Source organism: Amyelois transitella, chromosome 14, assembly GCF_032362555.1.
Source record: "Amyelois transitella isolate CPQ chromosome 14, ilAmyTran1.1, whole genome shotgun sequence".
In the NCBI taxonomy this organism is placed as follows: Eukaryota; Metazoa; Arthropoda; class Insecta; order Lepidoptera; family Pyralidae; genus Amyelois; species Amyelois transitella.
Window position 1 is genome coordinate 3,687,264 of NC_083517.1, and position 72,089 is coordinate 3,759,352.

At 33.4% G+C, this 72,089-nt stretch overlaps 2 protein-coding genes and 2 long non-coding RNA genes across 4 annotated transcripts; 2 read left to right on the forward strand and 2 right to left on the reverse strand.

Moving 5' to 3' along the window:
• Positions 1-16,684: 16,684 nt before the first annotated feature.
• Positions 16,685-19,942, reverse strand: LOC106130869 (very-long-chain (3R)-3-hydroxyacyl-CoA dehydratase). The gene is made up of 3 exons (XM_060947901.1): positions 19,717-19,942; positions 17,668-17,804; positions 16,685-17,159 (listed from the first exon to the last, which is right to left on the reverse strand). The coding sequence occupies exons 1-3, from the start codon at positions 19,846-19,848 to the stop codon at positions 16,820-16,822; spliced, it is 609 nt and encodes a 202-aa protein (XP_060803884.1). The 5' UTR covers positions 19,849-19,942; the 3' UTR covers positions 16,685-16,819.
• A 628-nt stretch (positions 19,943-20,570) lies between these two features.
• LOC132902516 (uncharacterized) lies at positions 20,571-22,230 on the reverse strand. Its single transcript, XR_009657152.1, has 3 exons — positions 22,089-22,230; positions 21,277-21,400; positions 20,571-20,710 (listed from the first exon to the last, which is right to left on the reverse strand). It is a non-coding gene; the product is annotated as an uncharacterized LOC132902516 (long non-coding RNA).
• A 14,722-nt stretch (positions 22,231-36,952) lies between these two features.
• LOC132902476 (uncharacterized) lies at positions 36,953-50,073 on the forward strand. Its single transcript, XR_009657132.1, has 3 exons — positions 36,953-37,068; positions 48,742-49,118; positions 49,926-50,073. It is a non-coding gene; the product is annotated as an uncharacterized LOC132902476 (long non-coding RNA).
• Positions 50,074-61,864: 11,791 nt separating this feature from the next.
• LOC106130840 (odorant receptor Or2-like) lies at positions 61,865-65,911 on the forward strand. The gene is made up of 5 exons (XM_013329770.2): positions 61,865-62,655; positions 63,042-63,138; positions 63,981-64,085; positions 64,760-64,915; positions 65,867-65,911. Exons 1-5 carry the CDS (start codon positions 61,865-61,867, stop codon positions 65,909-65,911), a joined length of 1,194 nt encoding a protein of 397 aa, XP_013185224.2.
• Positions 65,912-72,089: the final 6,178 nt, after the last annotated feature.

A 72,089-nucleotide genomic window follows, 5' to 3' on the forward strand; every position in this document is an offset into this window, starting at 1 on the left:
ATTATGTATGTGCAACTTTATGTGATAATAACACATTGCCTTTAAAAATCAAACAACATATCAGCAAAAGATAGTCTGCTATTAAAAATTTCATAAATCAATTCAAGTTTGAAGTAAACTTTGAATGTTATGCTCAAGGATAAGTGAGTGCGAGACACTCAGTACTTGTTTGAGCTATCTCAAGAAAGGTTTAACAAATGTGCTGAGTCACGCGAACTCAGAGAGCCAGATATCTTCTGAATTTTTTTAAATTGTAGTAATTTTCGTGCAATTGATCGATATAAATTTCAATTTGACAAATCAGGATTTTAGAAAAATTATACACATTTATTTTCGATTCTTTTTATTTTGTTTTTTTTTTACACTTGCGCTTTGAAGTCTCTGCCTACCATTTTGGGAAGGAGGCATGATTTTTAGTATGTATGAATATATGCGCTTTGGAAGCGGTAGTAGATTTAATTACAAGTTGTGTATATATCATTATATGATACCTTATATCCTATTTTTAAATAAATCTGTTTCTATTTCTGTATGTCTATAAAACAATCAATAATATATATTCATTATAGGAATAAGCCATTTTCTACGATAATGGAAAAGGTAATATTTTGAAGTAGGTAACCAATACTTCCTACTGTGCGCATGCATCTCAAATGCATGGAAATGTATTGTTAGAATATAAACAATATTGCAGACCAGAGTACTAATAAAGTAAATTTATATTCATCGCGCAGTATCTAAATATCCATATAGGTATATTCTTCATACCAACATAGTTATATTATAAAAGTGAAACTATGTTTCTGTTTATTTTCGAAATGAATGATTTTATTTTCTCGCGGCAAGTATCAGCATTTTTCACTTCTGAAGAACGATTTTTTTAGGTTTTCTATTATTTGATAATTCTTGTTTCAGGCGATGACCTAACAACTATGTTGTGACCTTTTCTGAATCCCTACTCCATCATTAAGTAATTGATAAACATAGCCATTGGTCTTGAAATGTGATTGTTTAAATTGTCTGTGTCAAACTTTTCACTATTATTGTGTGTGTATGTCTTGAAAGCGATGAAGCGAAAGAAATATGCAAAGATTGTGGCAAGTGAAAAGATTAAGTCACTGTCTACCCCTCTAGGAAAGAGATCTTTATTGAACCAATTGGAAAACTCTTTATTGCACCATAAAAGAAAAACATACAAAACAGCACAAAACAGATAGAGATGGTAAGGTAAAGGCAGACTTATCGCTAATGCAATCTCTTCCAGTCAACCTTTGGGTAGGCCTGATTTTATGTATATAGTTTTTCGTAAGGGTTTAGTTTTAACACACCATTTATGTAACTACTTCTTACGTATTTCACAATACGAACTAGAGAACTTTAATCTCGCCAAGTCACTGGTAACTCTAGTTACCTATGACGCGGCCAGTTTCGAATACAATTCGAACAGTAAACAATATACAAGGTGAGGACACAGAATAGATAAAGTAAAGAAGTGATTTTATTTTTGCTGACCAACTTCTGTTACCCTTATGTTGAAGCATTTAGGTGATATCAGTATATTGAATAACAAGTTTTTCACACAAGAGTAATCATTTCGAAGAATCTTAATGTTTTTATTTAGACTTACAAAAGAAATGGGTTATACATTTATTATACATGTTGTACATATAAGTTACTTGTCATACAAATATAGTCAAATGTTACTAAAACATATAATACTTAGGCATAAGAAAATTACATAAATAAAAAGCACTAAAAGTATCAAAAACACGTAATCGTATAGACGTCACAAAGTTAAGTACCATGCAATAATTAGATAAACCTCTATACTTTCGTTGTTTTAGGATGAAGCAGTACATATCAGCCCTTCTAATGGCCGACCCGAGAGTAGGCGCCAGTCAGGCCACTAAAGCCCAGTATACATGTTTACCGTTCATTATCATTAAGTACCTAATTAAAAACAGTGCCGTGTGGTTCCCGGCACCAATAAGAAAAAGAATAGGACCACTCCACCTCTTTCGCATGGATGTTGTTGGCTCGGTCTACCCCGCAAGGGATAAAGACGTGATTATATGTTTGTATGTATTTCATCTCTTTCCCATGGATGTCGTAAACTACGACTAAGGGATATACCAATAAACTTGGGATTCTTTTGATAGGCTAGCAACCTGTCACTATCTTAATTCTATTAGAAACCCAAACAGCTGTAAATGGCCTTTCGGTCTATTCGTGACTGTTGGCTCTTTCTACCCGCAAGGGATATAGATGTGATAGAAGAAAAGGTCAACGAAAATATTACATTAATGGCAAGTTAAAAGATGTAGCTAAAAGATGTACCTACCCCTTCGAGAAATCAAGAAAAGGCATTATTTATGTATGTGTGGTCTCTGTTCCAACAATGCCAGATATTGTCCAATCACACGCGTATAATAATATCTTATAAAAAAAAATATATCTTATACTTATATGCTGGTCTGAAAGAAAAAAAAAAACATAGTGCAAGCTGATTCCCTTCCACGCATATTGTTTTAGTAACTTTACCTCAATTACACCATTAAGTCATTCTTGACTTCGAATGCCTGAATCAGTTGACTCTGCCTACCCCATGAAAAAACGAGATATATGTATTTGTTTATGTACAGGAAAATATTTCATATAACATTTTAAATACAATAACGAGTAGTAGCATTAGTCAAATCTGGTATTTCGACATTAAGATTAATTGCAAAGCGAAATCATAATTGCTTGCCAATTTTACGAATGTTTTACTAGGTACTAGTAGTATTTATGAAAGTGGTTATCGTAAATATACTATCAAGTTTAATTTATTTATCTATAGCAAAATATGTCTTTGTTTAATTAGTAGTTATTTTTAATAATGAAATTGGGATATTCTGGTGTTAGTCCGAAATATCTACCCTTAAACGTCGAGCGAAGGAAATTAGTATGCAGGGATCGTATTAAGTGAAAAAAATGTAGTTTCTTCCTTCTTCCAGCGTGATTTTATCTTCTAGAACCTAAATCGCATTGGATTATGATAAAAGTTGATGAATGTCCTATTACGACTTCCATATGAAAAAAATAAAGCGTTCTTGGCTTTAAAGATGTGTGATTTTGTGTATGGTGTAGGTATAGAAAATTTAAATAAATGTATATCCAATCGTGTGAAACTTGCCTAACATTTAGTATCTCTAGGTAACGCCTCGGGGATGTTCTATTACCAACTAATAGATTATCACTGATCAGTCGATAGACAGTACCTATTTCAGAATTCGAGGCCATTGTTTTATATTGTTCTGTAATATCGTGTTATGCCATAATATTTTAATTTGGATGAATTGAATTTTTACTGCGATCTGCAGCTTAAACGTTATTTGTGATAATATGGTACAAGTTTATTTAAGAATCTACGTAAGTACTAATGTTTATGTCAAATATATAAAAACACTGTCTGATTGTCTGACTCTATATGGTTCTAGTGTGCTTTAAGAAATGATTTCTCAATACAAAATTAAAATGAAAATAGCGGGATTAATAATTTTATGTCTACCGCCATTTACAAAAATATAATCGGAGCGCGACATCTATTGGCAAAAATAAATAAACATAAAATCTACTCAGCGCTTACACGCCAAGTCACGGAGGTCATTTCATTAAAGCGATGCATTTAATTCAATTCCAGGCAGGGCCAGGGGTAAAGATCGTGTAAGTTGGAACCGGCAACAATCCAGCATCGCATTGAACAAATGATGTGCGAGATTCCCATAGGAAATAAATTTTGTGCTAAATTATAACGTGCTGCGGACGATTCCGCTATACATTGGCTATTCTTGTTGTTATTGGGTATAGAACATACATACAGTGTGTTCCTTTTACATTTGACATTTATTTTGATAATGTGTCTTCATTGTAAGTTTAGTGTGTAAGAAATATTTTATTTTTTGATATTTAAATTTTTGTTCTTATTTGTGCCTAAATAAAAACTTTGACAGAAATTTTACCCAAATTATCATGTCTATTTTTTGTTGTGGCATCTTTTTCTTTTAACGTTCATAAAGAAGAATACACTGTCCACGAAAAAGAGAAACGTAAGTGCCTGTAACAATAAAGCACCATTATTATCTAGTAGATGTACCAAATTCAACACAATAAAATCATATAGCTGCGTAAATTCACGACTCTATAAAGATTACATTCTGTATCTCTTTATTTATTCGCGTGCCCTGGGTATAATACATATTACATGTCCAAAGGTACACACCGCCCACGGCGTTTCTCGTAGAAACCAAACACATTATCACCTTAAAAACCATCATAAAACTGAACAAAGCGGCAACCATTTTGAAACTTGTCGTTAGAAAAATAAGAGTGAGATTAGATTGGGATGAGAAGCTACTTAGGTAGTTTCGTATGGATCAAGTTTTAAGACGGGGTACAAAAATATAAAACAATTGCAGAAACATCAACGGACAGACAGACAAACCTCGACTTAGTTGACCTCCGTAGCTTCGCAGACAATGGCGTGTAGTGCTGGGCTAGGATTTACGGAAGCAACTGCCGTTCGTATATTTACAATAACAAGTGATTAAAGTTTATGAAAAAACATGCAGATTTTTTCTATTTGAATCTCAATCAGCTGAAAGAGGTTTTTAAGTTGTTTCGAGAATATTGGCTATGACAATTATGAGGGATAAATTATATTTTTAAAGGTGAATAATCCTTACTTATGTATGTATGTATACAATGTGTGGGTGTTTGTACAACTCCCGTAACATTTATGTGAACTCATGAAATACAGAGTGACTGACTGTTAGAAAAACGTATATACAGGCGAAAACATTGGACTTAAAAATATAAATAAATAGAAAATTAAATAAGCTTTTGGATATCAGTGAAACAAAAATTTTTAAGAAAAAAATATACGAATGTCCATCATCCCCAAAACGGCGTTCCACAAAATTCATGTAGCTAATTGAGTTTACATTTTATTCGCAATTCTTTGATCAAATACTTTTATCTTAAATTTCCAAAGAAAAAGCAACGAACCTTACTTAGCCAATTAACGAGATACTTATTAACTTCTTCAATAAAGCTAAGTAGCTAACTTGACATATTTAGGTAAAAAAGTGAAAAGCCTCAATTTTCGCTGTGAAAGTGGATAAGCTCAATAAATCACAATAAAAACAATAAAGAATCATTTGAATTATTTCTACCGTAAGGAGATTTAGACTGTTAGACAAAATTCTCACACAAAAAGCGATACCGTAATTACTGTGGTTCATATAAGGAATTGAAAACTTAGACACCCGAAAATCTCTTAATCAACCAGCTAGTTTGCTATAAGTTTTGATCAAGTGTTAAGTTTGAATAAACTATGGAGATAATGCCTTAGCAAGAGTTATTAGCGTGAAGAGATTTGCATTGTTCACCTATCAATATCGCATTTGAATTACCTAAAAATATTTCTTCATGCAAAAATGTTATAGCACCTTTTTTTGCTGACTCGACTTGTTTTATATTAAGAAGACGAAGATTTATATCAGTACGCCAAACAGCTGAATGTAGCTTATCAGTCTTTTCAAGACTGGTGGCTCGTTCTACCCAGCAAGGGATATAGACGTGACTATATGTATGTACACAAATTTCTTTTTCCTCTGACTTATACGAATCTAAGTGAACATCAGCTTTAAATTTTATGTATTTTCATCATCAATAAATATTTGTCAAAATTTATTTGAAAATCAAAGCAACCACAAAAACAGGCCCACATTACATAACCTAGAAAAATATTTAGTCTAACGATGCCTGATTTCACCAAACAATATTTACATAACAAATTAATTATACATTGTCTGTCGTACAAAATGAAGTGTAATAACCGAGAAGTCAGTTTTATCTGCAAATTATTGAAAAAGTCATGCCTTAAGGTGCCGAGCGCAAAAAGTCAGCGGCGATAAGTAAATATCAAGATATTGGAGCCCTCGGATGAATGCCCTGGGGTTCCATTTGCTTGGTTGATTCAGAGCTCAGTTTTAGAAGTTTCTACTATGATTTTTTAAAGTATGTATAGTTGGTATTCTCTCGTCCACATTTCTATTCTTAGTTTGAGTAATTGTGAAGTTGACGTTATTGAAGAAAATGCTGCAGTGCAGTATGTTACCGCTTCTACTGCACTGATGACGCTTCTGAAGCCGCAGTGAACTTAGTTTTAAGTAATTTATTTGATGTCAACTAATGTTGTGAAACCATAAGATATGTCAAACAATAAGTGGGGTTAATATGTCCCATAATATACTAATATTATAAAGCTGAAGAGTTTGTTTGTTTGAACGCGCTAATCTCAGGAACTACAAGTTCGAATTGACAAATTCTTTTTGCGTTTAATAGACCGTATATCGAGGAAGGCTTTAGGCTATATAATATCACGCTGCAACTATAAGGAGCGAAGAAATAATGGAATATGTGAAAAAATACAGGGAAAATTATTCATCCTTGAGGGTTTCAATGATGCCCAAAATAACTCTACCACGCGGACGAAGTTGCGGGCACAGCTAGTAATGAATAAAATTTTGAATTTGTATTTGAATATGTGGTCACAAAAACTCAATAATATTTGATGATTAATGATTATGATTATGTGGTCACAAAGGTAATGACTTCGAATAATATCAATTTTTCCCCCTAATTTGTTTAGGCAAAAATAAGTTCAAGAGTACCCGAAACTGATGAGATTGCAGAATATAGTTTTGAATGTGAATGAAGCATGAATGATCGTTGCAAGTGGAAAGATGTAGTCTCTGCCTACCCTTCCGGAAAAGTGGTGGCATTATGTATGTATGTGTTATCTTCTTGGCGTCGATTGTGTCCTGTTTATGAAGGAGTCCGAGGTCCGCTTGTGACCACGATCTTGAAGCGGGTAAGTCACGAGGCGATACCCGTCTGACTTCCGTAAACACTCCCGGGTATCGAACCCAGTTGAATGTGCAGGTTTCTTCACGACGTTTATCTAATGATTCTCCCGTAGGATTAGTAACAAATGGGGAGGGACCCAGGTTTTTTTATGATCATGATCCATATTTAGGAATCTGCCATCTGACCAGATGGGGTCATGTGACCTTTCAGAGTATACGAATATTTCATGATTCCTATTAACTGTTTCAGAGGAGTTGTATAGAAAAATAATAATAAAATGATGTACAAGTATGTTTGATACTCTTCTGCAAAATAAACGTAATCAATAATTTTGAAGACATCTTTAAGTGCAATTAACAACTATTTTATCAGGATAGGTGATTAATAACTTATGAACGTCTGTGGTCGAATCGGTGAAGTGCTCGGTTAAAATGCGTGATGCTCATAAAGACACAGGTTCGAATCCCAGACTGGCCAAATACCAATGATTTTATTTGAAGTTATGTACATTAGTTTGAAAACGAACCGATGCTCTTACACCGAGGGAATATCATCGTGAGGAAACCTGCACATTCAGGCAACTGGATGTGTAACCATGGATCCAATATGGGTTAGGTTTACCTGTGAAGCGCGGAGTTCAGATGGGAATCGCTTCGTGTAAATGCCTGACTCATTGAATCCAAGATCTATTGTCAAAGGCATACCCCGGGCTCCTCTCCAGAGTGATGAGGATGCAACTGGATCTAAAGCCAAAAGGAAGAAAAATAAGGTGATTAATAACTGTGTATCAGGCTGAAGCAAGTAACAAACATTTGAATCTTTAAGACCTGCCACTTAATCTTGAAGCCGTCATGTCTGTCTGTATATGGGCGCAGACTGTCGTTTCAATAGCGTTGGTTTGTTACCGTCAAGTCAGTGGAAACGGTATTGACGAAAGTTACCCACCCATACCATGTAGTTAGTATACATGATCACTCACTTTTTCCCGGAAGGGTAGGAAGAGGCTAGATACTCGTACTGCTAAATTCTAAAACTATCCCCGCTTCTGTGTTTCCCGTTATCTAAAGCTGGGGGATTTTGAAGTCAAGAGTAAAAAGACTTTATTTGAGTTTTCGTACACCAACTTTTACCCCATATTACTTACCATCAGGCAGATCGAGGTCTTTGTTGCTAAGACCCTTGTTTTGATTTATCTTCATTCATCAATATTTTTATGTAAAGTTCAGAATGAACTGTCACGTAAGCAGCAAGTAACTTTATAAAAATTCTATTTATTTATATGTAGTTTTTTGACATCGCCGTCTCTGTCTCTACTTATATAGGATAAAAAAGTGAGAGATAAATGTGTTAATAAATAATTTAGCGTATGGAACACCTTTATTAAGAGCTTTTAATGAAGGTAGCTCCTGATTTATTAAATGAATGTACAATGTAATAATTTTAACAGGCTTCGAAATATCCTCTTGTAAAATCCATTTAAAAATTGGTTCTGAAATTTCGTATTAACATTAAATATATTCAATTTACAACAATTGGGTCACAACCATTTATTGTATAACAAATTCACTCTTTACTTACTTAAATTAAAGTTACGACATTTACGCAAAAAGTAGTATAAACCTGATTCATAAATTACAAAGAACTTAAAAATCAGAGAATAGGTTAGACAGTTGCTTTACTATGTATCCGAAGAACTTGTAACCGTATTCCTCACGAGGTAGGCAGAGATCACAAAAAAACTGGAAGGCTACGTTTGGCCTGATTGCTTATTGATAAAAATGAGAATGAATGAACGAATGAAAATTCAGACAGTGATAGGTCACCAGCCCGTTGCCTATATGAAGAATCCCATTATTACAAGCCTTTTGCTAAATTAATGTAGCGTTCTATTCTAAAGTGGGAAAATACAGGGCAGAATTATAATTAGTACTTACTAAAATAATTATGTTTATCTCAGTATGGGCCTTTTATTAGCACCCCTAAACGCAATTAGTGCTACCATCATACGTGGTAGATCGTGCCCAATCGTTTCCTTATTGCCTCAGGTTGGTTCCCAGCTTGGTTCACGCAATCCTTATTATGTGCAGTTAGACGCACAAACGAGTGTCGGATTTGATATACATCTGTTGTGTCTAATTTTGTTACTTGGTTCCTTCTTACTGCGAAGGCCGATGGCCGAAGTTCAACCTCTAAAGTAGTATTTCAGTGATAGGTACTTAAAATATCGTGGAAACATTTGTCAAATTTCAACGGAAGCGCATATTATAATTGCGAATATGTAGGAATTAAAATTTTAAAAAAATACAGAAAATATTTCACGTGTCATCTAAACGTGACATTGGGCTAAAAACATTTGTTTAGGCGACAAAAAGCCTAATGGTTACCTATAATGAGAAGTATATGGGACTTAACGTAAGCCTGAGTGAATTTGATGTAAACTGACCTTTTCAGACAAAAACTGAATCCATTTGTCGGCTAAAAGATGTGATAAATCTTATAATTGCGGGGTCCAAACTGTCAGGACGTGGCATGACGTTGGACGAAGGAAGCCTGTTTTTTGCCTCCTGGAAGCCAGCTTTTTACCTCCTAATTTACATGGGAGGTTGTTACTGGATTGTCCACACCGATCCCCTCTGACGGCCATGACCGGAATCTATTGTAACACGACGGTAACTCGAATTGAATTCAATCGGGCAATGTTAAAAAACTTGACAAAAACTGTGAGAGTCGTTCAGCCATCACGTTCGGGTGACGAAAGAAACTGAGTTAAATGCGGAATGAAGACTATGAAGTTTTTATAATTAAAGTGTATTTTATTATTGTTGGGTATTAATATTTAATGATTGTCTTTTATTTTATCAACTGTTTCTTGTTAACAGAGTATCTGATCAGCTAGGACAATTATCGACTATTTAGTTGCCTGAACGTATCTGACTATATCTGACTACTAACTATGAATTCCCCGTAAGGGAAAAATACGAAGAAATATGTAACGCATCAAGAATGATGCCTGCGCAAATTAAAATTAACTCTGTCAAATATTGAATTTAAGAGTATTTTTAAACTAATAAACCTAGTATTATTATTTTTTATGATCAAGATTGAACCATCAGTACTATTTTTAAATAATTCCACGTATAAAGTGAATAGCAGACTAGACGTAGATCTATTTAAAAGTCTGATCGTCTAAACAATAAATAGAGCTTTAATCAAATATAAATCAATTATTCTTAACCTCTTTTTCTTTTCTCAAAATTAATATCAAAGAAATTATGTCCTTCATACATATCTGAATCTAACAACGTTTTATCTCTTCCTAATGATTATTCATAATGATTTACAATTTACTCAATAATAATAAAAGTAATTAAAAATAAATGTTTCGCATCCATGTTTTGGGTCAGCTTTTCTTTTTCATCTTATTTTTTAAAGTGACATTGATGTGGTCCGATCAAAATTACCAGTAGGAGATATTGGTAATTTTGATCGTTGTCAACTGAATCATCAATGCTTATGGAGGCAACCTAAAAAGATAAATTATCATTTACTGTGTTTTATAAAATTAAACCTAACTACTTAAATATTTTGCTACATACCAACACCTTAATGTTAGCGCTTCCACTTAACAACTCCATTAGGACAGCAGCTCATTGGCTGCATAAAAATAAGCGCATGCACGTATTTAGAACAAACCGTCGAAGTACATTTATTCAGAGTTTCGCTTTTTATATAATGTAGCTTTTTTTTTTTATTTTTGTGCCAAGGATGTAATATATGGCTGGTAATTTATGAATTTTTATTTTACTTATTTGAATTAATACATCATGCAATATCATCGTCATCCTCAATTTTCTTATAACTTACAATTTACTCAATAAAACAATAAAAATGTAATCGCACTCATGCTGGAGTCAATAAAAACAACAAATATCGATACTTACGATCGAATTACATTGTTTTACGCGTTGATTAGATGCATTCTTTTTCGTGGACGGGTTGAGGTCCAAAAATATACTTCCAAATCAAAACACATACAAATACATAGACCGTGTTATTATAATGTTCTACGGGATAGACAACAAACAGTCTCGAAAAAACTGAAAGGCTACATACGTTCAGCTAAATGGCTAATAATATAAATGTGAAAATGTTCTCTCTTGATTAATATTAATTTCAATTAAAGTTTTTCTTATTTATACCAATTACATTTATTTATATTTAGTCATGTGGTCAAATAGTTGAGGGTTTAAAGGTATCACTCTTATAACGAATTCTAGATATGAAAAAGAAAATAATACATACATACATCTGAACGTGGTGAACGTGGTCAATCGTATCAAGACTGTTGGCTCTGTCTAACCCGTAAGAGATAGGGACGTGAATAAATATTTGTTCATGTGTAAAAGTTCATTATGTTTTAGGTGAAACAAAAGAAGAAAAACCTAAGTGTAAGAAGATAACAATTCAACCTAAATCACAAGCATTAATGATAAGCGAACGAATGTTCCCAATAACACCGGACCTTTAGTATTAACCCAACAATTATATCGGAGGTATATTGGTCGTGATCGCATTACTTTCACTAGTTGTGAACACACATTATCCACGCCACGCCTCCACGCAAATCTAATACCAACCAGCGATTCTCAAACTTTGAAAATCCTACTCCTACTTATATGAAAAATGCGAAAGTTTGTAAGAATACTACTCTGTCAAGAAAGTAGCAGGAAAAGATCAATAATACACAAACTGTTTGTTATTCATCCAAATTTTTTTTATCACCTTCAAAATATGCTCCTTTAGAAACGATACACTTACGCCAACGAATAATCCAATCATCAAAACATTTTTTAAACGCTGTTTCCGGATTTGAGGTCAGTTCTCGCCGGGAATTCTCTTTTATGTCTTCTACCGATTGAAAACGGGTGCCACGAAGTGGTAATTTGAGTTTAGGAAAAAGAAAACAGTCGGCTGGAGCCATATCTGGTGAATATGGTGGTTGCTCGATGGTATTTGTTGAGTGTTTGGTTAAAAATTCGTTCACAATGATGGCCTTGTGCGAAGGTGCATTATCATGGTGCAAAATCCAAGAATTTTCTTTCCACAAATCTGGCCTTTTTCGTCGGATTTGCTCTCTTAAACGCCGCATAACACTCAAATAATATTCCTTATTTACCGTTTGACCTTCCGGCAAGAATTCCGAGTGCACAACACCGCGATAGTCAAAGAAAACAGTCAACATGACTTTGACTTTTGAACGACTTTGGCGTGGTTTTTTCGGTTTCGGTTCAGTTGGAAGGCGCCACTCCGAAGCTTGTTGACTAGTTTGCATGTCAAACTCGTAAACCCACGTCTCGTCACCAGTAACAATGCGTTTCATGAATGTTGGGTCGGAATTGACTCGTTCTAGCATGTCCTCAGCGACTCTCATGCGATTGAGTTTTTGAAAAAAATTCAGGTCTTTTGGGACTAGCCGAGCGGCAACATGTTTCATACCCAAATTATTAGTTAAAATGGTACGGATCGACTCGTGAGATACAGAAAGTTCGGTGGCTATCTCTCTCAAAGTTGAATGAGGATTTTCAGTCACTATTTCCTTCACTTTTGCGATGTTAACTTCAGTTGCAGACGTTGATGGCCTACCAGAGCGAGGCAAATCTTCCATCACATCTCGACCGCTTTTGAGCGCTTTGTACCACTCATAAGCACGAGTTTTTGATAAAGTCGATTCACCGTAAGCCTTCTGTAACATTTTTAGTGACTCCGAACACGATATTCCATTGGCAATGCAAAATTTAAGACAAACTCTTTGTTCGATGTTTTTATCCATTATGAAATTAGCAATACACACTAGATATGATATAACTAAAAATAGCACTGTATTTAATGTAAACAACGGATGCAACTCAAACTCCGTGCCAAAATGGAAAACAGTTGTGCCAATCTAACAACAACAAAAAAAACAAAAATTTGAATTTGGAACCATAAATAAATAATCCATTCCCGATACTTTTCTGACTGAATGTATGTGTGTGTGTTTGTTACTCGTTTACGCAAAAAGCCCTTATTTTAATGAAACTTCGCATTTATACGGCTTAGACATTGGAATAACATATTAAGTTATTTATAGAGATTAAGTCGGACGAAGTTGTCGAACAGGTAGTTTAATTGCTTCAATAACATGGGGTGAGGATACGTTATCCAAAAATTCACAGCATTAAGATGGTGTGTGCTAGTTTATTTATCAAATATATTTTAATTTTGTTTTAAGTAAGTTTAAAAATACAGCATAAAGCATTCCAGTTTCTAAAGTAAGCCAGTAAACTTTTCTAATAGATATAATCACCTTATTTTGAATTTTATTGTTCACCACATTTAGTATAGACCATGGAACCTTAATAACTAAATCTGGAAACCAGATCAAAATAAAATATTTCACTTTAAATTTTCACAAATATAATTACTTACTAGCACAGATTGAGAAGCACTGGCGGATTATACAACATTTTGACATATTGGAGAGCAATCGCGAACTGTTACCGAGTCTGACTGTAGTTAACCCGGTAACGTTTCGTTTTACTTTATCGGCCCGTGCGTCCATAAACATCACGGAAGGCATACAAGGGGTTGAATGAAATGGATAACAGGCAACAGTAAATTATTTGCGTAACGGGGTTTACCGTTTTTTACGAATATTTACAAATTTACATGCACGTTATGAAAATGTAGGCAAAACATGTTTTTTCTTCAAAATCTTCTTAAAAGACAATATATATAAAATACTAGCTTTAAACCGAAGCTTCACCCGCCGCGAATTTTGCGCCACCACAAAAGAATACAGGTTTTAGCAAATCCTACAGGAACTATAAATTTTACACGGATGAAAAGTATCATATGTCCTTCTGCAAACTCTTACTTATTAAAAAACAAATAAACTAAATTTATAATATAATTTGGGATGGTATCTCTTATTGGAATGATATCTCTATACTCTTATATATAAGACAATCGTTAATCAAACAAGTATTCCCAAGTTGGTAAAACTAGTTTGCTGTTATATAACATTGATTGAAATCAAGATTATTGTGGTTTTGTTTAGAGTTATAAGATTTAAAATGTCATAGTATAAGTAAGTTTCTTAAGATTTGAACTGTACAGTCGGCTGTAGAGAATCTTGACCTATGGTTTTAGTTCATATAAAAAGGAGTCTTATGTTCGAAGGCGAAGGTCATATTTTGAACACAGGATCAAAATCAAGGAGACATTTTCCCAAGTGTGAAATAAAACAGGTTTAGAAATTTTGATATAACGATAACAAAGACAATTATGTTTGTACCTACTTGTATTAATTATGAACCCGTAGGATCTGTTTAACTTTTATTTCTTCGCTGATATTATAACGGGTCCTTTAAGCATAATCAGAAATCATGTTCTTGTTAAGATGATTTTTATCATATTTCGTCCAGTTTCATGAAAGCGAATTTATGCCGTCGTATTTTTCTTAAATGTGAATAACAGTTGATTTTAAGAAGTTATAAATATATGTTAGTTTATTTCGAGAGTAAGGTTAAAAATCATGGTATTCTTTCTATTAGGCGAGAAATATAACCTGCCCCTCTCCAAATCTCACTTCTTCATCTTTAAGCTATGTAGTTATGTATAGTTTTTTTGTCTATTTAAACCAGCAAATAGTCCTATGTTTTATTAATTTATGCAAATATTTATTTCAATCAGTAGAGATACCTACTGTATTATCACAAGTAGCTAATAGGTAAGACGTTGGTACCCCACGCCAACTAAGATTCGTTGAAATGATAATTGATTCAAAAGCTATTACAATTTGACCACGTGCTAAGGAATATTGTATCAGAGGTGCTAAATCAATCGTATTTGAAATACGTGCCAAACACAAAGATACTAGGAATGTTATCATTCAGGATCTACAGAAAACAATGCATGAAATTGGTTTCAAATAGGTCATAAATAAGAGACCAGTTTGTACTACTGAATCGATGATATCTACACTTATAATACTGCAATTTCTAAACATTAGATATGAAAAATTAAAAATTCTAAAGTTAGTCTGTTTGTAAGACATCCATGGGAAAGATATGGAGTGGTTGAATTCTAAAGTACAGGAAACCACACGACACAAAGAAACTTTGGTTTGTAAGCATATTTCCTGATTAAATTTTAATAGCTAGCTAAGGAAAGCTTCTGACACATACTTTGTTTTTTCATCGCTTCTAGACCAGCACAGAAGTAAATGGACTTACTCGACCACTGCATAAGACGAGAAATATGATGCAATAGTTGAATATCTCACTCCTGGATTTTGGATCCATCCTGGACAAACGCCAGGAATGCGAGATGTGAGAATTCTGAGAAGAAATACATTACATCTTTCAACTTGACAGAGTCCCTACATACTTACAACTTTCGCTTCGTCCACATTCATATCTCTCTTCATGCAAGCTCGGCAGTTTTGGGACTCTTGACCATTATAACACCTCCTTTTTTCCTTTCCATCAATAAAATCACAATATCTCAATTCTACATATTGCTTACTAATAAAAAGATCAAACACGGTAAATTCATTAATAACCAAGTTTATAGCCGCTGCATACATTATGCGAATACGAGTATCTTGAGTAGGTAATATTAAATGAGAAACTTCACACTTTGAATGAATTTATTCAAAAGTTTAAGCATTCGAACTCATCTTAATGTTTGTTCTTCGCTCTTCGATTGCACTTGGCTGCGTCTGGCGTAAACCTAGTCCTTTTTTTGTCATTTTACCAAGAAATGGTTATTATGTATGCGGCTAAAGTGATAATAAATAAAAAAAAAAGATATATTTATACAAAATAGTCGAAAATAAGTAGGTCTTACAATTGTTTCCTTGTGATTTGGAGATTTTACAAAACCAGTAGGAGTTATAATCTTTAAAAACATTCAATGCACAAGATAAAATATACCTACTACGGATTTTGTGATGTCATCTACATTGCATTGTAACTGTATGTTTTTTGTAAAGATTTGACGTACCGTCTGTACCTACACTATTATTGATAAGATGACAATGATGGCTGTGAATGAAAAATATGTTATTGTATAGTTTTTAACTCTCAGTCGAAATAAAAGTTCATCTGTTTTTATGATTTGAGGGCGAGCAAAGTCAAAATATGGCAATAAACATGTCAGAACATATTTATAAAATCACGAATCCTTCCTGTAGGGTAGGATATTATTCATCTTAAACGTTATTTTAGTCATTGTCGATACATTCCTGAACTATTGGCTTCACTTATCTCGTAAGGAATAAAAGCATGATATTTGTATTTAGGTACCTAATAAGACACCTCACTAACCATGTCGATGTCCAACTCGGTTTTTATCGAAAAAAAAAGCCGGTTTCCATTTCCAAAAGGACACAGTATCTGCAGATGGTATCGTATGCAACATTTGCCAAATATGCAACTGTTTTCTGGGTTACATTATATTCATTCTTCGAACACGTTTGGGTTTATGATGTAACAGCCCCTTGTGAGGAGCTGGTGTCCAAAATATGAACTTGCTTATGTAAAACGTACCTACTCGTTTTTCGGGAATTTTAACGAATTTTTGTATGCGAAAACGTAAAGTAGACACAGTACAGTTTCTTGACTGACTAGGATCTCTGAAGTTTAGTTTCAATAGACCCATAAGTACTATTCTCTAATATGGAACAAAATTATCTCGGTCGGATGTCTCTGATAAAATAAGGTTTCAATATTATGAAAAGCTTTTATTAAAAATAAAATAAAGTTAAAAATGACTGATTTTTAAGGGTTAACATAATCCTGTATTTAATAAATAGGTACAAATTATAATCTAGTTCAGTTAAATTTATATTTTAATTTTTTATTTATGTTGTTAGTGTTTTAGTAAAAATAGGTGTAAATGTAAAATCAGCCATTTTCTTAACTCTCATCCTATACATGTGGCTGGTCAACATATACATTATAGGGCAGACTAATGCAAAAATTTGTAACTTCAATAGAAATATTGTATCAAAAGACATGTTCCAGGTATTAGGCATTATTATGGTGAACCTCATAGTTTCTTGTAAGTAAGGCAAGTTCTTGATCATCACAGTAGCTTCCCCGAAAATTCCCATGGGATATAGTAGCATCCACGCGGAATATCTAAGCCATGTCAAAAGGGATATTTCTTTATTGAGCAGCTGGGATACATAGTATGCGTGTCTAGAAAAAAGAAACAACATTACATATATTTGAAAAAAACTGCATCATAATCCCTTGTGCTTTAAAGATCTAAGGATACATACATACAGACATAGGGACAGACGCGGGAAGTGACTTTGCTTTATAATATTTGATGATTATCATTGGATGACTCCTTTTTTATAAAAGCGTGTTATCTATACTTAAATCTATCAAGCAATATATGTATATAAAACTTTTATGTAACTGAGGGACTGACGGACAACCCACAGCCGAATTTGCTGAGCGTAGGAAGTTTAATTTGGTGTAAACGTGCCTAAAGGAGTGTAGAGAACATTAAAAGAGGATTTTTGTAAATGATCGCGTGAACGGAATGATCAGGGTTTTTCGATTTACGATAGCGGAGCCACGGGACAACGCTAGTTTTGAAATCAAAATATAAAAAATAGTATGATCTACTACTTGACTTATAAAAGCTTTATTCGGGTCGCAACAATTATTTTTTATTATAATTACAAAAAGAACTTACCTAATAACCTCAATGGTCCCCCATACCATAAACAAATAAGGTACGACGGGTTTCGTCTGCATTCTCGGCTCATCCAACATCATAAATAGTATGAACAATCTGCCTAAGAGTTGAAAGAAGGGCACTGTTGGTCCACCCTGTAATAATAAAACAAACTTTAAAATAACAAAAAAATTGAAAAAAATAGAACAAACCCACTTAAAAATAATACTAAAGCGCTTAAAAATAATTTAATTATATATTACACTAACAATACGTCGTAGGCGATTAGTGCGGTACTTTACCTACCTACTGAAATTCTGAAGCTGGTGCCCAACGCGCGCTCCCCGCCAAAAAGTAGGAGATATTGCATGCAATCTATCAGTTATTATCACATAAATTAATTAAGTCTTATATTGTTTTAGTTTCCGATTCCAAATCTTCTATATATATTTTCTTCATAATAAATGTATTAGGTTAAAAAAAAATGTGAACCAAAGTTTGCACAGTTTCGAAGCCTACTGCTATCATGTACCAATATGACTATTGAGCTATAGAGTGAGTACTTTAGTTTGATAGAAAAAAAAGACTTTCAAGACATCAGTACCTAAATAAGCATTAGTTGAGTAGTCGTCAACATCTAAGACTTCATTTTGCTCACCATTAGGCAAATTGAGGTCAAATGCACTCAAATTTTCAATAACACTTAAGCGTTAAGACACATTCGAGTGAGATAGGAGTCGCTTTATGTAAAAACTTTATTCACTCCATTCAGGGTCCATCGTTCAAGGCATACCTGGGCTATTCTCCAAAATGGTGAGGATACAACCGGGACTAAGACCAGGAATAGGAAACATACACGTTTCCTCAATATAACCATAATCAAAAATCTTAGATCAGACGGGAGTCGCTGCGTATAAAGCAAAATGGAGTAGTGCTATTCTGAACCTTAAAAATCACTCCAGGAACCACACGACACAACAACTGAAGTAGGTAATTAATGGATAGGTATTTAGGTTATTTACATCGAGTAAATGAGATGACATATGTCTATACGGCGGCTAGAACACAAATTTTCTAAAAAGCACTTAATTTTATAGCGCACGTTTCAGTCTAGTATCTGAATGACATACGAACAAGTTAGTACAAAGTCCAATGAGTAACAAATTGACTCCGCTTGCATATTCACGTGACAACAGGTATTAGGCATCACGGAAATCTGACAAATTGCCATATTATTCATTCATACTCCTGTGGTAGGTACCTATGTCGTGAGAACAATACAAAATCAAATATTTAGTTGAACATTTTCCTTAAACACTTCCGAAACTCACTCGCAGATTTTCTGACATTCTTGTCTGATCTTTTTAACTGTTTGAATTAAAATAAAATGTATGGAAAGGATTTATACTTACATACCTGCTGCTTAAAGCCTACCTTATGTCATTTAAGCTGAATATCATTTCTGCTAAACTAATTTTAACCTTTTTGAACTATTTATAAAATAATCTATGTGATGAGCAATGAAGATCCGGCAATTACCTACCCATTTTTTTTTTGAAATGGCTGACTTATTTTTTTTTTGTTCTGTCTCTAACGCCTTGTAATGTCCGTGATGCCAAAATAGTCCTGGCTGAAAATCAGTGCTAAACATGTTCAGCGTATTTCTGAGACAGGAACCTGTGATCGCATTCACAAATAAGGCTAAGTACTTTTTGTGTAAGTTTTACTTACTGCATGTAAGTAGTGATTGTTGTAATAATCTTCCTTCTCTCCTTCGAAATGTAATTGCTAAAGCTTTCTTAAAGACCATGGACAAAAAAGGCCAGATGACAAGATTATCTGAACGTGGCCTTTAGTTTTTCGGGACTCTTAGCACCTTAGACGTATAATATTTATGACAAGATGAAGCGAGTAAGGCATTCTTGAAGGAAGTCATTCGTGAAATGTTCCCCAAATCATCTTTGCGGACATAAAAGTAACAGGAATAGGTACATAATGATATTAGAAAAAAGTTTTGAATGTAAGGTAATTAAATAAGTTACTTAAATACAAATAAAATTTACTGACCTTTGTAAAACCAATGATCGGATGAACCACTTCTAGTATTTGCATAACGTGTAATAATTTCACTGCAAGTCCTAACTGGTCATAGATAATGGCAAATGAAGCATATCCTAGTTTTTTGTACAACACTCCCATTATATAAAGAACATATACAAATCCTATAGTTTGGACGATATTAAAAACTATAAGATATAACGCTCTTAATTGACCTGAAACAAGTGAATAACATTTATAAAATAATGGGGCTACTGCGGCCATGAATTAACTCTAATCCGAGTTTAAATTTCCAATTTATACATACAAAATCACGCCTTTTTCCCAAAGGGCTAGGCAGGGTCTACATCTTTACGCTTGCCACATCTCTGCATACTACTTTCGCTTCATCGACATTCATAACATAAAAGCTCGGCGGTTTCGGATAGTCTTGACCTGACCTTTTTTTCAGTATGTCAGCGATGAATATATAATAGTATATACATTAATTTAATTGCTTATCATCTTCCTGACATTATTGGTCCCTTCTGCGTTGTTTCTTATCAAGATCCTGCATTGGTTAAGTTCGGTTTGCTCTGCAACATTTGCAGGGAAACTCTTCCCGTATTGGAACATGGTAACACAATCAGTTTCTTGAATCTACAGGATATTTTCCATCAACTTAAAAGCATCGGTTAACAATCTGTTGTAATTGATTTAGATTACTTATTTACGATTCATTTATACATAGCCGCGGCAGAGTTTGAACTTATATCTTGCATTTTTATTTTGAGTACCTTAACCGCTCGACCATTGGTCAATAATTGCTTACAGGTAATAAAAGTGAGTACCTGCTGCTTTCGAAGTGCAAGCGTAGGAAAGCGGCGAAAGAACCTTACCGTATTAACTTACCTCCTTTAATGTGTAGTTTAGATTTACGAGTGTAAGATTCATCATTATTCAGTTTAGTTTCACCGTTTTGCTGTTGTAAGTTTTGCAGAATATTTGACATTTTCATTTTAAACTGGAACGAACATGTTTGATTTTAATTAATGAGAAATATTAAATCTTTTGTTAATATTAAAGAAAATTATAACGTTAATTCTTTTTGTTTAGCATCCTCATTAGCCGACGTCATCAAAATCTTTTGTATGAAATGTAACCCCTACATTTAATACTGATAGTACAGATACAAATGTGTTCGATACCCTGCCATATCTGGGCAGGACAGGCAAGCCGAAGAAAATTTCTTGACGCCGGTTAAAAAATATAAAAACCAATTGTCTTATAACTGATGGTAAAACCTAGACAAAGTGGAAATAGAAACGTCGGAAAGCGGACCTTGCGTGCATGGAGGATGCAACAGGGAAATGACGATTATGAGAGAGGGAGATTATCTTGCTCTCTTTCTCTCAGTTCGTTACCGAAAATATGAGATTTAAACCATACGGTATCATGTTTACAATGGGTGTGCAGAAAAAAATTGTTATATTTTGTCTCATTCACAAAAACATTCGGTTCTATTTTTAGCCGAAACCTACACGAATAAATGAAATATTCATGATTTGAATTGGATTACAAGAATGTTACCTGGTAAAGTAATGAGGAAATCCATTGATCCACGGTTATATTTACGTAACTTGATGCGATATTTTGTTTACACATATTTTTGTTTAACGTTACGAGTGTTTTATATTAATTTATGCGGCCAGCCCTGAAAATAAAAAGAAACATAGTTTTACTAGGTACTTATCATAAAATGGAATCTGTCTAGAATCTTACCTTAGACATGAAATTGACGATAGTATCTACAACATAAAATATTTATAGCAAACCAAAATTAAGATAAATTAATTTTAAATTTAGATAACATAGACAATGGGTAAACATAAGTATTAAAGTCTAATTTAAATGAAATAGACTTTGAAAAATGCTGTGGGGCTCGGCTCACATTGATAGCTCAAATAAACATGAAGACTGATTATTTAAAACCAAAAACACATGTGTGACCAAAATACATCAAAAATACTAGGAATAATTATTGCTAAAAACATAAAGAGTCTTTTGACTGCCGCATTTTCGACCTTAATAATCTCAGATTTCCAATTTTCTTTATTGGTCCATGCGCCGTTAGTATAGTTGAAGGTTTGGGATTTCCGTATATAATTATTATTCAAATGTCTTTTTAGCCGAATACCTTGTACCTAATTTATTTTATACTTTTTTCTGAAATTGATTGAAATAAAATGATTGAAATTTTAGTTTTATTCGCTCTATTTTATACGAGCAAATGTCACTGTTTTAAGCTCATTACTCCATCTGTTTACCTTATTATCGTTAGTTTACCAAAATACTTATAAAATGTGATACCATAAATAAAACCACTTTTCCACAAAACTTACACTATCACGGTAACACTTCCGGAAACACTATAGACAGTTTTTTTATAAAAATCTTTTATAATTTAATTTGGAAGTAAGTACCCGAAAGTATTAATTTGGAATTTGATTATTTATTAAGTTTAAATACGTTTTTCATTCTTTAAGACATAATTACGAATGACGAGTTGTATTCGTATGTGCGTAAGCGTCGTACGGGGCCAACATAATATATTTGTATAAATATATTTGTGTTTTGTCGTCATAACAAAGCATACTTGCGACTTTTGTTATTTTATTCTAACGATTTTATTGTGGTTAATCCGCCTGTTTACAAGAAAAGTTCATACTTATTATATTTTTCCCGCCTTAATTTATTCTTACATAGGTTTTTTTTTCCCTTTCGGCAAAAACATTGTAAAATTGTATCTTAATACGCCCCCTTAATTTATTCAACTTATTTCTAAAGTAAGAAAACCATTCATATTATGTAAGGTTTATTGTTTACTTTAGGATAAATAGAAGTTCCGCTTGCGCTGTTATGGCGACGTCTTGCGGAAACCTGCAGACTAGAGCCAAGGCGGAAGGCTGAAGAACAGGCTAAAGAAATCCTGTCTAGATGTCGCGAAATATGTGTGCCATAGGTCTTAAAAATTAGACTAAGACAAATTAGAAAGAGAAATGTCGAAAAGCAGACTCCAGGTCCCAAAGCATACCGGAAGGTGCAACTTGTACCAAGCAAAAATGAGAGAGAGAAGATATATTAAATATACATTTTCATTTGTAGATTATTTACAATATAGATTGTTGTGCAATAATTGCTGTCGTGAGTAAACAACCCCTTTTAGACATAACAATCTAAGTGCTTTATCTTGTCATTTCAAATGTAAAATATACAAAAATTCGTCCGTGTATAACGGTTTCTTGCGTAATTTCGTTCATGTTTTCAATGTTTTTGGTTCATGTTCAGAATTTAACATCGTCATTTCTTGTTAAATTTGAATATTTTATATTAAATATCCCGTCTTACAAAGCATTTTTTTTTCCGGTATAGAATTACAGCACCCCAACATAACTTTTCTCAGAATTTTGAAAAAAGGTGTAAGAACTCCGACGGTTAAAATGCGTAAAAGAAGCAAAAGATCTAATTCTAAAAATCCTAGCTGAAAAGACTGAAGCCACGTTCAGCTGTATGGTTTTGTGGTGGAATTAGAATATGCCCGCGGCTCCGCCCCTAGTTAACGAAACCCCGCTTATTTTGCAGAAGGCAAATTTATTTGCAATTTATCGAAAAACACCGCAGATTAAGATTAACTACTTATATTTTTTTTACAATACTTAGAAACCAAAAATAAATAAATATTCCTAAAACATTTCAGGTACTTATATAACTGATAATATTATGACATTGTTTTTATAATACTCAGAAGTTCATTTTAAAGTACAAGGTTTTACCTAACACAGAGTTATTAATAGTATTACCTAGACTGTTAGGTATAAATATCTATGCTGCTAGGCAAATTTGACTTGCAAGAGTAAGACTTTAAAGGTATAATGCTTGCGTAAATAAAAAAAATAATATTGTTCATCATCAATCAATCAATTTTTGACAAGGTTCAGCCGGAACAACTCGGTGTAAGAAATAAAAATTCGGCACGTATATAAATCACTCTATGTCTTCTTTGATCTGTATAATCAACCTGTATACTGCCTCCCCCTGTTTGCCCTTTGATTAAATGTCCATAATAATTACGATCCTAATCAGTCAAAGTATACTCGATTCCCATACTACGAGTACGGAAATTGTTAACCCGCATACAATAGCGTACAAGGGTTTCATCACGCGGACACGATATGCGATAGATCGGCTTCAAACAATTTTGATGAGAGGCCGGCCATGCTCGAGGTTATATGAAATGGAGACGACTTATAACAATAAATCTTATACCTATACGGGATAAATTACACAGATTAACTTAGCATCGAATTAAGTTCGAGACCTATGTTGCGAGTCTAGTATTAAACATCAAGACCCAGATTTATCAGAAAAATTCGATTCTCAATATGCTCTGGCCAGGATCCGAACCTAGGACCTACCTACCAAATTAACACAGGTTTTAATACATATACGTTTTCTTTTTTTGACGCTTTTAATAAAACAGCTTGATAACGAGCGAGAAAATTTAAATTACAAAGGACAATATTTTATAATAATGACCTTATCTTCCTGATATTACATACTTTTGGCGTTAAAAAATACTCGTTTTTTTATTAAAAGCTTTTTATATATTTATATACTTTGAAATCTAACGATCTATTGATAACTTGTGCCGTGTGGTTCCCGGCACTATTACAAAAAAGAATAGGACCACTCCATCTCTTTCCCATGGATGTCGTAAAAGGCGACTAAGGGATAGGCTTATAAACTTAGGATTCCTCTTTTAGGCGATGGGCTAGCAACCTGTCACTATTTGAATCTCGGTTCTATCATTAAGCCAAATAGCTGAACGTGGCCATTCAGTCTTTTCAAGACTGTTGGCTCTGTCTACCCCGCAAGGGATATAGACGTGATCATATGTATGTATGTATGTATGTATTGATAACTTTAATCTATTCAGCTATTTATTTAGTGTATGTTTATGTAGTGAAGCATATAAAAATATTTTGTTATATGGAATAGATGATGTAACAAAGAGTATTTTTAATTAACGCGGAATTCGTGGGAATTTTCAGGCATTAAAGTAATCTATGTTACCCCTGACAGCTTTATCTATTTCTACATTTATTAAAATCATTCCATGGGTATTTAAGATTTGTATGTAAATTTTTGCCACAAACAAAAAAAACAAAGCCTTTTTAATGTCATTTCCTGCTATTTGTATCAATGGCTGCGCCATTATTATTTTCCCGTCAAAGTGATTAAATAAATAGTCCCTGTACCACGGAGTTATTTCGTAATTACGCAGCTTTATTGCTCAGACAGGGCAGTGGAATGTTTTGGTCTAGCGTGCACTGGGCTAACCCTAGGTCACTCTGGAGCTTATGGTTTTATGAAGGCAACGACTTAAATGTACCTGGATGAGCCTGGATGTGATCATCAAATCAATATACATGACGCTTGGATGCCTTAAATTAATTTTAAATTAAATTTATTATTATAAAATTAAAGAAAGATATTCAATGCTTCAAACGCAGGGCTATACTTTACGTCAATTTTAGGTGTTCTACAAACTTAGTCTTCTATTTTGTATATTGTACTTAAAAATTTATATACATAATAATCATGTGTTGGATATCAACACTACTTGTCGAAATTAACTCTCAGGCAAGTTTCAAAGACTAACTCCAGATTAACGATATTCTCTCTAGGACAGATGAAGTTATACTTGAGGGGTATGATAATGGTTCTTTGTTTCATAATAACTAATAATGCTTAGGCTCAGTGAAAAATAGTGACGGCAACAACAAACCACAGACATCCTTCAGCCAACCTTCACTCAAATTCTCTGCTTTTTATTTTTTTGAATTGTGATAAATATTATCACTTTGTGCATACAAACAAAACTGTACAACTGTTTTCCTTAAAATGTAAATTTTTACATGACAAGCACTGTGGCTTGTACCTTTTGGAGCTATGGCCCCGGGTGACGGCATATGAATCATAGCTAAGGATTATTTTTATCCAAATAGTACAAAAATAACAAACAAATTTTTGAAATATAATTTAACTTTCAACGTCGACTGTTTTCCCTTTTTCTCGTCTCTTGGTATTGATGCTTCATAGTAGGGGATAAGTTCCCCCATTCCAGAAAAAAGCTAGATTTTCCATAAATCGTCTGGTTCACGTAGAAATTTTTTTTAATTCACGTAGAATTTGAGCTTTATTGATTTTCGCTGTGGTTTGATAGATTGTGTCAGTCATCTTCAAAATCATATAAGAAATTATAATTGTGAATAACAATGTACCAAAACATTTTTTTTACATGTCTCTAACCGTGTTAAGCATACATAAAAAATGCCTAACGTAAAGTCACGAGCATGTTTACCAGTACAGAAAAGATACACCACAAATTTTCCGTGTGAATCTTGTACAAAGCATTTGAAAAAATTCCAGGTTTGAGCTTACTTGCTGAGGTCAGACGGCAATCGTTCTAAAAGTCAGAAACTTACCTAGTAAAAATCAGTTCCCTCATTTTATCACCTAGGATAGGTAAACGCTCAAACGTTTCACAGCTCACCGAATAATGACGCTGAGTGATGAGACATACTGACTAAAAAGTGCACACTCGATACGGTTTAAAAAGCAATAAGATTAAAATAAATTAGATTATCATCAATGGTGACTGTAAATTTTTCTATAGGATTACAGTAATTGTCAATTTCACTACTTTGAAAATATTTAACTACTTAATTTAATTTCAAGATATTTTTTATCACATGGAGATTATATTGTGTTCTATTTAATATTTCCGTCCATTAAGTTAATTACATATAGGTCGTTGCATCGCTCATGCGTCTTTAATTAAACAGTAATCAGAGGTTTAATTTATACGTAAAACTGACAAGACAGGATCTTAGGTCAACTTTTGTTTATTATGATCTTTTGGTTCTTTAACTAAATTAAAGATTTCAAAATGTATTGAAGTCTATTATATATTATTATTCTATTATTAGTAATTAATAATAATTTTCAACCAGATCACTAAAAGGAAAAATATTAGAAAAACAAACTATGTCTCTGTCTGGCCATCATTGTCGTACATACATACATACATATAATGACGCCTATATCCCTTGCGGGGTAGACAGTGCCAACAGTCTTGACAAGATTTATAAACCACGTTCAGCTGTTTGGCTTAATGATAGAATTGTGATTCAAATATTGACAGGTCGCCAGTTGCGAGATGTAGTGGTTCTATTCTTTTTTTATTAGTGCCGGGAACCATACGCACGTTATTTTGGTAGCGATTATAATTAGTTATGTAGATAAATTTCCAAATGCGGAAATCTACAAAATACCTATTTGATTTGAAGATAATCAATATAAATTCAAATTCCATTAAAACAAAGATAGATTCGATCGACTCCAATTAGCTATCGTGTAAATTGATCGAGATTAGAATACGTCGATGTTTTGGCCTATGCACCTAATTTCGAATATCGGACAACAAACCACTGGCTCGGGTACGAAATGGTCACGATTTGCCAGTAGAGAGGTGACTGAAAACTTTTCTTATATCGAATAATATTTTGTTTTTTTATCAATTAAAGGACAACATTTTTTAATATTGGTTTTGGTTTGTGACTGTAGGCTTGTCATGCGTTCTGTAATTGAAAAGTGATTCTAAGGTTTGTTTCAATCAGCACAAATCTAGTATAAGTTGAAACACAAGATGAACTTTTTGTTTATAAATTTTAACCATAACATAAGCGCTTTTATACTGTCCATCTTAAATCAAACGACAAAGTAATTTTTTGGAATTCTGAATCATTTTGTATATTTCTTGAAATTTTAGTAGGTTTTAAAACAGAAGTTTTTCACTTTGAAGCTATAACAATAATCTGTGTAGTTTTATATCTTATTTATTTAATTTCAGATATCGATATCGACAACTGGAGTGTCTAGCCCTAATAGTCCAGCTGTGACGTCACCGCATAGCATGGGCGATGTAGGGGTCGGCGCCGGTCGCCATACCCCAGACGTACTAACGGTTTACAGTTGTATTTTAGGTGAAAAGTAGCTGGTAGGGTCCAAATTGGATCATGTCTACTCCCACGGGAATTTGTAGTCCCCGATTGTAGAAATTTAATAAAGGAAAAGATTACGATTTTTGGATTCTTTTTTTTTAATCGATGTGTTAGCAAACATAACAATCTGTCATTTTTGATATTTTTCAACTATAGTTTAATATGATCAAAAATTGCTACTTAGTGTTCTAGATTTTTTTAGCTTAAATAAAAAGAAATAACGTAATTTAACCTGAATACATTGTCACCATTCTTGCTAATCTCCGACAGACTAATCATTTTAGAAATTATTCTACGCCCGCAAAGTGGTGGAAATTCAATCTGTCTATTAAGACATCTGAATACAGATGTCTTAAAATAGATAAGTACTTGCGTCTTATCCATTATTCTGCTTCAACTTACACGTGTCGATACGTTCCAATCAATTTATCAGTGCCTTATTTTACAAACGCCTACACTTTTAAACTAAGCAAAGACGTTGTTGTGTTTATTTTAGTGCGTATTAATAGCTAAGGGTTATTTATAAATAAAACCAAATGAAACTTACTTATTCTAATTTATACAAGATTGAATGATATTATAAGGTATTTATGACTTTAGAAGTTCAAAAAAGTCTTTGTCACAATCTATGAAACTTAATTCAGTCAACTAGCTATTTCAGTCTTAAAACTATTTGCTCTGTCTTCCCTCTGAATACTAAAGCCGTTATACGCAATTGTGCTATACATTTGTATTTTATACAATTAATTTTAAATAAATAAATTAAAATTAACATATAAGTATGTATGTGTATATGTGTGTGTGTGTGTATGTGTGTGTGTGTGTTTTTTCACACCTCACGAATCGTAAATCATAATTTAGTCTATAACTTTTCTATTTGTGAAAATGATGTTTATTATTAATTCTATCTTCTCTCTCATTTCTGAAACAATGGCAGAGCTCATTAATTTTATTATCCAACCGGCTTTATAACAACATTAGGCGAAATGATTCTCATTAATTTACCTCCCTTCATAGCCTATTTTTACGTTTTGTTTGCTTACCAGATATACCATAATCACGTAATATAAACCTTTGTTTAGGAAGATTCTGAGATGCTTTTGAAATGAGATGAGTTATTTTTATTTCATGTGGAGTATAATTCCAAAAAAGTTTAATAATTTGTTGATTTTATTCGGAATTTTGGAGAGTAGTACTAAGCATAGTTAAGGTTAATTGTTGTTGTTCATTTAGCTTTGTTAAACTCTAATTTACCTTTTTAAGTCATCTGAATATTTAAATTTATGACAGACACTTAGGTAGGTATATAATTGTTCATTCATTCATCCTGATCAATAGATCATTCAAATTTCGTGGAGAGAAATGGATCTAATAGTATTTGTGGAAGTACAAGTAATTCATTATAACCGACTTCAACAGCAGAGTTTATTTTGGACGATATACCTGAACTTATTAAAAGGCAAAGGCTTTTATACTTTAATTTAACTAGCCGATAAGTTATAAGGAACCTGTCACTACATATCGATAAATCTCAATTCCATCATATTTCGCCATTTATTTGGACGTGGCCTTCGAGTCTTATCTCTACCCCGTAAAGGATAATGCATATATGGTACATATCATCATGTTCGTATCCCTTGTAGGGTAGACAGAGACAACAGTCTTAAAAAGATTCAAAGGATACGATAAGCTGTATGGTTTAATGATGGTTGCTAGCTCATAGCCTAAAAGAAGATTTTCAAGTTTAATAGCCTTTACCTTATTCGCCTTTAGAGGAAAATCCATGGAAAATAAATAGAGTCGTTCTAATATAAAGAGTCAAGATCCAGACGGCACTGAGAGGTGTTAAAATCAGTCTGCCTTATTAGTCTTGAAATATCAATTTAATTACGAAACTACTTACATTTTCTGTACCAGTGCGCCGTAACCAGCCAACGACAAACTTCCACGTTGAGAAACGTTCTTAACGTGGTTTTCTTAATCAACGTCGCTATAAATTCTGCCAAATATTTTCATTTAAATTTTGAGATCGTTTATTGCCAGGCCACTTTGAAAGTATGCGTTTAATGAAGGAATTCTTCCTCGTGACTGGGAAACGGCGCTTGCTATCAATTAGAAATATAGTCCATATTGTCATGTGTTAATATTCTGCGTACCGGTGTTCTTGAGACTTAGGAAACTTTAGGGAATAGATAATGCCTGGCTATTGTCTTTGAATTTTATTGGTAATCTAAACTGCTTTTAAATATAGTCTTAAAAGAAACTTATCTAAAAGTTGGTAAAAAAAGAACAAGTCAAGTGCATTTTGTTTGTTATCAAGCTTAGGAGATTTTGCGATTATTAATAATTTATGCTAAAGTAACTTCAAGTCTTTTTTAAATTCAAGCCACATTACTTATTTATGTACAGATAATTACAATTTCAAGTGTAATAGGTATTTTGAAAATTATTATCATAAACATTATTCTTAGACATTTTGTACTAAACATCCAACGTCATAAAAACCATTGTCTAAAAATTTATAGATAGATAGAATACCCTTTATTGCACATTTAATTATAACAACAAATTTATCCTAAGCTTATGTTAAGGAAATGTACAATTTTATAAGTTTATGTTTATGTTCAATCATAATCATCGTTAAATATCCAAGTATAATGTTTATTACATCATTTACGAGTATACTTCATGTTACATTCAGTAAGAACACGGAATACCTATGTCATCACAGTCATCACCACACTACACACTCATCATTCCCGTACGAACATATTACAATGGTCCTTAAGACACAGGAATAATCACACTAAAAGCTCTCCTTGTTACTAACAAAGCATATGTTTGTCGGGACCCTTCCACCCAGAGTTCAGATGTCAAAAGGAAATGCTCCAACTCCACTCATTTTTCATTCGTTCCCTTTTTAAGACTCCCACATTTTATTCTCATATTCCTTGTTTGTGCAATTATGGTCCTTTGACGTATAAAAAATGTACGTGTGTTTGTAAGCATTAAGTATTTATGCGTTTTGTTTGTTGTTTGGGTAACAGCTTACCCTTAATTTTCTATGAGATGTTTATCCAAACCCAAAAGAAAAATTATGCAACGTAGTAGAAAAAAAAATTTGCGTTACTGCCTTGAAAATTAGAAAAAGAAAAATGTATCTCTGTTGTATGAAGTTTACAATAGAACCACTGTAGTTATTTCCCATGGCTGTCGTTAAAAGCAACTAAGGGCAACCTGTCACTATCTACTTGAATCTCAATTCCATCATTATGCCAAACTAAGACCCAACTAAGACTTTTACAAATAGTTGACAAATTTAAGTGTAATTAAATATTAAATATCATAAATTGATGGACATATGAAAAAATTGGTACAATAAAACCTGCAATAAGGTGTAACAAGGTGTAAAGGCTGTATAAACAATTTTTTTGCACCTTTTTAAAAATTTCAAATATGCAAATGCTTAATATGTTTAACTAGAATACATCATTTTGCAACTTTATTTGTGTTGTATAGGTACTTATTTATGATGTTGCTTATACAACCTAAAGTTTATATCATCAATTAATTAAAGTAATAAAAAATAATTTTAAAGACAAAGGCCATTATTTATTCAAAATAAAAACTTCCTCCGGTCCATCGCAGCGGGTGATCTTTGGCTTAATCAACAATGAATATTCGAACATTATTTACAAGAATTAAATTCATCATCACTGAGAAACTTTCTATTGTGTACGTAATGGCGACGAAAAATGCCGCGTCGATATCAAAGCCCTTTGGACAACGTGAAGGGCTGACCTAATTTTAGGAACAAGCGGGAAGCACGTCCCGAGGGAGTGGACGCTGAATATGGAGAATTGAAATTAGTGTACCTGATCGCAGTCAGTGTTAAACGGTATGTGTGATATGTCTGTAATCACATGTTTGTGTGACAAAATTGAGAAACGAAATCTATTATATTTACTTGTTTACTTATATTAATACTTTTCTGTCTACCCTGCAAGGGATACAGACGTGATATATGTTGAAAAACAAAGTTTGCCATTATACCGGAGCCCACTCATGATTCCGCCAGCGTATAATAAAAACTCTCATTTAGTTTTCGTTCCCGTAAGGAATTCAGAATATGCTGCTCTAGTGCTCTCCTACACTTCTTGAGAAACTTACATAGGTAACGGATTTCAGCTTTATGCTACCAATAGTTTTGGTTGTAGGTTGTCTTAAAGTCAACTAATAATGAACCTTTCCTGTTGTCCACGTTGCGGCGTTGCGTTGTGAGTGCCGTAATCATGACACATCACATTGTCCAGTCATGTAAAATGCTGTCATCTTGTGTTTAACTAGTCGAGTGCTTACTTTTTAAGACATAATTTTAAGACGGCAAAACTTATAAAATATAATTTTCAGTCTTCAAATGACCGGAGATCTGTTCCAGGACCTCTGAAATTAAACTAACCTAATTATACCGAACTAATCTAAACATTTATAAGATAATTATGTATACCGAATGTTTTACTACATACAAACGTCTTTTTTAAATGAACTGTTATAAATTGTTTTTAAATCAAGTCTTACAAAATAGTCGTAGTTTTGTATTTGGGTGAAAATCGGGGTATAAGCCCCTTGGAGTGAACAAATTGAGGTCAAAACGCACATGGTAATCCTATCAGAATTAAAGTGATGGCTATTTCCTACGTATCATTGGTACGGCGTATATTTGTATATGGATTCCAATCCATCAATCCATTAGTGGGTTTGATGAATGGATCCAGTGCGAAACTATTTTTGGAAGCAAATTGATGGCACTGGCCGATCAGCGGTTGTTAAATTGGTTAGACTATCAAATTTGATACCTGTTTTTATAAAAAATAAGGTGCCAATACCTTTCTTTACACTTTCCTGTCGTGGGCCTGCTGGAAGAAATTTCTCTAGAAATAAGTAGTGCCCTTGTACTGAATTTCTCTTTATTTTAAGTTTTTTTTTCTTGTTTTCCTTGTTGTACATAAATATTTAAATAAACAAAATTTTGGACTCGTAGCGAGGAAATATTCTGTGTGCCTTTAAAGTTTGTAAAAGTTAATACAGTTAAAAGATTTTTATTTAAGGTGAAATAAAGTATTCCACCAACCTGCCATTATTTATGTGACCCTTTATTCTTGATACTATTAGAATCTATCTCCATATATACAAACTTGACAGTATGCGTGAATGATTTGGGCTGTTCAAAAGGAAAATTGGAAACAAAACCTTTAAATATCTACGAGTACATTCTATGTAAATAGGGGTTGAAATGGAACTGTCTGGAATTCCCTCATTTGTGTTCACCACGGAATCGCGAACGATTTACGGAGAAGGGTCGGCCGTAACAGGATTGTTATTTGATTATCGTGTGCTTGTATTGTATGTACATATGTACGCATAAAACGATTCTACTTAACGTTAATGTACTGTAATTTTGAGGAATGCGGCTTTTTATTTGAAAGCCTATTTCAAGATGCCGTGATGAATCCACCCAAGTTGGCGACACGAATGGTTGGTATTGGAATCGTGTAGTTTGCTGAGACTGAGTCTCTCGTGACAGAGTGGATATAGCATGCTTAAAACAATAGGTTTCGCGAAAATTGTTCTGTGAATTATAAGACATAACTAGTCTTGGATACCAATATACACATAGCCCATAAACTCCGAGTTTTCTTCAGGGAAAGCTCAAAAAAGACAATGTTGAGGTCGATGATGTTTTTAAAGAATCCTAAGCTTTGAATCCAGCAGTTGAACATACTTGTACAACTCGAAAACCGTTATGACGACTGAGATGTAACTGTATTTTCAATCATACCGTGTTCATTGTCCAACTGAAGGCCTTTCGGTTAAAATAAAGGCTTTGGGTTGGGTTTGGCCCTACATTTAATTATTTGGAAAACAATAGATGACATGGAACATGGTAACCCCTTGATATAATTAATTATGGTCTCGTGAAATCTCATTATGGTTTACATATCAAATGGGATAAAATTAATGTCAGGATATGAGTAAATACATGTACATTTGACATTAAATCGCATTGCTGAAACAATTAAATTTATTCGTTTATTAATTTTACTTAAGTTTTATTTTCTTACTTTATGTTATCGTCACAACCATTCATAATTTTACGACACAAAGTTACAGTGTGACTTACTTGCTGTTATTTATTTATTTAAACTTTAAACACGTAAATTGTACAACAGATTATCCTTTGCTTTCATAAGAAATTTATCTTCTTCAGCCCATATTCATCCACTGCTGGATGTAGGCCTCTAGTAATGCACGTCATTCTCCACGGTTTTGTGATTTTCTCATTCAGAAATTTATATTCTAGCAAAACTATTTGAAGAGAACTTTATATTTTATTAGCGATGGTTGGATTATTGTTTGTTTGATGTTATTGATACAAAATGAAGGAAAAATCAAATCCGTATAGGAATGTTTTCGGTGAAACTACAATAAATATAAGAGATATTTCTTTGATAGGTTTAACAGCAACTCTTATTTTCCGCACGATACACAAGAAATATTAGGTTCATGAAACATTAACAATATTTGTAGCACTTCACCAAAAAAGATGATAATTTCAAGAACATATCAGTTCCCCCCAGACGTGAAATAGCCGAAAACGAAAGTCAATTTCTCGTAACATACTGAAAGACCATTGATCACCTATAAAGTAGACTTTTAAAGTAGAATTTCCCGTTCCCGGGGGAATTTCCTACATTCCTTTCTTAGCGGATACCTACATGCCATAGAAACTATAACTGTATGCCAAGCAGGTCCATTGGTCCAGTAGATTGGGCTGTGCGTTGATAGAACAGACAGTCAGTCACTTTTGCGTTTGATATAGTATGGGTATAAAATTTACAGATGAGAGCAAAATCAAACAAAAAAAACGTCCTTACTTAAAATGCGTGTACTAGTAATATAGAAATTCCTAATGAATTTTCGAACAGACGATCAAATTTGATTGCTTGTTTGTAAGTCAATGGATAGAACGTCTATGTGAAAGACCCAAAAAAGTAAGAATGGGTAAGGACAGCGCAACAAGTCCTATCTCGGGAGGGGTGCGACTATCAAACGTTTTTGCTGACGTTATACGTGATGTTTTCTCGGAAACTGTTTCACCCTATCAAGGAAATGGGGAAAGTGAAAGTCGTATAAATATTTTGCAAGCGGAGTCTACCGCCCTATCTTAAATAATCATTCTTATTAATATGTGAATTTATGCTCATTTTCCTTTAAATAAACAAGTGCGTTTTGGGAGCGTGATATTTGGCCAAGTTTGCGCGGCTTGGGTTGAAATAAAATAGTTGAATTATGACTTCGAGTCAATGATGTTTTGCTGGTAGGTACTTACAGACTAACTAAAGCGTAGAAGCGGTAACGCGACCCTAACTAATAGACTGACGAGTTTTCTTCATCGTAGTTCTTTTTCCCACTAAATTCGATAGCAATTTTATTCTGGGAACTGATTGGGAATAACAACCCCTATAGAGCTCTATTTGCACGGATATTTGGTCAAGATAAATATTTACGAAGATAAAAACCAACCTATGACATTTGTGTACCTACAGTTAGCTGACGCCTACACATTCGCAATTTCACTCACATTAATTTATCACCGGAAAAGCCTTGGGTAACGGAATGAAAATTGCCAATAAAATGCCTACGTAGATACACTCCTGGTATTTTGCAAGCTAACTTGTCACCAGTTTACTCGTGTCATGTCCCAGTTATGATGTTTTGTTCCCGTTGGGACCAAATTATTTGTACTTTTATCAATATTATATTTTATGCGGCTAAAGACAGACGTAGGGCGTCGGTGGTCAACTGATAGAAAACTGAATAAAAATGAGTGATGCACATTTAATTCCTGCAGTTAAATCAATGGTATTTTCTGAGTTATTTAGTATAATCGATAACCTTACTATTATGGAAAATATCGTGAGAAAATCTGCATATTCAGGTAACTGGTTGTGTGAACTTGATCTGGTATTGTTGTTTCTATGAGTTTAATTCTGAGCCTCGTTTTCAGAACACAGTGTCCAGTAAGTAAGGACATGATGTGAAATGATTTAGCAATCAAGGACATTGCCGGTTGGAAAAGTTAACCTTTGAAAGAATATGTTGGTGTATCTATTTGTATTTAGTTTATCTTTAATTTTATAACTGTGCCGTGTGGTTACCGACAACAATAGAAAAACTGAATAGGGCCACTCCATCTCTTTCCCATGGATGTCGTAAAAGGCGACTAAGGGATAGGCTTATAAATACGGGATTCTTCTTTTAGGCGATGGACTAGCAACCTGTCACTATTTGAATCTCAATTCTATCATTAAGCTAAACATCTGAACGTGGTCCATCAGTCTTTATAATCTAGCAAAATATACTTAGCTAACACAAAAAAAAGCAGAAGTATATTTTTTAAACCATAAGGAATAAAAGGGCCGGTGTAAAAGAAAATACATCTGTATGAGTAATCGACGGGCGATCGAGCGGATATTGTTTTGGAATGCTAAAAGCGGCTGTATGCTGTTTCAAGTGATATTCCATGTCAATTTGTCACGTGGGTGGATTTTCAGATCATTTTATGAAATGGTTTCATAATTTTTTAATTGCTTAAAATTTCAGTTAATAAAGTCATTTCGTAACAAACAATGTCATGCTTTTGGTGTTTTTTTTAATTTATATCTTTCATTAAACTATGGCCATTGATTCTTGAACTATATTTGGCTCTTAAAATATTATAGATAAAGACATGATATGCAATATGTTTTAAATTTTCTCGTAAATATAACAATTGACCTTTTTCACTTCATCACCTTAGAACATAAAGATTTAAAAAATCTGCGCTCCTTATTAGACCTTATTAGATTCATGAATCAAAATCCTCGCCCGTTCTCTTTCATCTTACACTCTCAACTACTGATGTGCAAAATGATGCAAGTGCAGAATGCCATAAAAAATTTTGTTTCCCTCCAAAATTTCCAAGTCAGTTTCATAGCCACCGTTTCCCACAAAAGCAGTGTCAAACAGTGTTTTGTAAATCAAAATAGGGGTGGGGAGGTTGGGGGTTGGAGCATGGAGCCCTTTAGTCTGCCGAGTGACGGCGGCCGGCGCGCACGCGTCGTGCGCTTCTCCACGCGTGTACCGGTGCCAATGTAACCAAACTTCCTTCAGGAACTTAGTGTTGGACAGCAGTGCTATTTATTTAGGACCAGAGGTATATTTTTTTTAATAATATGTGCGTCTTATGAATTGCTTTCTATTGGAATGTGAAGTGATAGTGGAAGTTAAAGAGGTTTTCAGGTATTCTTTCAGGTTTTGAATGAGCTATTGTTTTTTTTTTTTTTATTTATTTTAACCACCTTTTTATCTACACAACACCTACCATTATGAGATACCACGAGAAATTGTGTAATAGGAACTTAATTGTGTAATGCCGGTCGTTAACTCTTTAACATGAGCATGATGATTTAAAATATGAATCAGTCAAAAATAGTATACTTTCAATATAATAATTCCAAATAAAGGACATAATATTTTTATATTAAAAACGTGATTAAATTGTCATAAAGAAAGAAATAGCTACAAATTGGAAAAAGGAAGATGATTTCTAATAATAAATTAAATACATACAAAAATTAATGTATTAAGTAAAATCTCAGATAGTTACATGCTGTCATGGGAAGCCCGGGTTTTAAGAAAATAGTAGAAACATGCATAAAGTCACACCTCTTTCCCAGAGTTGTAAGTAGTTCCCTATATAGGTACTTCTTTCGCTTCATCCACATTCATAACTCTCATAATGTAAGCTCGGCGTTTTCTGGTACTCTTGACCTGACCTTTTACCACTATGTCCCTGATTACATCTCGTCTCTATCCCTTACGGGATAGTGCCAACCATCCTATAGTCAAGAAGACCACGGCTCAGTACTGTATTATCATTGGTTATTCGTTCTCCATAGAAGCGAATACAGAAATAATTTCTTTTTATAAATATACTCAATTAAGTTTCCTGAAAATAATATTACATGCTAAGTTCAGTACTTACACGAATTCTATTTCCGGACCCCGGGCGTATCAGTACGAATGACGAGTATGTCAAGTCACGCAAGGGGTGAATATAAAAGAGATATACGTAATACACATACGACCTAATTTTAATATATAATGTAGATAGTATAAAGGTAGATTATAAGTTTATTTTGTAATAAAAACTGTCAAAATTAAAAAACACAACAATAGATAAAAGAAAAGGTCCACTCCATCTCTCAGTAGTATCAGAATATGTACCTGCTTTATTTTTTTATATCGAAGCCTTATTTCAATACCTCCTAGGAGATAAAGTCAGTCCGTTTTATGGAAGTCCAGCCTCCGTATTATCGCGCAAAAAACTATCACTATTTCGCTTTTCAGCGATGGTATTTTTGCGCGATAGAAACGGCGTCGCCCGGCCATGCTACCGAGGGCAGGTAAGACTTTCTCTAACATTTATATACAGCGATGTCGGATCCAAAAGTATTGTTTGCGAATTTTTAAGAATGTACAAACTGTGTTCCTTCTGGCAAAAATGAGATTTTAAAAACTCAAAAGGTTTTCGCATGTAGATTATCTTTATTGATTGCGTGATTATAACCACTGAACTGGTAAATATAGAGATAATCCCTCAGGATAGTCTCTGCGAGTCTGCTAAATCAATTTTGCCAATAGTGTGTTAATATAGTCGATGGAATAATTTAAACACTATTACACCATACTAACACAGATTGGACCATTCCATTCTTAATACACACTTGACCCCAAACACAGATTACCCAATTATTATTGGGGGTTTATCTGAGCCTCCAAGAGTGCTTCTTTGTATTCCGCAATCACATGTCGAATTTTAAGTCTCTAGACCCAATGTATCAGGCCGTGCGTTGTCTGTCAGTTAAGATAGAGTCTCTGCCTATCCCTCCTGGAGGAAAGCATGATTTTATGTCATTAGGTCTCGAGTTTTATGCCAGCCAGGCGTAGCTAAAAGCAATCATAATTACATTTTTGCATACTGAAAATGATAGAATCTGAAAATGGAGCGTAACTTTTAATGGATAGCAGTAAAATAATTTAATACCCACTTTTAGTAATGGCCCTGGTACAATGTTGTTCACATTAAATAAACAGAACAGACTTAATAATCTCTGTACATTATGTGTAACCGAATTAAAATATATTACCGATTGGAATATGGTTTATGGTGTATGTTAATTTAGTCGTCTCTTATAACTTCCATAGATAAGAGATGGATTGATTTTACCCTGAAGCGACAGGAACAAAAATTAAAACATGCTTAATGCCCTAAAATGCCCACTGATTAGATTGTTTAAAAATTCGAGTTTTAAACTGGCTTTCCGTATGGATGCTATAAAATACATATTTATCACATCTTCATCTCATAAGGGGTAGACATAGATGAATCAGTGAAAGATCGGCTGATGGAATTGAGAATCAGATAGTGACAGGTCTATCGCCTTATCTATCTAAGAAAAATCCCGAGTTTATAAGCTTTTGACATTTTATGCATGTGTAATGTGAAGCACTACAAAATTTATTTATTTTTCTAAAATGTGGAATGATCAGCCTGCGTCTATATTCCCATACAAGTACTGTCCGCGAACATACTAAAGTAAAATAAATGGGAATCTTTTGGATAGGCATGTATCATCTTTGTCTTCATCGTCACTTACCATCAGGTGAGATGGAAAACAAATGCATAATCAAAAAAGAATAAAAAAAATATTTTATTTATCCTCATTGGCCTTGAAAATAAAAAATCAATATTTAATTTGTAATTCTACTAATAAGATCTTATATCCATTAAATTTGTTTCCCAATAGCGGAAAATTTCCGAGTTTGTATCCCTGCATACGTGACCTAATACGAAAGAGGGTATTGTGATTGAAAGGACCTTAAGCCCGAGGCTTAGTTCAAGTTTCCAATAACACTGACTAATAGAAGCTGGTTCCGTTCCTAAGAACAGATTATAATGTATCTAGATTGCTTTTATCCGCAGAAGAGGCTATAATTAATTAATCAGAAAATATATTCCTTTTTTTCAATAATTATTCTTAACCTAACCATATTTAAATATTTAAAGAAATAGATTATACGTTCCTTTACTGTCAAAATACGTAGATATAATGGTAACTCGGGATACATATATATCACGCTATCAAAGGAAAGCCTATTGCTACATTAATGCCTAATTTAAATGTATTGTAGACCCTTGGCTCTAAAGGAAAAGGTCACTAAATCTGATAAAAGCCATTGCTGAAAGCTATTTTTAGAATGGATATTATTACACTATTTTTATTTTAACAGGACAAAAATATTTTCAATTTTATTGTAATAAAAAATTATTTCGTGTTATCATTAAAAATATTAAACGTGACCCGTCACATACTATTTCATACTTAAAGACAAAAAGTTAATAAAAAAAATGCTCTTAATTGCATATTTTTCAGTTGCTTATTTTACTTCTAAAATACGTGAAACTCCATTAAAAATACCAAAAATAAATACACGTATGACTAGCCCTAGCCTTAACAAAGTTTTTACGTTTTATTGATTGCTGGTTTAGCTTTTCAATGTATTTATTTACCTTTCAATAAAAGTCAAATGTACCGAAGAATGAAGTTGTTGAAGCTTATAAAAGGGACCGTTTTCTTTTGAACTCGAACACGAATGTTTACTGAAAACTGTTACAAATGTGTATTTTATACAAAACTGCGCCAAGAATCTCAAATAATTTATTAGAAATGCAAAAATTAGTTGATTTGTTTGTTTGTTGTCTCTTCACGCGTTATCTACTGAACCAGTCTTCTTCAAATATTACGTATTATTTACAGTGCGGACAGGACAGGTTACTTTATTATCCCGGGTAAAACTATAATTTAGTGGGATTTACAAAAATCCTGTATCATTTTGTAGGTGGCGCTAAATTCGCGGGTGTATGTGGCGCTAAATTTGTGCGTAAAGGTGGCGCTTAAATCGCGCGGGTAAAAGCTATAAATATAAATAATCAGATAATCCTGAAGAAATTCGTATAATTTAATGTTATTTGGATTAAAATGATATTGCTTAAAATTTCTATTGTTAGTTCTTATGTAATGTTAGTACTCTACGTTTTTTTTTCTTTCGTTTTAACAAATAAATATATTTACTTTTATACCATTTTACTCACTTTTAAGAAAAAAAATATAAAAAAGATGCCGGTCATACATTCGTATCAATCTTGAATCACAAAATTTAAATATAGCATGTTATTACGTATTTTGATAACAAATATCCTAAAACTACCTCAGCATAAATACATGTTAAAGTAAGCTGATTGATTCAATGATTAACTGTGACATATATCAACTAATAACCCATATTACTATACTATGTCTATAGACTTGAAATTAGGCATATAAGGGTACATTATGAGAGAGGATTTTCGAAATTCCTGCGGGAATGAAAATTAAAATTGTTTTCGCGCGGGCGGGACCGCGTGGAAACTGTAATTTTATATATAAATTAAACAACAACTAACTTTAATCAGTATTCTATAAATACATTATGTATAATGTTATTATTGGCCAATATAATGTAAAATAATCATTTTACATTATATTGGTCAGAACTCATAGGTAGGTCATGAATATCAAATTCAGGTAAATTAAATACGTATCTGTTTCAGAAACTTCAGACTTGCATTAATTATAAATAAGCTGAATAGTTAAATTGGCCTGTGGAATATGCTATCTAATAGAAACCAAAGGAAACGCCATTCAAGTAAAGTCCAAACTATTTGACTGATTGTAATAAGTTTGGCAAATGTGATTTGTTTGAAGAATAAACTTATGTATCTATTTACATACAAGTAATTTACGGATTAAATTTTCTGTATATTCATTAAATTTTAAATAAAATAAATGTATATTCAGAATTAATGTGCCTATTCCTATAATCTAAACTAACGACATCCATGGGAAAGAAGTGGAGTGGTTATACATTTTAATATTAAACTACCTGGAACCATCTAACAGAACAACATACGCCCAAAAATCTGTACCACTTAAGTGTAATGTCTTAAAATTTGAGACCAAAAAACCTTTGAAGGGTACACGAATAAAATATTGAAAGTAAAGGAAGAAGGAAAAGTTTCAAGGTTCTGTACCTACAACATTGTGTGCAAAATAAGATATAATGTTAATAATATTAATATATTATATTAAATTCCTTAAAACATTTTCTTCTATAACAGAAGCCAAATTCATTTTTTCACGATTTCTTCGCATACCACCGCCATAAATAGCTTTTGTGTAGTAAAATTGAATCGAGTACCAGAAATTGAGTCGCCGGGTCGTTATCTATGTATTTGTATGGGGACGTCACGGCCTGTCTCGGCTGGTTCGATATCGAGTTTATAGCATTACCCCGCTTTTTGGCAAGGGTGGAATGAGATTGTATTTCCGGGAAAATAACTACACGCTATGGGTTTGCACGTGTACAGTAGGCGATATGGAAAATACACGTTTTTTAATGGTTCCTGATCAAAATGTGTGATGTGCTTGATGTCCCAAGTTCTTCTTCAATAACTCTTCTTAATTATGTAATTTTTGAATACTAACTGATGCTTTTGGTAAGGGAAAACATTGCGAGGAAAATTGCATATTCAGGCAATTGGTTGGTTGATTCAATATTGGTTCCTCTGGAAAAGTTACGGAGGTCAGATGGGAGTGACTTTGTATAAATACCGACACGATGCGTCTTAAAAGGCGCATCGTAAACTTGATTTGGAGACTTTGCATTAATACCTACCATCATTATGAATATTATGGAAGTAAGCATTCAAATTTTTTTTAAACTATACCCACACACAACACAATCGCACCTAATGAATCCTGACTTGGAATATAAAGCACGAGAAAATGAAAAAAGTCATTACATCGAAAACCTTCCACCCGAGCTTTCCTTTCAAACTATGCTTTGACGTGAAGCTTTACCGGGATTGAAAAAACTGCTATGCGGTTCGTTACCCTTCAATGCAAGTGCTCGAATTTTACCAGTGACACCTGAAAAACTTGTTATCAGTAATACCCAGAAATAAATTCACAAATAGTTGAGTTATACATACAATAAAAAAAGCGTTTTGCGGGGTACCTATCAATGTGTTTTAAAATTTTCCGAAATAGTACCTAGTTTGATATTTATTATTAATTAAATAAACAAACATATGATAGATTTTTTTAATATTTTAACTTTAGATTATTTGACTATAGATGAGTAAAGAGATATGTTAAGGAGATTAAGAATATATTTTTTTTTATCTATAGACAATTTTGATATTATTAATACTTCGTTTCTCTTATCACGTATCAACTATTCCCGTGAGAGTTTACAAAAATTTAAGTGATGAAGTATGTTTATTGGGCTTGTTAATAAAAAATATCACCTTTTTCTTATTCCTGAGTCACGTAACTAGGGACTTTTAAGACAAAAGTGAATAAACATTACTCGCATAATCAAAATAGACTTTTAAAGCCAAAACGAACATAAGAGTACATTTTTCAACACAGTTATTCTAGGAAAAAATACGTCGAGGGTTTCTCCTTCCTAGAATAACAAGAAGAGTAAACAAGTATCTATTCTATTAAAAGCCTGCACGTAAACCTATCTCTTGAAGGAAATATACACTCGCCTTTATTAGGGTGGCTCTTTCAATACAGTTTCGAGGTGAACATGTTTATTTTTATGTAAGTTTATTTTTAACTAAGTAAACTTCTAGTTAAGGCAGCAGTTTCGCACAAAGGGCGGTAAGCATACTGAAAACCAAGACCAGATTATGAACTGTTTGCGTCAGGATCTTAGTAAGACGAGGCAAGCGAAGCGCAAGGGCACTACATTTTCGGAAGGTTTTGTTATTTTTTTAACCTTCATAACTTTGGTTTAATTATGTAACATAGTTACATTTTTTAAAATAGAATGCAATCAGTAAACCATTAAACATGCGAAGTTTTAATATACTTTAGATTTTACTAGTGTAATCTAGTCTTTCGGTCACACAACCCAAGTGTTGAGATATCTTTAGAGGCAATTCAAAACTAAATTTATCCCTTACGGGGTATACAGAGCCAACAGTTTTGAAAAGAATGAATGTCACGTTCACCGGTATGATTTAAAAATGCCAAATTACGCAACATGTTTACGTTTAAATGTATAACAAGTCAGAAATTTATATTTTGATGATTTCTTTTAAATGTGTATATATTCTCGTATTTGGTTGCACTCTCTACCATATACTTCAACGCCATTATAAGCCAATAAATTCCTTATATTTCGTAACATAAAATGCCATGACTTTTTTTCCATTACAAACTTTATAACTTAAACTTGAATGAATGAAACATTTTACTATTTAAAAGTTACATTAAACTATCTGATGTTAAATGCCCTAAATACTTTTTAATGGTTGCCACCTTATCGACATGGCAATTTATCACAATTTCTGGGCACTGGGTCCGTGACACTGCAGAATCATTGTGAAGGCGAAATCGGTCTTAACTATATTATGTTAATATTTACCTACTACCGTCTCGTATTTGAGTTTAACCGGTCTATGCGCAAAGTTATTATAAACTAGCTTTTATGTCGCCCGGGCGAATTTTGCGCAACCTACAAAAGAATTTTTCTTGCAAATCCCACGGGAACTATAGTTTTTTACCGGAGTGAATGGTATCCAATGTCCATACACTGAATTATCTGACGCGGAGTTTTAAGAAGATTGGTTTAGTAGATAACGCGTGAAGAGGTAACAAACAAATAAACTTAGTTTCGCCGACCGCCGAGCTTGCATGAAGAGAGTTATGAATGTGGATGAAGCGAAGGAAGTATGCAGAGATCGTGGCAAGTGGAAAGAGGTAGTCTCTGCCTACCCCTCCGGGAAAGAGGCGTGATTTTATGTATGTATGTAAGTATGTAAACTTAGTTTCGCATTTATAATAATATATAGTTGGGATTGGTAATTTGCAGTAAATTTTAATCAAAAGGAAAAGGGGTTTGTTACTAAATCTAATTTTACTTTTAGCCATAAAATAAGATAAAGTTAATATCTTTTAGTATCTATCTAAAAAAAATCACAAATACAAAAATCGAAGATCGGTTTTTTGGTAAAAATAACCTACTTTAACAAGAAATCTATTCTTACCATTTTAATGTTCGCGTGACTAAAGTAATTTGCCTTATTGCTACCGGGCAAATGGAATAGGTTTCAGTTCTAAAAAGCTATCAAGACAGTAAATTCTTAAGTAAATTATACAAGGTGTCTGGTAAATCGCGTTACATATTTAAGGGCATCAGTAAATCACGAACACGCTTAGTTTTATTAAATACTAGCGACCCGCCCCGGCTTCGCACGGGTGCAAAATTATAAATTTTATTATACATAAAAACCTTCCTCTTGAATAACTACCTGTTACAAAAAACCGCATCAAAATCCGTTGCGTAATTTTAAAGATTTAAGCATACAGACAAACAGACTAAAATAGCGACTTTGTTTTATACTATGTAGTGATAAAATCGACAAAAAGCTCACTTGTTTAAAAGATCCAAAACTTTCCCACACTTCTTGTTTTTTTTTTGATAAATAGGTAGAATTTTAACTCCCTATATTTTAAATCATTTGCAACGAAAATCGGATACTGAAAGAAACGGGAAGGTGAAGAGGCATCCTTCAATATCCAACGCGATTTACCAGATGTAAAAGTATGTAGTGCTATAAAAATTTAGTGTTGATAAGATGAGTATCTTATCAACACTAAATTTTTATAGCACTTCAACTTTATTTCGTATGAGAAAGTTGTTTAAATGTTTCATTGCCAAATATCATCAAAATCAGACTAACAGATAATAACCACCAAAAACGTGACATATAAACGAATATTTCCTCTTTATTATATTATCATTAAAATATTGATATACTGAAAACAAATACTTTGAAGATGTTAAAAGCAAAGTAAATAAGGAACCTTATTTATATTGGTCTCGGCATTGGCGAGATAAATCCCTCATTAGATATCGTTATAGAAAATATGGGAATTGATTAAGATAATAGTTGTTCATTTCATCATATAATTAGGTTTTTTTTTGAGATTCGTATCGTTGTAGCGGCTGATTTATTATTTTGTACACCTGCTTCCTCCTGGCTATAGTACATAGTCGTTGCATCCTCACCACTCTGGAGAAGAGCCCGGGGTAAGCCCCTGACCATAGATCCTAGATTGGGTGAGTCAGTTTTTTTTTTTTTCACGAAGCGACTTCCATCTGACGTCCGCAACTTTTGCAGGTAAACCTAACCCGTATTGGATCCATGGTACACATCCAGTTGCCTGAATGTGCAGGTTTCCTTACGATGTTTTTCTCACTGTAAGAGCATCGGTTAGTATTCAAACTAATATGCATAACTTTAAAAAAGTAATTGGTACATGGCCGAGGTGGGATTTAAACCTGTGCCTTTCTGCGCATCACGTATTTTAACCGGGCACCTTACCGACTCAACCACCGACGCTCAGTATTACTTTGTACACCATTCACAAACAAAAAAGTTTCAAATAAACTGTAATGCATTAATGCACTTCCTTTAATAAAATCCTTTTGTTCATTGTCTTCAGAGAGTTATTAAAATATAAAAATGGATTATCAATTTCCATTATAATAATCTTTTAACAAGGAAAACGCGGAAAAGATGACGAAAGCCTTAGTAATCCTCAGTAAAAAGAAAAGCGAAAATTCAGTAAGATGATTAATTGCGACAGAACGGTAGGTACATAAGACGAGATATTTCTAATTTGTATGTAAAATGTCATGTGTGAAATTCATGTAGATTTATGAAATAATGCCAGGAGGATGAATGATGAATACAATCAGATCAATTTAATTATACCTAATTGATCATAGTAATACCTAATATGAATGTGAAAGTTTGTAACTATGCTTGTTTATAATTTGTTTGATAATCTTTCTCAAAAACTAGATGACGTAAGTAGATAATGCATTGATCTTAATTTGATATAAGTACGGACTTAGAAATTTGTTAACAATAAATCCCCATAGTAAGAAGTAAAAGCTAGCTTCAAAAGAAGATTTATAGAAATATATAAACCAAACCTACATTTACCCTTGTTTGAATAGAACCAGTCCACATCTTTCCCACGGATGTCGTAAAAGGCGACTGAGGGATAAGCTTATAAACTTGAAATTCCTCTTGTAGACAATGGGCTAGCAACCTGCGACTATTTTAATCTCAATCGCATCATAAAACCATACAGCTGAACATAACCTTTCTGTCTTTTCAAGACTCTGTCTACCCCGCAAAGGATATAGACGTGACTATATGTATGAATGTATCCAATATTGGTTTGTTTCCCATGAAAAAGTTTGTAGAGGACAGACAGGAGTCATTGTGTGTAATAACTCGATATAGTCGTAGGATCCTGATCTCCTCTTATGAAGGTATGAGGACCTAACAATCTAACATTAGGATGATGATGTTAAGTCATCAAAATCACCACCAAAAAAGCTACATAAACTCTGTATGAATCAGAAAATAAGTTTATACTCCATTCCAAAAATAGCATCGTATGATTCGCAATGTTCGTTTAAAACACTGGCATTTTAAAACAAACTTTCATACGGTTGTAAGCCTAGACTCTCAAAACTAACTTTTGGTAGCAGAGAACTAACAAAGCCATTTGCTCGGTGATTTACATCTATTGGAAACATTAGAATGTAACCTTTTCAAAAAAGAAAAAGTAAAATATTTTAAATCAGGGATTTGAAAAAAGTCAAAGCTATGTATTTTTTTTAATCAAACTAATGCGCAGTGAAAGTATGTAGTCTCTGTGTACCCCTCCGGACAAATAGCGATTTTATGTGTTTTTATGTATTGATTGATAAAATTTACTTTTTCCATGAAAAATAAGATGAACATAATTTTTCATACTTCTGTCAAGCTATCTACCGAACTTGACAATATTTCTTTTTCTTTTGTAACATTTTCCCGTAAAAATAAAGATACATTTTGTTACACGGGAGGCATTTGATAGCGCTCTTTTGTGTTGTCTTAAAAAATGAAGTGAAAATGTTAATATTCTGATGCTACGGCATTATTATTAGGTAGAAAAATTTTTGAAATACTAAGTTTGAAAAAGTGTAAAATTTTCTTTTAAAGAAACATGGGGTGGTTCTTCGTTTAAAACGCAATATACGTAGATGGGCTAGTCATTTGTTACTGTGTCAAAAACTAAATCTTTAAAAATGTTCAAATTGACAGTTTACATACAAACATACATATGGTCACGTCTATATTCCTTGCGGGGTAGACAGAGCGAACAGTCTTGAAAAGACTGAATGGCCACGTTCAGCTATTTGGCTTAATGATAGAATTGAGATTCAAATAGTGACAGGTTGCTAGCCCATCGCCTAAAAAGGAATCCCAAGTTTGTAAGCCTATCTCTTAGTCGCCTTTTACGACATCCATGGGAAAGAGATGGAGTGGTCCTATTCTTTTTTGTATTGGTGCCAGGAACCACACGGCACACATACATAAATACATATTATCACGGTTATATCCCTTGCGAGGTAGACAAAGCCATCAGTAAGACAAAAAAGCAAGCCTAACGCATAAAAGAAGAATTACAAGATGACAAGCCTATAACTTAGTCGCCTTTACGACATCCATGGGAAAGAGATGGAGTGGTCCTGATCTTTTCCTATTGGTACCGGGAACCACTCGGCACATTGACAGTTAATCAAGGAATGAGATAATCGTACCTTGCATTGCAGTATTTAACATGCGATCTTTTTGTTTCAGACCTCGAGTCCACCAGTCATCTATCATGTTCACGCACCAACGACAACAGTCAGGCGCAGAATGTGACATGAACTAAGAAGAAACGTGATGCAACTATTAATGCTGAACTTCTTAATAATGTTCGACGTTGTATTCGTGTTCTTCCTGTTTTTGATCGCGGTGATATGCGTTCTGAGTTACATGCCTGGGAGGAAAAGGAAACAGGTTGTTGAGGAAGATGTAGACGATGATGTGATTCCTCCGCCACCTCTCTTTGACGATGCTGTGGCGTCCACTAGTCGGGATACGTACGTGGTGATACCGCCCCCTATGGATAATGTTACGGCTAAAGACGGGTGTCCTATACACGTGGTGTAGTCTAAGCACTGATATAATATGTAAGTATTATTTATTTTGGTATAACTATCAAGTTAAAATTAAGATTCAAACCGACATAGATTATATGTATTGGAGGGTATGACCAGAAACATGGAAAGATATATGAAATATTTATATTATATTATTCAAATAACTCACTTGAAGAAGTTGTCGTTTTTTTATCAATGCTTTTACTATTTTATCTTTTATATCGAAGAGTTCGGTTAGACATTTGTTATCAACTTTACCTACAGCTTAATCTTTAGCTACATTTAAAACCACAATGTCATGGTATCCGAATGAAATATTTCAACATGTCTGTATTTTAAGAAAGTAGATAATCAAGGGTTGTAAAATCCTTTTCATAATTTTTGGCTCTCCCTATTTATATCAGGATTTGTCCAGCTAACCCTCAATTTGTTACTCTGGAGTACTGTACGCCTTTTGGTCGACCCTTCCTAGCTTATTCGAGACAGTTTCTAATTTTCTCATTCCTGTACATACAAAGATAGATAGATAAAACTCTTTATTGCACCATAAGAGTAAAACATACAAAACAGCACAAAACAGACAGAGATGCTACAAAGGCGGACTTATCGCTAATGCAATCTTTTTCAATCAGCCTATGTACCTATAGTAAATACATATCATGTATTTATACATAACGGAGTCTTTCTCTCCTATCAATAAATTAAATGCTTAAATGGATGAGATAGAGAGAGGAGATAGTAGCAGGTTGCTAGTAGTCAAAATATGTAATACTATCTTGAGTGTCGAAATAAAATGGCTTTTGTAAGAATATTATTTTAAAAACTTTTTTGTTTCAGATCAACGTAGGAGTTTATTACGAAGGAGCCTTATGAGAATGTAGGTGTCGGAAAATAAATAGTAGTCATTTTTTACCAATTATAGGAGTATAAATAAATTTCTTGTTAAACTACCTTTGGTGGCATTAGGGACTCAAGAGAAAGTAACAAAGGGAATGGACTGTTATAGTCGAGTTATAGGAATGACGAAATTATAAAAAATCATTAATTGATTATTGGAAGATGCGCATTTTATGGTGGAAAACTCATTACTTCAAAATAGATAATTCCAAAATAAAGATAGGTATTTGACAGATAATGTTGAAAAGTAAGTGTGTAAAAGTCTTATTTATGTCTATGTTACAAATAAACAATATAAAGCAGTTGTACTTTGTTGAAATGCTTACTTCAATTTCAAAAGTTAGTCTTGATAATAACACTACACCGCTGAATAAATCAAGCGTTTAAGTATAACGAACGGTCATGCTTGCAAGTTTTAATTTAAGTTAATTGGTTAAGTTTTAAAAAAATAATTCATAATATGAACGAATACCTACTGTAGAAAAAGCAGATAAATTAACAACTTTAAATGTTTTACGATGGAATTATTGATATACATACCTACATCACAGTTACCCGTTCAATTACGTCAATCAAATTATTGCTATATTTTCAAACTACACATATTTGTTACGGCTATAATATCCATTTATCTAAATATAATCCGCTTCAAGATTATTTTTAGATAATGTGTCAGGTGAACAGGTGTTTCTATGACTAGAACCACATATGTTAATCTTTACATACATACATACATATGATCACGTCTACATCCCTTGCGGGGTAGACAGAGCCAACAGTCTTGAAAAGACTGAATGGCCACGTTCAGCTATTTGGCTTAATGATAGAACCGAGATTCAAATAGTGACAGGTTGCTAGCCCATCGCCTAAAAGAGGAATCCTAAGTTTATAAGCCTATCCCTTAGTCGCCTTTTACGACATCCATGGGAAAGAGATGGAGTGGTCCTATTCTTTTTTGTAATAGTGCCGGGAGCCACACGGTTAATCTTTACTATCCCTTCTTTCTGGCTACTTGAGTTATATTTAGCAAAATCCTATATAAAAATTAGTGTCATTAACTGTTAAAGCTTCCACACACAGAACCGATATGAATTAACGAAAGACAACGTTATTCAAAAGAGGCGTGAATTTTTGTAAACAGAAATAAAGGGGAAGCGATGTAATATGGCGGTTGGGATCACATAATATGTTATTTCATACAAACTTAAATGACACGAAAAATAATAAATAAATAATAACGCTAGAATCTGTTTAATCTAATATATTGCTCCAGACACTTTTGTTAATGAATACATTGCCAAACTAATAAATTCGTATTAGCGAAATGGCCAACCCGCTAACCGCACTTGTATAAATTCTCTGAAATAGAATCCTATTCTATTTAAAAGAGTACAATGTTAATTCGTTTTCATAATAAAGTGTTCAAAATTCGCGTCAAACATTTTCAAATGCTTGTTAAGATCAATGTGACTGAATTATAGATAGTATAGATAAATATAGTGCGTAATTCAATAGTTATATTTGCTTGCTATCTTGTCCTTAAGTGACAATGTTGGTGCTTACAGCACATTACTTGTAAGTAAACACCTCATGGCACTAAATTAATTTACGTTTGCCGATTAAGACACGTGTTTGCTCAGTAAATACTATGTTATGAGTTTGTCTTTAATTAATTTAGATTTATTCATATATATTTCGTTATAAATGTTATTATTAACTGTAATTTACATGGTAATTTATATCATCATACGCAATGTTAATTACAATCAAATTAAAATAGTACAAAATTTTAGTTACAGCTTAAATACAAGACAGATTTGCTGTTTTAATTGTGTGCTATCTAATAGTTTTAACGTATTTATTACTTTTTACAGGAGTGTAACTAGACGAAAGTTACTTTCAAATATTCATTTTAAATCATAATTAAGAATTTTGAAATGACATTGACATTTATTACAGTAATAGTCGCGTCTAGGTCGGCTCAAGTCTGTTCCCAAAGTTTAGTCGACCTAAATAGATTTTAACTCACACGGAGTTAAATTTTGCTCTAACTTATATAACATACTATCTCATTTATACATGTATATTTGAGCTCGTTTCGTCGGCAGTATTTCACAGACTGTTCTAAAAGTAATGACCACTTCCAACTAGAATAAAATTAAACTCAATTGATAAAATGTGAATGGATATTAGAAGTTACATTTAAAATTTTAGTCGTATAAATTTAGGATGAGAAATGTATACACCAACAATATTTTTCGTATTGTAAGTATAATATTTATTTCTCTACATGTAATTTTTAAATAGATCGTACTTTTGTTAAAAAAGTTGCCTGAATGTTTGAATACTGTTATGTAATTTTTTTAATGTACCTATATTATTTGGTTATGTTAATTTTATCTGTAAGTGTACCGTAAGTTTACCAAGCTTCTTTATTCATAATTTTATTTAAAATATCTATGATATAACCAAATATTGTCAATGATTACTCATGCGCGTATCAATAGAATTAAAAATGTACTAGATTAAGACTTATTGTAATAATAAAAAGACAATACATGTAATTCAAGTTTCTCATATCGTTATTTTTAAGAGATATTCTTTATGTCCGTTTTTCATAATAGTTTCAAATCAAAATATCAACAGACTAGTAATATATATTTATGGAATATGTATTTTTTTTTATCTGGTTATATGATCAAATTAAAATAACGATTTTGCATGCTTGATACACTTTTTTATTTATTTTATGTGATCATGTCCTGATTTTCAAGTCCTTGAAAAAAATTCTGTAAGTAATCAATTCTAACAAGAAAAGTCACGAAATATCCTATCTATATCTACTATCTCATTTATCTGTGTAGGTACCTACATAGTTTTTTATTAAATTTGTATTGTTTAACCCAAGATGTCATCGAAGTATAATCGGCCTAATTTTTCTAAAGTTCTGAAACACTATCAATTTGAAACTTTTATGAAGATCGCCTCAATTAGCCTTTTTGTTTGAAAAAATAGCTCTAAATATGTAAAGTAGTGTACAATATTGTGTGAAATCAATACGAACTTAATGTTGTGACTGATGAATTGACAAATTTTGTAATTTTTCACAGGAATTTATTAATTGGAACATTTCATTTTTATTAATGAAAAAAAAATTAAAACGAAAACTGAATTATTTTATAATAAAGCTATTTCTTTTAAAATGCCTCACTTAAAATTTTTTTATGTTAATTTTTCCTTGTTTGTATCATGAATACATGTATTTAAACAATAATTAATTCAAATACCTTCCTTTTAATTACGTAAACATAAAATTTATATTTCGAAAATTTTCATATGGAAATTGCAAAATCATAACATTTGGGAGGAAATAAACTTACCGAAATGACGAAAAGTGACAAATGGCTTCTTAGATAGAATTAACAAAAACAAGGAAAAATAAACATGTTTCTAAAATATTCTCATATTACGGAATGGAAATTTCAATAAAATCTGCCAAGAGCAGGCTCAGCCGCGTGGATGGTTCCATTCCTGTTTTTTATAAATATTTTCTTCTAAATTATGAATTATGTTTTAATAAAATGAAACCATGAAAACCGAAATTGTAAAAATGTTCATTATTAACAGATTTTCTGTACTTATATCTAAAATAAATGTTACCAGAAGAATTTAAATTTACTTGCTTTCATGTTAAAACCTAAATTCGTGTTAATCACTTGAATGCGAATAAAAAACGCATTAAACTTATGTAGAAAGTTCATTTGAAATAATAATACAGACTAAACCAATTAGCTTGGTACTTAAAAGGAATTCAAATACATACATATACTATGTGATAAAAATATACACAATTTTGAAAAGTAGATGATATAGACAACATTGATTTAAAATTGTTATATCAAAAAGACGCATATAATGTAATGAATAAAATGCACTAATGCAGTGTCGTAACTTATATGAAGTTTTATTACGTTTTTTAATAATATTGTAATATGAATCTCAATTCAATCATTAAGCTAAACAGCTGAACGAACGTGGCCTATCAGTATTGTCAAGTCTGTTGGCTCTATCAACCCCGCAAGGGATATACACGTGATTATATATGATGTATGTATGAACAATGAACTCTGGGTGTTAAAACAAAGCGGCGAATTAGTCACGCAAAGAAGAGAAAGAGTATTATTAGATATGAGATTGTCATTAAAAAAATATAGAGAGCCATTAGAATAGACATCTGTATTAAAATTGTCTCTTGTTTGTTACTTGTACTTGTACTTAGGTATTATGTTGATGTCGATCAGCTTCCTGCCCTTCTCTGTACACTACATTAGGTATATATTACGAGTATTATAACTATCTGCAGTAATTTTAATGAGAATTAACAGAAACACACTTTTTATATGTAAGCATTAAGCTTAATTTTGACCAAATGTGGTGAATTAAATACATACATACATACATATGGTCACGTCTATATCCCTTGCGGGGTAGACAGAGCCAACAGTCTTGAAAAGATTGAATGGCAACGTTCAGCTATTTGGCTTAATGATAGGATTGAGATTCAAATAGTGACAGGTTGCTAGCCCATCGCCTAAAAAAGAATTCCAAGTTTGTAAGCCTATTCCCTTAGTCGCCTTTTACGCCATCCATGGGAAAGAGATGGAGTGGTCGTATTCTTTTTTGTATTAGTGCCGGGAACCACACGGCAGAATTAAATTGATTATTATTTTTATAAAAAAAAATATTCTGGATTACGATGTTTTAGCGTTAATCCTACGCATAAGGAGAGCTGTGTGAAGTTTTCACAAGTTATATTTTTCTTTGAATCCCTTTATAATTTACCGACACTTTGATCAAAAGCCGCCAAATAGCTTTTTAAGCCTCTCTCTACCCAGTAAGAATTTCAAAAATTACCTGGATACCTGCAAAAGACTTTTCAATTATGAAATTTAATTACACGCAAATTTAAGAATTATTGTAGAGTTTCATTGTTATAAAACGGAAAGACAAAACAGAAAAAATAAAATTTTAAAGCGTTATTGCTTACACATATACATACATATAGTCACCTCTATATCCCTTGCGGGGTAGCCAGTGCTGTCTGTCTTGATAAGACTGAAATGCCACGTTCAGTTGTGTGCCTTTATGATAGAATTGAGATTCAAACAGAGACAGGCTGCTAGCCCATCGCCTATAAGAGGAATCCCAATTTAATAAGCCTATCCCTTAGTCGCCTCCATGGGAAACATCTTATCTAACATTCAACATGGGTAACGGCTTACATCCATGGGAAAATATAGAGTTGTTCTATTCTCAATTGTCGCAAACCACACGGCACAAATCATATGTACGTATGTTGATATCCGATATACAGAAGACATTTCCGGTTGTCCGATTAATACCTAAATTATAACGTGGTTTCATTGTCACCAAATGGCGGCTAAGATTAGATTCTGATATCACGGTGTACATATTCAGTTAATACAATCATCATTCACGGCATCATAGATCCACTCCATATATTTCCCATGGATGTTGTAAAAGGCAACTAAAGAAAAGTGTAGTAAACATCGGATACTTCTTTAAGGCGATAGATTAGTAACCTGTCACTATTGGAACCTCAATTCCATCTTAAGCCGAACCTGGCCTTTCAGTCTTTTCAAACTAGTCTATCCCTTCATTCCTTTCTTTTATATAGATGTAATTATATGTATGTGTAATCATCATCAATCAATATCTTCGTTGAACTTAAAATTATAATAAGAAACTTTACCAAAACTCCCTTTAATTAGCGATTCTGCCCGAACCTCGAGAAATTCTGACATACTCGTAATGTACCTACCATCATTCCTTTCTTTTATATAGATGTAATTATATGTATGTGTAATCATCATCAATCAATATCTTCGTTGAACTTAAAATTATAATAAGAAACTTTACCAAAACTCCCTTTAATTAGCGATTCTGCCCGAACCTCGAGAAATTCTGACATACTCGTAATGTACCTACACACAATGAATTTAGTAAATTAATGAAATAAAAATCAATACGTTCTTATAAATAAGAAAATATTGATTTTCATTCAGTCTTCCTAAAAATATAACCTGTTCCGAAAATACCAGTACTGTCAATATAAAAATAAACCTCCCGAGACGTTTAATTAAGAACCGATAGCGAGCGTCGAGGTATTTTAGACCCTCCCGTAACGGCACCTGCGGCAAAACTTTTCAATAGATAACAAATATCGGGAACGAAGCCTGAAGTATTTATTATTTACAAAACACAGACGCTTTTGCTTATGCTCTCCTGGTTGGTTTGTAAAATTTATTTAATACTAGCAGTTGTTCACGACTTTTTCCGCCGTAAAACGTAGTGTGACAAAAAAGGTGACCCACTATTTTGCCCATTTTTAAAGGTAGAGAGATATTTTTTAGAAGTTTTTTAAGTTGTTGAAGTTAACAATTTTCGTGTTATGCGAATACAAACAGACATACAGGCAGAAACTAAAAATCGCATTTTTGGCTTCTGATGCCCCAAAACGATCTTTTGGAAATATGTTTCAATTACAGACATCGATCATTATAATATTTATTATATATATGTATTTGTAAGAAAAGGTTCATGTTTTAGAGTGGAAAGTCAAGAAAACAATTTTTAACGTGGCCATATTTTTCTGATAGCGCAATAATTTGTGCGGCCTTCTTCAAAAACTATTGCTTTTGTTTTACTTACGGTCACTTTCAATCCTTCCTTATTCAAAGATTCATACATACAGTTTAACATCTTCAAATCGACAACACCCTTTTTATGTGTGAAATCATGACATACTACATTTCTGGTAAAGTACTGGCGGTATTTATAATGTACTGTTCCCCACATACAAGCGATTTGATCGCCGTGTCCGCTCATGCAGGCTCGTCGGTATTACTCGCCTCGCTTCACATGGTGGCAACATTGGATTTTTTTTCACATTGTGTACCATTTTCCGATATCCGCCCAGCAATGGACGTGTAAACTTGATCCCTTTGTCCGTAATGAAATTAAATTGTTGGCCGAAATGTAGGGTGCGGATTTGAAAAATGAAAAAATTCTTTGTTCGTTCTAAACAAGGACCATTAAAGGATGACATAGTTGACTTATAAATAAAAATAATTTGTTAAAAATATTAACAAATTATTTTTATTTATAAGTCAACAGAAATATATGTATAAAGTAAATAACTTTATACATATATTTCTTTCCATTGCAGCTGCTCCTTCTTTATACTAAAATTCCCGTTTCCTAATTGTCATGTGATTTAACAAAAGAGTATATTTGCGAGCGCTTTTAATTATATTTATAATTTGCTCTATGATTCCTTGGGATGCAATAAAGTTATTGTAATCTATGTTTGACTTTATTTCATCAAAGTTTCATTTAAAGCGAAACAGACATATAGACGTGTTTTGGATAAAACAATAATAGTCAAAATCATTACACTTATGCAGGTGAACAATTACCTTAATACTTCTCCAAGTAATGGAATCCGACCTTATTTAAGGTTTAATTGATACATCCTCGGAGTAACATCCGTGGTCTAATGGAACTATAAATCGTTTGAAACCGTTCCAAAAGTTTTCATTAGTGAAAGCTATCCTATCGCAATAATGACTGAGATTAACTTACACAAATTGATGTAAAAATGTCGTAGATTCAAATTGTGATGTATGAGCATAGAAGTCAGGTCTTTATTCTTTACGGTGTAGATAGAGCAGTTTCGAAAAGGCAGAGTTGAGGTGAATGGTATACTTGGGATTCTTCTTTTAGGCGATGGGCTAGCAACCAGCTACTATTCGAATCTTACATACATACTTACTATAGTTATGTCTATATCCCTTACGGGCTAGACAGAGCTGTAAAATAACAGTATTGAAAAGGCTGATAGGCCACGTTTAACTCTTTGGCTTGATGATAGAATTGAGATTCCAATAGAGGTTTCTAGCCCATCGCCTAAAAGAAGAATCCCAAGTTTATAAGCCTAACCCTAAGTCGCCTTATACAACCTACATGGGAAAGAGGAAGAGTGATCCTATTCTTTTTTTTAATTTGTGCCGGGAACCTCACGGCACCAATATTTTAGTAATAATTCAGATCTCACTTTACGCCATACAGCTGACCGGTTCTGCCTACCCCTTAATACATATGTATGCTAAACGAAAAGACAGAGAAATAGAGAAACATAAGACAAATACTTTGTGGGAAAGGAAAGTGGGAATCGGATTCCAAATTGACACATCATTAACGTCTTCAATTTATACACATTTTATACTTATATAATTCTATCATATAATCAGAAGCCGACGTATGTGTAAACTTGTCACTCTATTTAACATATAAAATGTAAACAAACACACATACACACATCACAAAATCCTGAGGATTTCGCGCCTTCCCAGGTACACATTATGGCACCATTCCAAGCAATCCCGCGCCATGGGTCCTGATGTGCGGTTATGTCATAAATTAATGAAATTACAGACACTTTCATAGTTTCAACTAACTTATTTATACATACATACATACATATGGTCACGTCTATATGCCTTGCGGGGTAGACAGAGCCAACAGTCTTGAAAAGACTAAATGGCTACGTTCAGCTATTTTGCTTAATGATAAAATTGAGATTCAAATAGTGACAGATTGCTAGCCCATCGCCTAAAAAGAATCCAAGTTTGTAAGCCTATCCCTTAGTCGCCTTTTACGACATCGATGGGAAAGAGATGGAGTGGTCCTATTCTTTTTTGTATTGGTGCCGGGAACCACACGGCACTACTTAATACTTATTTATTCAGATAAAGGGAAGTTTCTTTGGGCGATGGGTTTGCAATGAATCTCAATTTACGGCTTAACGTGACCAAAAACGACAAACGTGATTGTTGGACCCCGTTGTTGTAAATAAAGAAGTATGCAAGGATCGTGGCAAGTGGAAGTGGATCGTGCCAAGAGGGCTGGTTGCGTTGGTTACAGTTTATATGTTGCATTGCGCGTGAAAGTATGCACACAATATACTTTTCTGTTTTTATTTTATTTTATAGTAACATACCAATATCCAATACCAACCCGCATTCTATTTTCAACTCATCCTCTTTATTGTATTATTGACTAGCTTTTGGCCCTGAAATATCTCGTAAAAATTTCATAATATTTATAAATACAAACTGAAAACCATACAGCTGAGAATCTGGCTCTCCAGACTTATTAAGACTGTTGGTCTCTTAGTCTGTTAGACTCTGTCTACCCCTCAAGATATATAAACCTGATATGAAACATAACCACGAACCAATCTGGGTAAGATTCTCTTGTTAGAAGCTACAGAATCTCTTTCAGTCCATTTGGAATGAAACACACACTTACTGCATTTGGTTGTCAAATGAATAAAGCAAGAATGATGCGTAGGTGCAACCGAGAACACGCGGAGATGAGAGAGAAAAAGCGAGAGAGAGAGAGATGTCTCAAGCGGATCCCGGGCTCCTCCTCAGAGAAGTGAGAAGGTAACAAGGAGAATGATTACAACTTCTAGGTACTGCCGTTAAGGTCTCGAATCCAATTATCGTTAAAGACTTTTTTAAAATTATGTATTTAATTCACCAAATGTTCACTGTTATTAAAGTAAATTAACTATTCAAATCACGTCACGACTGTTTCATGCAGGTGACGGCTCAGAAAAAGCACCACGATGGCAGAAAAAAATATTCATTTATAAAAATTTTACATTCGCAATTATTTTGTTTAATTATTATGATTTGTTTTAAAGAATGTTGGTAACAATGTTAAGGAGATAAAGTTATAAATTTTAATATATTATATGTACACGGCGTTTTTCCCGCTGAGATTATTATATCTCGTTAGATTATGATACCCACTTTCAAAACATTTTAAATTCAAGCTAGTGTGAAATTCAACAATTTCCTTGATATTTTATCGGCTTTCCATTGTTCGTGCTCAATGTGAATTTTGGTCAAAGCATTGTGTGCTTAGGTCGCCTGCATTCTGCCATTTGCAATTCGACTAAATCCTATTTGGCATAACGCCCAGCCATTGTTCACATCTTGTGGACCTCAGTTATGACTCCTACCGTAAGCTTTAGTCCTGATGTTTGTTTTTGATTGTGACCATTATTTGGTGCTTTCCCGTGGATCTCGTAAAATGCGATAAAAACTTAGGATTCCACATGTAGGTGATATGATAATGAAATCAAATTCGAGGACGCCAAAAACAAGTGGAGTGAGAAAAGTAGAAACACTTCTGTAGAGGGTACAACCAGACACGCAGAGACGAGTGAGAGCAAACGTTGTTTTGCCATATCAATATTTTTTATGAATTTCTAGTTAAAAAAAAAAATTTAAGGGTGGACAACCCTTATCACTTAGGGGTATGAAAAATAGATGTTAGCCGATTTTCCGACCTACTGAATATGCATGCAAAATTTGGTTAAAATCGGTAAAGCCGTTTCGGAGGAGTACGGAGACAAACATTGTGACACGAGAATTTTATAAATAAGATTTATCAGGATCTAATATACTTTTTCGCTCTTTCTTAACATCGTTTTAATCAAAACAAATACGTGCTCCTTTACAGTAGGCCTGAATTTATGACGTCACTTTCAAAACATACTAACATTAATGGCCACTTTCGTGATATTGACGCCTTCTATAAAGCACAATTTTTATGGTAACCATTAAACATACACATTTACTCACGTCTATATCCCTTGCGGGGTAGAGAGACCCAACAGTCTTGAAAAGATTGTAAGGCCACGTAAATTGAGTAAATTATAATATTTTATTTATCTCCATTATATGTATATTATAAGTACGTACCTAATTTATTCTAAAAATTGACATTGACTCAATGTCAGACTATGAAAAAAACATAAATAAAAAGAAATGTAAAGTCATTTTCCTACTCTATGGCTGCAACTGAAGGATTTCCAGCCCATCCCATAACTGTCAAACTGATTTTAAAAAGACATATTAATTAATACTTTTAAATACCTCTAAGTGGTATATAGGTTTAGTAATTACATAGATATAGATCAATTATTTGCAGGTACAGAAAGATACTTAGACGAGTTATGAATGTGGATGAAGCCGAAAAAAGTATACAGTGACATAATGTCAAATGGAAAGATGTAGTTTCTGCCTACCGCTGTAGGTATATATATATGTATGTCCTTATTCATCCTAGGTCAGTCAAGTGTGTACCAGTTGATTTTTACGCCTATAAGTGGACTAGTTTTCTAGATACATACTAAATTAGTCTCGGAACAGGAACATTCAAAACTGCTGATCCTATTTTTATGCCCATATGGGCATAAAAATCGATTTAGCTGGCTTTCGATTTCCATGTTTGGGAGAGTTTGTTTTTCTCATATTTTCACCGATAATTATTTTCCATATAAGATTTAACTGATGGTTTAGTGGTTAGAGCGATCGGTTTTCAAGTCGGAGTGCCCGAGTTTGTCCCTCGGCAACGAATAGTGTTATTTTTAGTTTTTACTACTTTTTGTATGTTTACTTTTCATGAGTGACACCGGGGAAATGATTTTCATCAAACTGATGATTATCAGCAGATGGCACCATAGGAAGAATAAGGTTATAAAATTAATTTTTACTAAACACAAAATCTATTAAAATTAAAGTTGCCACACATATTCTTTGAGCAATTTCAGTGGTTCACTTAATTTATTAAGAATGTCGTAATGTCCATCAAATGTCCGATCCATTCCATAATTAAATATTGTATTAACTTATATAAGAAAAGCAGCATTGTAATAGAAAGTAAGTATTTTCTAAATCGGGATTCAGTAACGCACGCACTCACGTACATAGTTAAATAAAATGATTAAAAATTTTTTGAATACTTTAGAAGATCCAGAGCGACCTCTTCTAGGTCCAAACTATAAGTTTTTAATAAAAATGGGCATGCTATTTCCGAAAAACAAACTAGGCAGATTTTTTTTCTATTTTTTGCCACATCCAGTCGCAGTTATCACTGCGGCAGCAACTTTCGAGTTGTATTGCGTGAGAACAGATCTTAATACAGTATTGAACAATCTTAAATTTAGCACGCTTGGGCTTGTGATTTTGGCTAAGGTTAAAATATTCATATTTGGGCAAGAACGATGGCGTAAGATCATCGAATATGTAACTGAAGCTGACAAATACGAGCGGTTGACGTGTGATGAAATAAGAGGTAGAATCATAGAAAAATATACTAAATTCGGTCGACTTGTTACATATATTCACGTAGTTATGACGGGGTTGACTTTCATCGCAATTACCGCATCTCCTATGTTACTTTATTCTTCGAAAACACTAAGGAATAATATACGTAATGGAACTGCACCATTTCCCCATATTGTAAGTATGTGGACGCCGTTTGACAAAAATCAGTTTCCTGGTATTGTAATACTCATCACCTACCAGACTCTCGGAGCTCTGTGGGCGACTGGATTCATGCCGGCATGCGACTCCATAATTTTAGTCACAATGTTATTCTTTGGAGGGAAATTGGAATTATTGCGAGAAAGAAGCAAACAGATGCTGGGAACGGACGGTAAAGGGATCTCAGATGAAGCAGCTAATAGAATAACTGGTGAACTTCATGATGCACACGTATTGCTTATGGAGTAAGTAAAATAATTTTACATTTATTTTATTTGAAAACAAACATAATTACATAATATTATACTAAAGTGATATGTAAGTATTTATTCATCACAAAACAGGCACACATAACAGATGAGATAGAAAAAGAGCTGAATGTAGTCAGCTCTTTAATTTAGCTTGCTATCAACTTGCGCTAAATCCCGACTAATTTTAATGCAATAACTTTGTTTTATCTTTTACCTACTGAACCTAACTTGCGTGTATACCTACTCGTATGATTAAGAGTTCGGTGAAGGACATAGGAAACCTTTGACTTTAATTTTTTTTTTGCATTTTTTTTTTCTTCTTTTGATTGCAGGTTAAAGTTAAAACTTTTTGAAAACTCGTATTTAATTGTACATTTCAGACATATGAAGATGCTAAATACTATAGTATCGCCGGTCATGTTCACATATGTTTTCGTCTGTTCCTTGATGATCTGTGCCAGTATGTTCCAAGTTGTTGTAAGTAACGAACAAAAATAGAATAAAGTTAACGCTAGTGAGGTCTTTCTCAAGATTTTCTTCCTGAAGCGAAGAACCTACCCACTTTTTTGTGCTTAATCCTACATTCATGCAGGCTCGTCGGTTCAGTTTCCCTTAACTTAACTTTAGACGCACACCCTCTCTGTAGTGCTGATAAAACTATCACCGCCAATTCCTTTTTACCGTGGAGACATGGGGAGTCCCAGGAACGCGGTTGTCTCGACGCGGCAGTGCCTGGGGCCGTCAAGAAACAGGATGTAGGTTGTGCAAATAAAACAACGAAGGTTGACTATAAGTGTACCAAGCCGCGGCGGCAAAAACGTGGATCGAGCGGGCGCAGCAAGTCCCGGTATGTGTATCTTATCATTGATGGAGCACTTTCTTAGTAGCTTGCTGTTTCTTGAGGCTAATTCACTGTTGAACCGCTGGCTGTGTTCCAAAGACAAAGAGCGAGCTACTAAGTCGCTCCCATTTTATCCAAAACAAAAATCAAAGCCTTCTAAACACTATAAGTATCTATGTGGTGATAATAGCTATGTACAATGCCATTTACAAAGCTATTTACTATGAATGGATTTCTTATCACCACCTATCTGGGAAGTAAAATACTATGACAATGACATAACGATTGTCTTATTTCTCCAATGAAAACAGCAAATTATTTAAATGTGTAGATATGTAATAGTTAAGACAAACAACTGAACGTGGCCTTTTAGTCTTCTGAAGACTGTTGACTTTGTCTTCGCCGCAAAAGATATAGATGTGATTATATTTATGTATGTAAATACTTTTGATGGCATTATTTTTTTCTATGTTCACAGAATGCAACAACAACGTTTGAGAAGTTTATTTTGCTGCAATATCTGATCTTCGCCATAGCACAGCTGTTTCTCTTCTGCTGGTTCAGCAGCGAACTACAAAGAAAAGTGAGTCAAATAAAGATATGACTGATTGACTGACATATCAAAATGATCCACCAATTTGAAAATTGGCAAATCTCTAGATCACAAAAGTAATCGACATTACTTTTAATGTGATCTAGGGTGCATCAAGAGATGATTTCTCGAAGTTACAGAGGAAGGGGGGTACTAAGGGGAGATATAAGACTTCATGGAGTTTTTCGAGTTGCGTGGACGGGGAGTTCTATGGTTTTTGTTTAAACAAGAAAAAACTTTGGACGAATAAAATATTATTCACCGAGTTTCAAGCGTTCACCCCGATTACTTTAAAAAGTTCTTCCAGCTAAGTTTCAAAAGCAAACTTGTATATGATAAAAGAAAATATATTATATTTATTATATCATTTTTCATTAAATCACATAATCACGCCAATATCCCTTGCGGGGTAGACAGAAACAGCAGTCTTGAAAGACTGACAGGCCACGTTTAGCTTTGGCTTAATGAAAGAATTGAGATTCAAATAGCGACAGGTTGCTAGCCCATCGCCTAAAAGGAGATCCTAAGTTTAAAAGCCTATCCCTCTGTCGCCTTTCACGAAATCCATGAGAGAGATATGTCCTGTTCCTTTTGATAATGGTGCCGGTAACCACACGGCACATTTTTTTAATTCAAAAATGTTTATTTTTGCTATACTTGTGTAGAATGAACTAGTCATGCTCGGCCCCTACGAATGCCAGTGGTGGGCGGCTAATGCACGGCAGCGGAAGAACGTGATGATACTGGCTGGGCAATTCAGCAAAGTCTTCATCTTCACTGCAGGGCCATTCTCGAACCTCTCTTTGGAATTGTTTGTTTCGGTAACTATCAGTAAAGAACTTTATTTTATATTCTTATTTACATTCACACATACATATAGTCACGACTATATCCCTTACGGGGTAGACAGAGCCAATAGTCCCGAAAAGACTGAATGGCCATGTTCAGCTGCTCGGCTTAATGATGAAATTGAGATCCAAATAGTGACAGGTTGCTAGCCTGTCGTCTAAAAAAAGGATCGCAATTTCATAAGCCTATCCCTTAGTCGCCTTTTACGACATCCATGGGAAAGAGATAGAGTGGTCCTACTCTTTTTTGTATTGGTGCCTGGAACCACACGGCACATTCTTTTTTTAATACACAAAAGAGAACACTGACTGACTGATTGAGTGGCATATAAATGCACAGTAGTACAAACATGTAGGTTCCTTGATGTTATCTGGGGCCGCATTATGTTTTGATAGCGGGATATTTTATTTTACACGAGTAGAGTCACGGGCATTTGCCAGTTTTTCTAAATACTCGTAATTCTCAATTTTATTACAACATTTGGTATTATAGAACATTGTTTATCTACTATACATGTAGCGGATCTTAAGGAAGCTTGACTTCATATACACATACTTACACAAAGTCAAGTTTCTTTCCCGGAGAGGTAGACAGAGACTACATCTTTCCACATGCCACAATCTCTGCATACTTCTTTCGCTTCATTCACATTCATAACTCTCTTCATGCAAGCTTGGCGGTTTTTCTTTCTATCTACATGATTAAACAATCTTAGCATACTCTTTTCTATTCATGTTACTATATTATAGTGGTTCATGTAAAAACTTGCAGGAATATGCGGGTTTCTCTTTAGAGAAGTGACCACGCAATTGGAAGTAATGACATAAGAATTCAACCTTTTGGGCCAGGTCTGTTTTTTTGTACAATGAACTACCACAATTAATGCGATTTATTTATATTAATTTGTATGACTTTTTTTACAGGTCGTAAAAGGCGCATACAGCTTCTATACTTTGTTGCGTGACTAGATTTCTGCACGGAATAACTACTACAAGTTCTAACACTTAGCAAGTATTTACTAAAGTATTAGTCTGCGTTTATGTTATATTTATCCCGTATAGATTCGATTTACGTACATTATACATGGTCATAGCTGTACAAGTAAATCAACGATTTATAAGTACAAATACTTTATCGAAGCGCACAAGCATCACGAATATATTAAAATAACTTTAAAAATATGCTTTGATTATTTTTTTGTCATAATTTAACATTCTTAAGGTAAGCGTCCATATGAGGGGATCGGACGCATCGGACGCATCGCACGCAAAAACCATATATTTCTGTTTTTTTTTCTCTAAGTGTAAACTCTATTTTAGGGAACATAGTACGGTTGTTTCTCAATTTGCCTTCCTCATTGCATTATTTGAGTTTCACATTATATGAAAAGTTAGCTCTTAAATTTAAGAAGGAAAAAATGTCCATCGAGCACAGCTCGGTTACCCAGGTACTAAAGATAAAGGTATACAATCTAAATTCTAAAATTCAATTAAACTTCATGAATAACATAGGTATTATTTATTTCCTACGCAACCACAGTAAAAACGAGAAAAGTTAACAAAACAAAGTAACATAAGTTTTCCTCATCTTAAACTGAGTGGACATGATGAAGTGGCACTTTCCTCTGTTTGAGATCCCTCATCCGATTGGATTGGAGTACATTTATCAATCACGGGCAAACTCGGTTATCGGTCACATAAAATATTACAACGATTCGTCAAGAAACACTATGTTTTTGCTTGGAGAAATGAAGTGTGAAACATAAATCGGTCAAGCGTATTTTGAACTCGCGAACTGAGGGTTTTGTACAATACATTTTAATCACACACTTTCCAGAAAATGTTGGCAGAGACAGCACCTTTTTAAATTCCACGTTCCGTTAGTTCTTCTTTTTCTTTATGAAGATTAATATGCGAGATCGTTAATTAGTTTTCTAGACATAACCACAAGACCAGATTTAATCAAGGAAAACCCGTTGGAATTTTTTTCTAAAAATTCCTTACAGCTACTGGTTTAGTAATAACCTATATCTGTATCGAATTTTAGAAAAAAATTGATGTGCATAAACTCATTCTTCTTTATCATTTTAGCATGTAATAAGAATGGAAGCAAACCAGTTTCTAACGGAAACTTTAGAACATCAAAATTATTTAACAGCAATGGGATAGGGCTTTTACGGCTTTCAGGACTCGAAATGAATAATGGCATTTCACGAAATGCTTGTTGACGCATAGACGAAAATACATAGAGTTGACTTGAACATTTACGAATTAATACTTTGCTGATTCGATGAATGAAATATACATGACGTAGACATTAATGGCTTATTGCTTGTTGCCCGTGATTTTTTTTTAAAAATAACATAATATGTATATAATGAATAATGGAAAATAAAGAAGGCATAAAAAGAAAAAATGATGGCTAAAAATTTTTAAACATTTGTTTCTAGGGGCATTACGATTTTCTTTTTTACGAATAATTCACTCTAATCGAAAACGATTATGCTAAGCAAAATAAGTAGAGTCGTAGACAAAAACTTTCTTTCTCAAAGTATTCCTAACTAGAATGGAGGCCTACTTAAATGTCGATGAACCGTTCATAGATGAAAAGTTCTGTCGCCCAATTTCCAATTATAAAAATTTCATCATCATTCACAGGCCAATTGACCGACAGATCTTAGTTTCAGACTCCTCTCCATGTCGTATAACTCTGTGTTAGGAATGATAAATTACTGTATAATATCTGGACGTTGCATTATCGGCTTAATCATGATGACTCCGCTTTATTTATCGAGGAAATGGAAGCAGAAAGGTTAAATAAGTAAACTATTTTGTTTGCAGCCCTAAGCAATGATTTATTGGCATTTCGTGAATAGGTAACACGAGGTAGAATTATTTACATTAATTTAATATTTTTGACCAGAATCTGTGCAAGTTTGTGCAACCACTTTTTATGGGTTAGATTTCTCGGTAAAGATTGCGGAGATCAGACGAGAGTCGCCTCGTGTCAAAACCAAACTTACCCAATCTAGTATCGTGATAATCTGGAGGATGTTACCGGGACTGACATGAGGGTGCTGAATATTTATGATTACTTACATTACTCTTACTTCATCCCAGGACTTATCATGTGGAAGGTTTCAGGACCAAATGAAAACATTAGATATTTATGACAAATTTCATTTATATTGGTCCAGCAATTTATAAATTACAAATCGATACAAATCTTCATTAATACCACAGATAACGGATTATTTACATGACGCGTCTTATTAAATACTAGCTATAGCGCGGGGCTTCGTTCTCTTGGGAAATTAAAAAAAAAAGTAAGAAGTCAGTATAATCGTTTTTGAGGTATAATACCTTAGACGTTTTAGATTATACCTAAAAACTACTGTACTGATTTCTTACTTATTTTTGGAATTTCCCAAGAGTTATGAGTTTAGAATATAAAAGAAATTCAAATCTATTCTCATTATTAATAGTGTAGATGTAGATTACAAATATAAAAGCAGACGATGTCTTACGCCTATTATAGCTCAATTTACTTCACACAAGAATATATAACGTTTTAATCATATTTTGACTGCTTTCCAATAATCTAATCTATAGCTAGAAGATGAATCGTTTGGTTTTCTTACTCAGAATTTTGAAGAAATTATTTCGTTACGACTTATTGCAATGTGTTATCAACATTTAGACCTTGGATATACTTAATTATAGATAAGTATATTTAATATTGGTAATTTATATGTATTCTCCCCCTTGGTAGCGGGTTCCCGATTGCATTTGGTGAGCTGGAAGGGCCATTTAAATGTTTTTTTACGCGCTATAAAACATTTGACGGCCTCTGTGGCGGTAGTGCGGTTTTCCGTGACACCAGATATCCCGGGTTCGAATCGTGGCTAGAGCATGATGAGAAACGAACTATCTCTGATTATCATTAGTCCTGGATGGTTATCTATACATATAAGTATTTATTATAAAATATAATATCATTGAGTTAGTATCTCGTAACACAAGTCTCGATCAAGTATCGTGTGGTTCCCGGCACTAATAGAATAAGAATAGGAACACTCCACATCTTTCCCATGGATGTCGTAAAAGCCGAATAAGGGACCGGACCAACTCAACCTGTCACTATATGAATCTCAATTGTATCATTGAGTCAAACAGCTGAACGTGACCTTTCAGTCTTTTCAAGACTGTTGGCTCTGTCTATATAGACGTAATTATATGCACGTATTTATTTGACTAAGTTAAATGTAGGGCCGGAAAATTAACGATTTAAAACCAATAGGGACACCCAATTAGAACAGTAACAAAAAATCGTTATATTGACATTAACATTTTCAACAATTTACCGCAAACCATTTTAAAGTTGAATTTTAATCGTTTCCAGAACTAAGCTCGACAGATTGGGTACATTTATAGGAAAATACCCAGAGCTACCATCTGACTCGATAACTTCAATAATTAATTTGAACGACTTCTAAAACTCGGAAAGTTGAAACTCAACAAGACAAAATAAAAAAAGTTCAGCAAAGGAGCTCTATAGGTACAAAAACTTAAAACTGACAATAATTAAAAGTGCAAAGGCTTTAAGATAAAGTCGGAGGGGTAGAAAGAGACTTCTGTTCACTTGCTACTGCCCCTGCATACTTGTCGGATTTCTCTTTCTCCCGAAAATATCATTATAATTGCGTTTGGTGCTTTGACATTTACATAATTTACGCATGTATTTTATAGAAGAAAGAAATCCATTCGTACTACAAATGTTTTATTTTTAAAAATGTTAAATATACATACGTCTACATTATTCAAAACTGATTCAATTAAATAAAATTATATATAAAGTAATTAATAATTTTTAATTAATAAAATTAACGAACTTCTATCAACAACATTTCTGTACAATACTTATTTTGTAAGAGCGCTGAAAAATACCCAGTTACAACAAGTTTACTTCGACGGTGGAATTTATCGGATTTCAAGGCATGTTTTATTCAATCTGACAGATAATTATTCCATTTACTTTTTGTGTTTGCGATTTACTAATAATTTGACAGTAATTACACATAATTTTGAGGATATATTTAATACAGAGAAACGAAGTCTACAAAACATTTTTTACAATAATTTGATTTATTGTTTTTTTTTTATAATAATTTGAGTGCGTTTGACCTTTTTTTTATTAAATTAATTGATTTAAACCATTTTAATGACTTTTTGAGACAAAAGACTGTGTGAGTAAGACATACATAATATTTGCAGCGACTGTTCAAATGGGTCGCGGAAGTAGGTAAACATGTTATGTGTACTAATGAGCCAACACATCTAGCGAGTATTATGCATGTTTGTACCGTATGTTTGTTTAAAACTTTATATACCTACATTTAATAAAGTTGTGCTCTGCGGTTCAAATGAGAAACGTAATAAGAATAATCCTTGAGCACTTTTTTAAGTAAGGAATAAAAACGGAAATATACGAATGTGGGTAAGGAGCTAATGCTAAATCCATTTTGGATGTATTGTGGTTGGCACCGCTTCTCCTCTTTAAATCAACTAAATACATGCTATACGGAATCTTAATAGTACAAGTTTTCCACGTCGTCTTGGCAATATGATCTGTCAGAATCTACACGCTATGAAGATTTTCAGTCGATTTGTCCTCTCGAAAGTCAAACTCAATGGTACGTTCATAAAGGTCGGAGAGTTTAAAAAAGAAATTCATTGGGATCAGTATTCCCGCCTTGTGGACTATTTGTCTCTGGCTGACAGAGAGCTATTGTTCCCGGCCCGTGTCCACCGCAATATTGGCCCAGAATACGAATAACAGGGAAGTTCCACTTGGTGTAATGTGAGGATAAAATTTTACGTAAAAAATCTTGTAGGAAATATTGATGTTCCGATCTTTGTCTCATTTCGTTTAAGGAAAATTTAGGTTTTATTACATTATACTCGTACACCATTTGGGTATAGTATTAATCCCATGCAAAGATTAGTAATAAATATTTAAAGTGAACTTCTGTACTTACTATTTTTTGTTACATAGTTTATTTTCTCGCGCCGACTTATATTAATAGGTTGAAAAACAATTGTTCTTTATTTAATATTCCTGGTTGTGTTTTGTATTTTTTCATTAACAACCCTTTGCTAACGAATTTTATCAATAAGTTCTGACGCTTCCTCCAGTTACCCTGCCTGGACTAGCATAAATAGACTGATATAGATTATTAAAGCAGAGTCTCTGTTATTTAAACATCGTAATATTATGATAAATAAACAAAATAAATCAATAAGTATAAGTATTACACAGATTGTGCCAACCCTGAAGTAAATTCGAGGTTTGTGTTAAGTGACTACTCAATCAAAGATACTTTATTTTATAACAATAACACATTAAGAATAAAATCAGACCATGTTCGTTAATACTTATAATTTATTTATATAGAAGCTTCTCATAGTAATAAAATCGACTATCGAGTAATCGAATTGCTGATAATAAGGTTAACTGGCCAAATCGATTGTATCATGTCCAATTAACTAACTAGTTTATCGATGACACGAGGGTTGACATTCATCCCGCAAACTCGTAAATGATCAGGCATATTAAGGTATGATTAACATGTGCTGGCCATATTGTGTTTTTTTTTTTTTTTAAGTTTTCCCCCAGGTGTTACACCACACCCAGGGGGAGTTTATTGCCAGAATCTCTCTGCAAGGTTACAGAGACATTTTTTAACAGAGTTATTTACATTTTATGTGAAAACTATTACATGACATTGTACTTCTATTAGTCTGCTTATACTAATATACTTAAGTATTTATTTACTATATTTTGTTTCAATAACTATAGTCATATATCTATGTTACAATATTTATAGTACAGTGTCATAACTTTAAAGTAGTCTTATATTATGCATTTTGCTTCTTAATTAGTTACATATTCTTTATTGTCTATTTAGTGTATTTCTCTCTTAAAGTTTTCATATCTCTTTGTTTTAATTATAATTATTTACATTTATATACCAGCTTAGGCCATATTGTGTTAAGGCATATTTACATTTATCAAATCAATCCCGATTCCGCCACCCAATGAGATTTCATAATTTTGGAAACCTGTCGAAGTAGGCCTTGCCACATC

Coding starts and splice junctions, on each gene's coding strand:
- LOC106130840 (XM_013329770.2), top strand. CDS start 61,865: ATGATTAAAAATTTTTTGAATACTTTAGAAGATCCAGAGCGACCTCTT. Junction 63,139..63,980: donor CCAGTATGTTCCAAGTTGTT/GTAAGTAACGAA, acceptor CTATGTTCACAG/AATGCAACAACAACGTTTGA. Junction 64,916..65,866: donor CTTTGGAATTGTTTGTTTCG/GTAACTATCAGT, acceptor CTTTTTTTACAG/GTCGTAAAAGGCGCATACAG.
- LOC106130869 (XM_060947901.1), bottom strand. CDS start 19,848: ATGGGAGTGTTGTACAAAAAACTAGGATATGCTTCATTTGCCATTATC. Junction 17,805..19,716: donor CGATCATTGGTTTTACAAAG/GTCAGTAAATTT, acceptor TTATTATTACAG/GGTGGACCAACAGTGCCCTT. Junction 17,160..17,667: donor GGGACCATTGAGGTTATTAG/GTAAGTTCTTTT, acceptor TCTTTTTTCTAG/ACACGCATACTATGTATCCC.